The following is a 71156-nucleotide window of genomic DNA, read 5'->3' as shown; positions in this document are numbered from 1 at the left end:
ACAGATCTACTTCTCTTACCATAGATCAGTTTTCCCCTTTCTAGAATTTCATATAAATGTTGTCATTAGGGGCACCTGGGTGCCTCAGTTGGTTAAGCATCCAACTTCGGCTCAGGTCATGATCTTGGGGTTTGTGAGCTCAAGCCCCGAATCAGGTGAGCTCAAGCCCTGCTTTGGGCTCCACACTCCCTCTCTCTCACTCTCTCTCTCTCTCTGCCCCTCACTCACTCACACTCTCTCTCTCAAAAATACATACATACATACATACTGTCATTAGGGGCACCTGGATGGGTCAGTCAGTTAAATGTCCGGCTCTTGACTTTGGCTCAGGTCATGATCTCATGGTCATAAGATCGAACCCCCAGTCAGGCTCTGAGCTGAGCTTGGAGTCTGCTTAAGATTCTCTCTCTCTCTCTCTCTCTCTCTCTCTCTCTCTCTCTCTCTCTCCCTCTGCCCCTCCCCAACTCTAGTGCTCACTTGTTCTCCCTCTCTCTCTCTCAAAAACAAATAAACTTAAAAAAATGCTGTCATTGGATCTGGCTTCTTTTGTTCACTATTGTTCTTGACATTATTCATGGTGTTGCATCTATTGCTAATTTGTTCCTTGTCTTCCCAAATAATTTTTAGAAAATATACTTATTTTTCTTTAATTAATTAATTAATTAATTTTATTTAATTTATTTATTTTGAGAGAGAAGAGAGAGTGTGTGTGTGAGTGTGAGAGGGAGGGAGGGGCAGAGAGAGAGAAACCCAAATGACAGTGGCTTGAGTCCATGCACGCTTAGTGTCCTCATGTCCTCGTGTCACAGGAAGCACGTTGCTGAGCAGTGTCCAGGGCTGGAGCAAGGCCCCAGGTGTCGTCAATGTGCCAGGATTTCTTTCTCCTTGTCTCAGGCCATCTTTAGTGAGGGCCTCTGTCCTCATGCTTTCAGGATGGTTTTTCCAACTCTAGGCACCGCACCCCATTCTGGGCAGTGGGGTTTCTTTCTCTTCTCTTTGTCCTGTTTCTATTATTTCACTCAGCAACAGGGGGATTTGAGAAGGAATTCAGAAAAAGTGCAGGCTACCATGTTAAACAGAGGTTGATTACCTACATTTTGATAAGAGATGTTGGAGACCAGAGTGGCCTTCCATCCAAATGAATGAAAAAACCTCTCAAGTGTGGGAAAAGGGAGAATAATTTTGGACTGCTCAGGCTTCCAGGAAACCCCAGCTAACCTATTTTGGCAATCAGTTATCATCACTGCATGAGAGATTATAAGGATGATGACGAGAGACAGTATCTTCCGTCTACACTCTCCCGAAGTCTCAGCCCTTTCCTTCTCTGAGCCTCGGTTCCCAGGGAACTATACTAATTCTCATTCTGGCTACTTAAAAAACTTCCAGTTACTGGCCAAGCTCAATGCGTATGAAATTGGCAAACATTATTCCTTACAAAGTGACATCTCTTAAGCATTCAAGTTAATTACACTCTTTTTTTTTTTTTTTTAATGTTCATTTACTCTTGAGACAGAGCGTGAACAGGGGAGGGGCAGAGAGAGAGGGAGACACAGAATCGAAAACAGGCTCCAGGCTCTGAGCTGTCAGTACAGAGCCCGACGCGGGGCTCGAACCCACGAACCGTGAGATCTTGAACCGTGAGATCATGACCTGAGCCGAAGTGGGATACTTAACCCACTGAGCCACCCAGGCACCCCAAGTTAATTACACTCTTGAACACTCATTTTCTTCTGTCCCTGAAACCTTCAATTCTCTTTAACATTTAGCATTCTAAAATATTTAAAACAGGAAAATTAAGCGTTGGCAGGCTTGGGATGAGCACGGGGTGTTGTATGGAAACCAATTTGACCGTAAATTTCAGATCAACAACAACAACAACAACAAAAGCTTTGGCAGGCAAAGATAAAAATTACTAAGATTTCTTGATCCCCTTTTCCTGGTTCATGTGCCATTTCTTGCCAGGGGGGCTCATAGCTAATCAGTGAGTGGGACTCCACTAACAAAACCATTGGTAAAAGTCTATTTTGGGCACTTTATGGCAACTTCTAAATAGTAACAGCAGTCTTAAAGCTGAAAGATACAGTCATATTAAACGTGGCATAAATATTTGACCTACTGTAACTATTAGGGATCATTAGGAAGGGAAGAAAAATTCTGGGAAATACCGAGTGTGAACAATAACTTGTTCTTGGCTACGAAGTTCTCTGGCCAAAGCTCTAGCACCGAGTGGACAGAAAGTGAATCTTCTGTGTGTTTACTGCCATCTGCTGCTGCCTCGAATCAGAAAGGCATTTTGCAGATTATAGACGGAGGACGATTTAAAAAAAAAAAAAAAAAAAAAAATCAAAGCTCATTTTGCGGACGTTACACGTCTTTTTTTTTTTTTCTGTATTGCTAAATACTTGGCCCAAGTATGTTCATTTTTTTCTGTGAGCCCTGAATGTCCTAAGATATTTGTGAAGGGCAAGAAGCTTCTACCTGGTCATTTGTGTCGATTTCCCATCATGCAACTGCATTCATTTTGAATATCAGTTTGTGTCAAACTGTCTAAAATTCAAGGGCGATAATCGGGAAACATATACACTTTTGTACCAACAAACTGTACGGTTCTTATAACATTAAACCTTGTTAAAGCCCATTGAAACATGTCGTCCTAAGTTATTTGGAGTAGCTACTTAAGAGATTTATATAACGAAAGTGAAAGTACTTGCCTCGGCTGGTCCGATGGCAGTGGGGTATCAGAACTTATTAACATTAGTGTCACTAAAGTTGGTATACACCCCCCCACTGCTAAATTTGACTGGCTTTTTAGGTTTGATTTTGTGTCCGATTGCAAAGATAGCCTTGCATTCTAACCAATTACAAAGATAACTTTCCAAACTTTTCACTTTGGGGGAAAACGGTCTTAAAATGAGTGTACGTATAACAACCAGGAACAACACTATTCTTTTTTCTAAGTTTGTTCTTTTTTGTGTAATTTTTAAAAATATTTATTTTATTTTTCAGAGAGAGGGAGGCAGAGCGTGAGCAGGGGAGGGGCAGAGAGAGAGGGAGACACAGAATCCTGGACTCGGGCTCCAGGCTCTGAGCTGTGGGCACCGAGCCCGACGTGGGGCTCGAACCCACGAAGGTTAGATCATGACCTAAGCTGAACCGACTAAGCCACCCAGGCGCCCCTCTAAGTTTAATTATGATGGTATGTAATCTCTCTCTCTCTCCCTTTTATTTTCCTGTTTTTTTGTCTTTTGTTTTTTGTTTTTTTAACCCGACATGGTCTTTTGCAGGTTTGATTCTTTTGTTTGTACTTAGCCTAAATGCCAGACAATTTCCTATGGCTCCAGGGATTGAAGCCCATCTCCTCCGTAGAAGCCCTCCGGGATAAAGGTGAGGGTTGAGCCTCAGAGGGCAGCTGAGGAAAAAGGAGGGCTCTACCGGGTGCCTGTTTGTCGGGGAGGGAGGAGCGGCTTCAGGGCACTACGGACAATCTCCCCTGCTTGTCCCCTTTTGAGGATCGAGGCTCTCCTGGCCGTCCTGGTCCCCTATTGTTTGAGCTGCAAATGCTTGTCAATATCTGTCTCTGGGAGCATCTCTCGGCAGCTCAGCCCTCCCCACTCTGTTCAGAGGAGTTTGTGGATGAGAACCAAGGTGCGGGGCAACGAGGGAGAAATCCGCTAGTTTCTCCCCCACCCTGTTCTACTATATTTGCTTTAGTTTAAAATAATAATGATGATTAAAAACAATAATAAAACCAGCATAATCTTTCCTTCCTAGAAAATAAGACTGGCCACTGGAGCAAGGCAGAGAAAATAACAAGGGTAATGTTTATTCCCCAAAGCTCCTGATTGTGGACAAAAATAATACGTATTTCTTTTTCTGTTTCTTTTTTCTGCAGTGGGAAAGAGGGGCAAGGGCTGGTGGCTGAGTGACAGAAATACAAATAGGCTGCATCCCCAGAAATACCACTTTAGATGATGTCTAGTCCAAACCTCATCGTGATTTCAACTGGTTACAGGAAATGATGAATCAGAGCAAACAAACATCTGGGTAATTGAAGCAACTTTCCCATTGCTCCCCAAACCACTTTGCCTTTTGTATCTGAATAGTGTTTCCTCAGTTGCTTGAATTATGCCCTCTGCTCTTGTGTGTGTGTGTGTGTTGGGATCAGAGTTCCAGAGACAAGCACAGCAAGAACTGTGTACAGACTCACACTGTGTGGCAAAGTGGGCTTGTAGCAGCAGCCCCACGACGTCTCCTCTGCGTGGTCCCTTAAGGACTGATCGTTTTGATCCAGATATCAAATGTCTTGCTTTCCAGGGACCAGCTCTCTGATCACCACCCTCCACCCCATCTCTGAACCCCCAGCCACTGCCTTTGGCAAAAAACACCCTCCATCACCTCCAAGCAGAGTCCCCTGTGTGGCCCTTACCCTGCTCCCTACGGTCTCATTTTCTCATTCTCCACCCACTTTTCTGGCCGGAGAGTTAGTGTTTCTCAAGTTCTTTCCCCCAAGCATTCCTTGTGCCCGGCACCCAAACTCCCACTTCCCAGGTGCTCGATAAGTGTTTCTGGGGGCGTCAGTTACGCATCCAATTCTTGATTTCGGCTCAGGTCATGATCTCGTGGTTGTGAGTTTCAGCCCCGTGTCAGGCTCTGTGCTGACAGCTCAGAGCCTGGAGCCTGCTTCGGATTCCGTGTCTCCCTCTCTCTCTGCCCTTCCCCCACTCACACTCTGTCTCTGTCTCTCAAAAATAATAAACATTAAACAAAATAAAATTTAAAAAAGAAAGAAAGAAAATGAAATTCTCATTAAATTAAAAAAGATGTGCCTCTGGAATGGATGAACAATTGAGTGAATAAATATTTCATAAAATTCACTGAGCAAATATGCAAAATTTTCAAAGCCCTGGTTTAATAGCTTATTCCTTTTTAAAAAAATGTTTATTATTTATTCTTGAGAGAGCATAAGCAGGGGAGGAGCAGAGAGAGAGGGAGGCAGAGAATCCAAAGCAGGCTCCAGGCTCTGAGCTGTCAGCACAGAGCCCGATGCGGGGCTCGAACCCACAAACCGTGAGATCCCGACCTGAGCCAAAGTTGGACACCTAACCGACTGCACCACCCAGGCGTCCCCAGAAATAATTATTTTTCCTTCCTTGCTTCCATCTGTGCAGAACGGAAGTGTGAGCTTCCTACTGCAGCAAGGAGTTAACCAACAACAGAGGTTGTACTGGGAAAGAGACAAAATCGACCACAGGAAGCTGGATTCTTTGGTGACAACCTACCTCCTCGGTGGCACGATCTCCTTGCTGTCAGTGACGGATGCTTCTGAAGAACCTCCGGGTGGGTTTCTGAGCACCACCGCCTCATGTGACACACTGATCAGCCCCGGGGGCCAGAGGACACCCCCAGCTGCTTAGTCATTGTTGTCACTACTGTTGTAAAATAGATCCCGAAGAACATTTGATTTTTGTTTGTGGAACAGCTACTAGTCCCTGACCCCCAGCCCCACAGCCGGGAGCCTCAGAGAAGGTGGCCCACATTCCTGGCATGGTGTGATGGTGTTGGGGTGGGCAAGAAAAACTTTGTCCTCCAAAAATCAAGGTTGTGTGTTTCGATGTGCCTGGTGAATCATTGAGAGACCTACACGGATCTGGCTGTGTTTCAACCGCCCGGGCCGAAGCAGCTTCTGTGGAAAGAGTTTAAAGAGATAGAAAGACACAGAACACCTTTTGTTCCTTTCTTTTCTTATTGGATTCAGGCATTCAGATCACAGGCTGACTATGGAGATGATGGAAAAGAGACTTCGGTGACCACACATAACAAAGAATAGAGTCTTAGCATAGGCAGTTCGGAAAAGTCGCTAAACAGATGACTATCGGCCTTTCCAAGCACCAACATCAATTCCCACAGAGGGAGAAAAATCTGATTTCCAGAGTTACCACATTCCAATATTCAAACTGTCCAGTTTTCCACCAAACATTATGAAGCATACAAAGAAACAGGATGGCTGAGCCACAGGAAAGACAGAAATTGTCAGAAACCATCCCTGCGGAAGCCCAGACATTAGACTTATGAGACAAAGTCTTCAGATGAACTGTGTTAAATATGCCCCAAGAACCAAAGGAGCCATGGACAAAGATCTAAAGGAGATCTTGAGTCTGAAGTGTGAAAAAGTAGGGAATCTTAACACAGAGATAGGAATTATTTTTATAAAGAACCAGAGAGAAAGTCCGCAGCTGGAAAGTACAATACCTGAAATGAAAAGTTCAGTTGACAGGGTTAACACCCCAGAAGAATACCCTGGGGCTCGTTAGTCATTGCTTCCCGTTCCAACCATATGCTGCTTATAAGACACTCACCGTAGATCTAGAGACACAGGGGTGCCATAGGACCCAGCAACTCCACTTCTGGGTATTTATCTGAAGAAAATGAAATCATTATCTTCCAAAAAAATATCTGTCCCCCCATGGTCCTTGCGGCATGATTTACAACAGCTAAGATACGAAAGCAACATCAGTGCCCGTCGATGGATGAATGTTTTTAAGTTTTTCTAAGTTTCTTTACTTATTTTGAGAGAGAGAGAGACAGTGCGAGTGGGGGAGGGGTAGAGAGAGAGGGAGAGAGAGAGAGGATCCCAAGCAGGCGCCAAGCTGCCAGAGCAGAGCCCAACACGGGGCTCCAACTCAGGAAACCGCAAGATCATGATCTGAGCTGAAACCAAGAGTCGGACGCTTACCCAACAGAGCCACCCGAGCACCCCGCACGACATGTTCTTTATGTATATAGTATACATACTGTATATTTACAATGGAATATTATGCAACCGTTACGAATGAAACCTTGCCATTTGCAACACCATGAATGAAGCCTGAGGGCATTATACTAAGTGAAATAAGTCAGACAGAAAAAGATAAATAGTGTGTGATCTCACTTACATGAGGAGTCTAAAAAACAACGACAAAACAAAACAAAACAACAGGAAGCCGCGAGCACACGGACAGAGAATTGCTTGGAGGAGGGGGTTTGGGGGAGGGGGCGGAAAATGTGTGAAGATGGTCAAAAGGTACAAATTTTCGGTTATAAAATGAGTAAGTCAAGAGGATGTAATGTAGAGCATGGTGACTATTGTTAATAATACTGTACTGCAGATTGGAAACCAGCAAGAAAACTGAATCTTGAAAGTTCTCATCACAAGAAACAAATTTTCTTTTTTCTTTTTTTTTGTCTTAATGTTTATTTATTTTTGAGAGAGAGAGAGCACAAGCAGGAGAGGAGCAGAGAGAGAGGGAGACACAGAATCCGTTACAGGCTCCAGGCTCTTGAGCTGTCAGCACAGAGCCCGACGCGGGGCTCGAACTCACAAACCGTGAGATGGTGACCTGAGCCAACGCCGGACGCTCAACCGACTGAGCCACCCAGGCACCCCATAAATTTTCTATAACTACATACAGTGACGTTTCCTGGACTTACTGTGGTGGCCATTTTGAAATACATACAAATATTGAATAATTATGTTGTACACCTGAGACTAATATAATGTTATCTCAATTATACCTAATAATAAATAAATAAATTGCAGCATACCTATAGCAAGTAAATAAATTGAATTAGTACTTTTTTAATGTTTTTTCTTTATTCTGAAAGGGAGAGTGGGGGAGGGGGAGGGGAGAGAGAGGGGGAGACAGAGAATCGCAAGCAGGCTCTGCGTTATCAGCACAGGGCTCGATCTCATGAACTGTGGGATTATGACCTGAGTCGAAACCGAGAGTCGGACACTTAACCAACTGAGCCACCCAGGCGCTCCTGAATTAGTAATTTGAAAGATTCCTAACAAAGAAAATCCAGGATCAGATGACTTTATTGGTGAATTTTACCAGACATTTAAAGAAGAGTTAATACCAATCCTACACAAACTCTTCCAAAAAACAGAGTAAGAGGGGACACTATCTAAGTCATTCACTGAGGCCAGCATCACCCTGGTACCACAGCCAAACAAAGACACCATGAGGAAATAAAACTGCTAACATCAATTATGAATATAGACCCCCAAATCCTCAACAAAATAATGGCTAACTAAATCCAACAGCGCATCAAAAGGATTACATCCATGGCCAAGAGGCATTTGTCTTAGGAATGCAAGGTGGTTCAACCCAAGAAAATGAGTCAATGCAATAAACCATGTTCATAGAACAAAGAGGAAAAATCCACAACGATCATCTCAAGATGCAAAAAAGGAAACCATGGGACAAAACGCAAGACACCCTTTCATGATAAAAACACTCAGCAAACTAGGACTGAAGAGGAACTTCCTTAACCCGATTAAAGGACATTTATGGGGCGCCTGGGTGGCTCAGTCGGTTAAGCATCTGACTTCGGCTCAGGTCATGATCTCGAGGTTCCCGAGATGGAGCCCCGCATCGGGCTCTGTGCTGACAGCTCAGAGCCTGGAACCTGCTTCAGATTCTGTGTCTCCCTCTCTCTCTGCCCCTCCCCTGCTCATGCTCTGTCTCTCTCTCTCTCTCCATCAAAAATAAATAAACGTTTAAAAAAATTGTTTTAAAGACATTTATGAAAAATCCACAACTAACATCGTGATCGTTGGTGAAAAACCGAAAGCTTTTCTCTCAAGATCAGGAACAAGGATATCTATATTCACTACAGCCATTTAACACTGTACTAGAAGTCCTAGTTAGAGCAATGAGTCAAGAAAATTTCCCTGTCTTGGCTACTGTGAATAGAAGCATATGTTTTCCCCAAACAAGGCAGAAGGCAGAGGCCTAGGATTCCACTGGGTTCATTACCAACCACAGCCTAGTTCAGTGGCCCTAAGTTGTCCCTCTGATTTTTCCATCAAATTATAAGACAGTTCCATAGTTTATGCTAATTGAGGGGTTAATTCCAAAGTGGAGAACTTTCTTCCTACTGCCCTCCTTCCAAGAGTTTAGAAGATCCCTCACTGTTACCCTTATGTACCTCTGACGTCCTTAACTCAAGAACTCAAGGTGAAAGTTGGAAGATATTAGCGTCGATGTCCCCGGCACGGTGAATTTCTGGCTTGATGAGGATACCTGTTCCCAGCCAGGACCCCACAGTGTGCGTTACACTCTGTGCCTCTGGTTGAAACTCTGACTCAATCCCTTCCTTGAGGTATCTTGGTCTCTCAATCGCAAGGGATAAATCGCTTTACAAGGATGTAGCTAAATGTTGGTCAACTTTGAGTGGACCTGTTTGGTTTTTTTAACTAAAAAAATTTTTTTAATGTTTATGCATTTCTGAGAGAGAGAGAGAAAGCAGGGGGAGGGGCCGAGAGAGGGAGACAGAGACTCTGAAGTGAGCTTCCTACTGACAGCAGAGCCCAACGCGGGGCTCAAACTCACGAACCGTGAGATCATGACCTGAGCCAAGGTCAGGTGGTTAATGGACTGAGCCACCCAGGTGCTCCTGTTTGTGTTTAATAAAAAGATGAGCTTTTTCCTTTAGACTTACAGAATTATTGAGAAGATAATACAGAGAGTTTCCAGATACCCTGCGCCCAGGTTTCTCTTATCATTAGCAGCTTGCAGTAGTAAGGTACCTTGGTCACAATTAGTAAGCCAATGTTGATACTTTATTTTTGGGGGGCACTTTATTATGAAGTAGGACAATACTGGATTCACATTTCCTGCTTTCCCCTAACATCCATTTGCTGTCCCGGGATCTCCCCCAGGATACCACATTGCATTTAGTAGTCAGGTCTAGAGTTCTCTTGGCTGTAACAGTTTCTCCAGGTTTTCATGTTTTTGATGACTTTGACAGTTGTGAGGATTGCTGTTCAGGAAGTTCGTAGAATGTCCCTTAGTTGGGATTCCTCTGATGTTTTCCCTCATGATTAGATCCGGGTTATGGGTTTTAGGGAGGAAGACCTCAGACATGAAGTACCGTTGTCATCACTTTGTATCAAGGTTACCTACTATCACTATGCCTTATCACTGCTGATACAACCTTGATCACTTGGTTGAGGGTTTGCAAGGTTTCTCCACTGGAAAATTGCTCTTTTTTTCTCTCCCTTGCCATACTATCCTCTGTGGTGGAAAGTTGACTGAGCCAGTGTTTTAATGTCATCAACATTTCGTCTTTACATTCTCCTGGTGGCCTGACTTCCCTTGGTCATAACAACACCCACGTCTGTGTGTGCGCGTGCACACACATACACACACACACACACACACTTCGTACATTAGCTGCCACAGACACCTTTTCCAGACGGCTCTTTCCCTTCCTTGTGCATAGTTCGTTTTTGAGTCTTGCCAGTGAGTCTGAACTGTACTTTGTAGGGTTTTGTTTTGTTTTTAATTTTTTTTAATTTAAATCTAAGTTAGTTAACATACGGTGTAACAATGAGTTCAGGAATAGAATTCAGTGGTTCATCACTTACATATAACACCCGGTCCTCATCCCCAAAAGTGGCCTCCTTCACGCCCATCACCCAACACTCCTCCGGCAACTCTCAGTTGGTTGTCTGTACTTAAGAGTCTCTTATGGTTTGTCTCCCTCTCTTTTTATCTTATTTTTCCTTCCCTTCCCTTACATTAATCTGTTTTGTTTCTCAAATTCCACATAGGAGTGAAATCATGTGTTTGTCTTTCCCTGACTTATTTTGCTTAGCAGAACACATTCTAGTTCCATCCGTGTTGTTGCAAATGGCGAGATTTCATTCTTTTTGATCCTTAATATTCCACTGTATATATATACCACATCTTCTTTATCCATTCATCAATCAGTGGACATTTCGGCTCTTTCCGTACTTCGGTGATTGTTGATAGCGCTGCTATAAACATTGGGGTTCATGTGCCCTTTTGAATCAGCATTTTTATATCCTTTGCATAAATGCCTAGCAGTGCAATTGCTGGCTCGTAGGATAGTTCTATCTTCAGTTTTTTGAGGAACCTCCATCCTGTTTTCCAGAGCGGCTGCACCAGTTTGCATTCCCACCAGCAGTGCAGAAGGGTTCCTCTTTCTCTGCATCCTCACCAACATCTGTTGTTGCCTGAGTTGATTTTAGCTATTCTGACAGGTGTGAGGTGGTATCCCATTGTGGTTTTGATTTGAATTTTCCTGATAATGAGTGATATTGAGCATTTTTTCATGTGTCTGTTAGCCATCTGGATGTCTTCTTTGGAAAAGTGTCTGTTCATGTCATTGCCTTTTTCTTCACTGGATTATTTGATTTTTGGGTATCGAGCTTGATAAGTTCTTCATAGATTTTGGATACTAACCCTTTTCTGATATGTCATTTGCAAATAACTTTCCTCATGGCATCAGTTTCCTTTTAGTTTTGCTGATTGCTTCCTTTGCTGTGCAGAAGCTTTTCATCTTGAGGAGGTCCCAAGAGTTCATTTTCGCTTTTCTTTCCCTTGCCTCTGGAGACATGTCAGGTAAGAGGTTGCTGCGACCAAGGTCAAAGACTTCGTTGCCTGTTTTCTCCCCTAGGATTTTGATGGCTTCCTGTCTTACGTTTAGGTCTTTTAATCCATTTTGAGTTTATGTTTGTGTCTGGTGTGAGACAGTGGTCCAGGTTCGTTCTTCTGCATGTCGCTGTCCAGTTTTCCCAGCACCACTTGCTGAAGAGACTGTCTTTTTTCCATTGGATACTCCTTCCTGCTTTGTCAAAGATTAGTTGGCCATACATTTGTGGGTCCATTTCTCGGTTCTCTGTTCTGTTCCATTGATCTATGTGTTTGTTTTTGTGCCGGTACCATACTGTCTTGATGATTACAGCTTTGTAATGCAGCTTAAGGTCCAGAATTGTGATACCTCCAGCTTTGGTTTTCTTTTTCAAGATTTCTCTGTCTATTTGGGGTCTTTTCTGGTTCCATAACAAATTTTAGGGTTGTTTGTTCAAGCTCTGCAAAGAATGCTGGTGTTATTTTGATAGGGATTGCATTGATTATGTAGATTGCTTTGGGTAGTATTGGCATTTTAACAATATTTGTTCTTCCTATCCATGAGCATGGAATGTTTTTCCATTTTCTGGTCCTTGTCCAATTTCTTTCACAAGCTTTCTATAGTTCTCAGTGTATAGATTTTTCACCTCTTTGGTTAGGTTTATTCCTAGGTATTTAATGGCTTTTGGTGCAGTTATAAAGATCAATTCCTTGATTTCTCTTTCTGCTGCAACCGATTTCTGTACATTGAGTTTATATCCTGTGACTTTGCTGAATTTGTGTATCACTTCCAGCAGTTTTTTGGTGGAGTCTTTTGGGTTTTCCACATAGTATTGTGTCATCTGCAAAAAGCAGAAGTTTGAGTTCCTCCTTGCCAATTTGGATGCCTTTTGTTTCTTTGTGTTGTCTGATTGCTGAGGCTAGGACTTCTAACACTATGTTGAACAACAGTGGCGAGAGTGGACATCCCTGTCGTGTTCCTGACTTTAGGTGGAAAGCTCTCAGTTTTTCCCCATTGAGGATGATATTAGCAGTGGGTCTTTCATATGTGGCCTTTATGATATTGAGGTATGATCCTTCTATCCTTACTTTTTTGAGGGTTTTCATCAAGAAAGGATGCTGTATTTGTTAAGTGTTTTTTCTGCATCTGTTGAGAGGATCATATGGGTCTTATCCTTTCTACTATTAATGTGATATATCATGTTGATTGATTTGCAGATATTGAACCAACCCTGCATCCCAGGTATAAATCCCACTTGAACATGGTGAATAATTCTTTCAGTGTATTGTTGGATCCGGTTGGCTAGTATCTTATTGAGAATTTTTGCATCCATGTTCATCAGGGAAATTGGTCTGTAGTTCTCGTTTTTAGTGGGATCTTTGTCTGGTTTTGCAATCAAGGTAATGCTAGGCTCATAGAATGAGTTTGAAAAATTTCCTTCCATTTCTGTTTTTTGGAACAGCCTCAAGAGAATAGGTGTTAACTCTTCCTTAAATGTTTGGTAGAATTCCCCTGGAAAGCCATCAGGCCCTGGACTCTTGTTTGTTGGGAGATTTTTGATTACTGGTTCAATTTCTTTACTGGGTATGGCTCTGTTCAAATTTTCTATTTCTTCCTGTTTCAGTCTTGGTAGTTTATATGTTTCTAGGAATTTGCCCATTTATTCCAGATGGCCTCATTTGTTGGCATAGAATTGTTCCTAATATTCTCTTATTATTGTTCGCATTTCTGCAGTGTTGGTTGTGATCTCTCCTCTTTCACTCTTGATTTGATTTATTTGGGTCCTTTCCTTCTTCCTTCTGATCAATCTAGCTAGGGGGTTATCAATTTTGTTCATTCTTTCAAAGAACCAGCTCCTGGTTTCATTGATCTATCCTACTGGGTTTCTCTTTTTTATTTCAATATCATTGACTTCGGCTCTGATCTTTATTACTTCCCTTCTTCTGCTGGTTTTGGGCTGAACTGTACTTTGAATATTCTCATGAAGCAAGAGCTTGGCAAGCGGGTGTCGTTAGAGCAAGGAGACAGTTTCTGTGACCTGCAGTGATGAGGCTGTTGGTTGTGGAGAAGCCTTGTTTGTTTGTTTAATGCCGTCAGCTGTGACACGTGTGACAGCTAATCACCACATCACTCATCTGCCATGTAATTAGCATCTCCGTTAAAACATCAGCGCCCGCTAGCAAGTATCATTAAGTTTAAATTGGATCCCTGGGCAATGTTCTAATTACAATATTGGAATTTTTAGAATTAACTCATAGCAAGATTAATTTCCTACTGTAATTAGTGATTTTCTCCAATTGGACAGAAATATGCACTGTGCATTTTTTTACAGTGGATTTTTAAAAATTTTTTTAATGTTTATTTATTTTTGAGAGACAGACAGACAGACAGAGTGCAAGTACGGGAGGGGCAGAGAGAGAGGGAGACACAGAATCGGAAGCAGGTTCCAGGCTCTGAGGGGTCAGCACAGAACCGGATGTGGGGCTTGAACTCAAGAACTGTGAGATCATGACCTGAGCTGAAGTCCGACGCTTAACCGACTGAGCCACCCAGGTGCCCCTACAATGTATTTTTTGAAGTAAATGTTGATTTCATCCTTGTAACACTAAGGTGGGCTTATGTGTCTGATTCATTCAAGTAATTACATTTCCCTTCTTATTAAAATACATTATGTATATAATTTATATATGTAACATATACCTCATGTGTAAATATTATATGTTTATATTTGTAGAAGTATGTTTGAATGTTTATATATGTATAGACAGATATACTATAGAGAATATGGAATGTAATAGTCTGTGTCACATCATATATATTCTATATTCTATTGTATGTTATATTATATACAATCTATTGTTATATTCTATATTCTGTATTCTGTTGTTATTGTTGCTGTTTTTAGTGAGCTCTTCGCCCAACGTGGGGCTCAAACTCGTGACCCCACGATCAAGAGTCACATGCTCTACTGACTGAGCCAGCCAGGCACCCTCTATATTCTTATGAGAATATATATGCATGTTTATAAAATATTGTGGTTGAAAATGGGGAATGTGGTGAAAGTGGGGAATGGCAAGATGCCATTTCAGAGCGAGGTTAATTACACCATGCAAAGTAACAAAGGCACATGGAGGACGAAAGCAGTTGGGATACAGGGACGTTGTGTTTTAACTAAATAGAAAATAGGGGCGCCTGGGTGGTTCAGTCAGTGAATCCACCGACCCTTGACTTTGGCTCGGAGCACGATCTCACAGCTTGTAAGGTCGAGCCCCACATCCGGCTTCGCGCTGACAGCATGGAGCCTGCTTGGGAGTCTCTGTCTCCCTCCTCCTCTCTCTTCCTCTCTCTCAAAAATAAATAAACAAACATTAAAAAGAAAAAGAAAGAAAATATCCTCCTCGGTATTGACCCTATGATTTTTCAGGCTCCTGCCGGGCAGCCACAGGACGCGCTAGCCCTGGCAAACAGGGACGGCCAAGTGACAATGTGAACTTTCAGCCCCTACCCCAAGGCACCTTGCCCACTGCCACTGTGTTTCCCCAGGCTGCACACTGCACAACTCCAGAGAGCACCATTCATTCAGGGTCTGTAGCATGGCCATCCTGAGAGGCTCCTGGAGTTCTACCACGTGACTCTGGGTCTCCCACAAATTATATATGTGGCAGAGAGGTTTCCTGAACACTTGCCCCACTTTTCTCTTTCTTTTTTTAAAACCCATAGTGCTCCTCGGATGCTAGTCTTTAATGATTCACTCATCTTGTATCTAATCCATTTGGATCTACCATCAACACCTGGGAAGGGCAGTCTGACCCTTTTCCACGTTTTGATTCTTTCGCACCATGTCTGTTTTCAGTCGCTCGACAGATAGGCATCAGTATTTTTTTTTTTAATTTTTTTAACGCTTATTTTTGAGACAGAGAGCGTGAACAGGGGAGGGGCAGAGAGAGAGGGAGACACAGAATCGGAAACAGGCTCCAGGCTCTGAGCCATCAGCCCAGAGCCCGACGCGGGGCTCGAACTCACGGACCGCCAGATCGTGACCTGAGCCGAAGTCGGACGCTCAACCGACCAAGCCACCCAGGCGCCCCAGGTATCAGTAGTTCAGTCTGTGCCTCCCGGCGGGCTTTCCTTCTCTTATTTTGAAGAGCAGGCATGGAGAATCTTTTATTTCTTGCAATCCCACGCCCCACCGTGGTAAAAAGCGTATCAAAACCGGCTGAAATAGAGAACCGCTTAAACTCGTATTGGAAACTTGTATGTAGATGTTCATGGCAGACTTAGTCGTAATATTCCAACTCACATGTCCATCAGCTGCTGGGTGCACAAACAAAATGGGGTATATCCATACAGCAACACCTTATCCTGCCATAAAAAGAATGGGGGGCGCCTGGGTGGCGCAGTCGGTTAAGCGTCCGACTTCAGCCAGGTCACCATCTCGCGCTCCGTGAGTTCGAGCCCCGCGTCGGGCTCTGGGCTGATGGCTCGGAGCCTGGAGCCTGCTTCCGATTCTGTGTCTCCCTCTCTCTCTGCCCCTCCCCCGTTCATGCTCTGTCTCTCTCTGTCCCAAAAATAAATAAACGTTGAAAAAAAAAATTAAAAAAAAAAAAATGGATTACTGCTACACCATGGCAGAACCTTGAACACATCATGCTAAGTGTAAGAAGGCAGACACAAAAGGCCACATGTTGTATGATTCCATGCGTACAAATGTTCAGAACAGGCAAGTCTATAAGGACGGGAGGTCAGTGGTTGCCAGGGTTGGGAGTGACTGTCAGTGGATATGGGGTTTCTTTTCGGGGTAAAGAAAATGTTCTAAAATTGGATAGGAGTGATGCTTATGAGTATACTAAAAACCACCGAAGTATACACTTTAAAAGGATGGGTTTTACGGTGTATATGTCAACAAAGCTATAAAAAGTTTTTTTAAATCGTATCAGAATCACAGAGATGCATTTTAGCGGTCTTCAGACACATTCCTCCTTTTACATAGGAGGAAAAGAAGGCTCAAAGCAGTTGCTTGCTTGTCCGCAGTCACAATAGTCTGTTAATGGCACCACTATGATTCAATTGTGAGGGGGAAGGTGTTTTTGTGGGGGTACACATCCCATGTATGGAGTTGTTGATGTACCCGGGGGATGGTTCTTATACCTGGCTCCTTTCTGATCTTCTCTCCAGTGAGGAGCCCATCTCCCTGGTTAGGGATGAATGTAATGCCTTCAACTCACGCACTTTATAAAGAATAAACCATGGGGCGCCTGGGTGGCTCAGTCGGTTCAGCCTCTGACTTCGGCTCAGGTCATGATCAAGCGGTTCGTGAGTTAGAGTCTCGCATCGGGCTCTGTGCTGACAGCTCCGAGCCTGGAACCTGCTTCGGATTCTGTTGTCTCCCTCTCCCACTGCCCCTCCCCTGCTCACGCTCTGACTCTCTCTGTCTTTCAATAATAAATAAACGTTAAAAAAAAATTATAAACAATCAGAAGCACAAAACTGCATTGAATTAATCAATACAATGAACATTGTGAGGATACTTTCAGGGGCACCTGAGTGACTGGCTCAGTCAGTTAAGCGTCCAACTTCATCTCAGGTCATGACCTCATGGTTCATGGATCTCAACGTCCAACTTCATCTCAGGTCATGACCTCATGGTTCATGGATCTCAACGTCCAACTTCATCTCAGGTCATGACCTCACGGTTCATGAGTTCAAGCCCCATGTCTCAGAGCCTTCTTGGGACTCTTTCTCTCCCTCCCTCTGCCTCTCCCCTGCTCACTCTCTCTCTTTCTCTCAAAATAAATAAACATTAAAAAAAAATTTTTTTAATGAAGAATACTTTTAGCCCATTCCTAGGCCAGAAAGGACAAAATTACAGAAAAAGGGGCGACTGAAGAAGAGAAATGAGGACACAAGAAAGAACCCCAGAGACAAGGGCTGAGACCCCGGTCTCCTCCTCTCTACGCCACCTTCCCCTTCTGCTGGCACTGAAGGAACAATAGCTCAGAATCCCCTATGCAGACCCTCCAGTCTCCCCGCCACCCCGGGAGGCCTGGCCCAAGACCACCTTGACCAAACGCCACTCCCAGGCCCCAGGGCCAGGACCTATACCTTTGGTGATTTCTCTCCTGCTGCTGGGAACAGACACTGCTCAGCTGGGACACCAGGGAAGTCACTGGGCCATTAACGCTGGAAAGTGAGATTTATTGAGGGGATTCTATTCCAGACAAAATGGCACTGACTTTGTTAACCTTGGAGGAGACATTCCCCAAGGCCTCCCCAGTTCTAAAAGTCCTTTCATCCAGGATCTTAAGACTAGAAAGAAGGAGTAGATCAACACCTCAGGGCAGAGCACTTGCTATGGGTCAGATAAAACTTGGAGGCTCCCTCAGGGCTGCTGGAGCCACACGGGAAGACAGAACAGCCTCGTGCATGCGCCACTGTTGGTCCCACTCAGGAATGCAAACCACTGTCTCCTCAGAATTGCAACTTATGGGCAACCGGACAGCTCAATTGCTTAAGCTGCTGACTCTCGGTCTCAGCTCCGGCCCTGATCTCATGGTTTGGGAGTTCAAGCCCCAAAGTGGGGCTTTGCGCTGGCAGCATGGGGCCTACTTGGGATTCTCTCCCTCTCTCTCTCTCTCTTTCTCTCTCTCTGTCCCTCACCGCTTACTCTCTCTCTCCAAAAAGTAAGTAAACTTTAAAAATTATTAAAAGGGATTGCAATTTACTATGACAAAGTTATTAGGCAACCATTGTGGGGCCTTTCGAGGGAGTGGATTTTATTTTTTTTTATTATTTTTAAATTTTTTTTAAAGTTTGTTTATTTTTGAGACAGAGAGACAGAGCGTGAATGGGGGAGGGGCAGAAAGAGAGGGAGACACGGAATGGGAAGCAGGCTCCAGGCTCTGAGCCATCAGCCCAGATCCCAACGCAGGGCTCGAACTCACGGACCAAGAGATCGTGACCTGAGCTGAAGTCAGACGCTTGACGGACTGAGCCACCCAGGCGCCCCTTGTTGTATTTTTTGAAATCGTGTATAATATATATTACTTAAAATTGACCATCTTACCCATTTTTAAGCGTACAGCTGGGTCGCCTCAAGTATTCTCAGCCTGTCGTGCTAGCCACCTTTGGAACTCTTCATCTGGCGAAGCTGCAACTCTGCTCCCATTATACAGCGCCTTCCCAATTCCCTCCCCCAGCCCTTTGCAGTCAACATTCTACTGTCTGTCTTTCTGTCTGTCTGACCAGTCTAGGTGCCTCACGTCAGTGGGATCATACAGTATTTGTCCTTTTGTGACTGGCTCATTTCACTCAGCATAATGTCCTCGGAGTTCGACCACGTTGTAACAGGCGTCAGAACGCCCTTCCTTTTTAAGGCTGAAGAAGATTCCGTTGTATATAGATGTGCCCCATTTTGTTGACCCGTGCACCTGTTGATGGACACATGGGCGTTTCCACCCTGGCTGCTGGGATTAATATCTAAGTTCAGAGTAGCGTTATTCACAACATCCAAAAGTGGAAATCCCCGAGCGCCATCAACCGATGAATGGATAAACAAAATGTGGTCTGTGGAAACAACGGAGTAGTATTCAGCTTCAAAAAGAAGAGGCGCCTGGGTGGCTCAGTCGACTGGTTGAGCGACTGACTCTCGGTTTCAGCTCAGGTCACGATCTCGAGGTTTGGGAGTTCGAGCCCCGTGCTGACAGTGCAGAGCCTGCTTGGGATTCTCCCTCTCCCTCTCTCTCTGCCCCTCCCCTGTGTGCGCTCTCTCTCTCTCTCTCTCTCTCTCAAAGTAAATACATAAACTTAAAGAAAAATAAATGTTAGGAAGACAAGAGAAATTCTGACCCATGCAAGAACATGGATGGACCCGGAGGATGTTAAGTTAAGCCAGGCACAAAAAGGACAGAGAGCGAAGGATTCCATTTACGTGAGATCCTCACCAATAGATTCACAGAGACAGAGAGGAGAGAGTTGCTAGGGGCGGGTAAGTGGGGAGTTGTGCAGCGGATACAGAGTTCCAGGTTTACCGGATGAAAAGAGTTCTGGAGATAAATGGTGGTGATGGTCACACAACACTGTGCACGTATTTAATGGTACTGAGCTGCACAAAGATGGTTAAATGGTGAATGTTATGTCGCGTATATTTTCCTGCAATAGAAAAGAAGGTGAAGGTGGGGAGCAAATGGTGAGGTTGCGCGTGCCTGTGGGAACTGCCCGGAAAGAAAAAGATCCACTCGTGCAACAGGTTACAATTGCTGGGCCCATGGGACCAGCAGCAATTAGAAAGACAAGGGACAGGGGCGCCTGGGTGGCTCAGTCGGTTGAGCGTCCGACTTCGGCCCAGGTCATGATCTCGCGGTCTGTGGGTTCGAGCCCCGCATCAGGCTCTGTGCTGACAGCTCGGAGCCCGGAGCCTGTTTCGGATTCTGTGTCTCCCTCTCTCTCTGACCCTCCCCTGTTCATGCTCTGTCTCTCTCTGTCTCAAAAATAAATAAACATTAAAAAAAGAAAGAAAGAAAGACAGACAGACAAGGGACCTGGGTGGAGTAGACTATTCCTTGCAAGCCACACTATTCCTACCATCGGCTTCGCTTGGAGTTGTAACAGTGTGAGTTGTAAAACACCTGTGCCTATCAGAGAAAAGTTAAAACACTCCTTTGAAACAATATATTCATTTCAACATCCAATGAGAAGGTTACCTGTTCTCTGAGGAGAATAAAATATCCCACATTAGAATACCAATGTAAGTACCAGGAAGTGTCGGCTTAGCCCTGGTCTCCAGACATAGATTAGTTATTTATGCACATTTCCCTCATCTCACTAGAGGGGCAGGCCCTGTTGGAATGTGTGTGTGTACCTACAAGGAAGGAGCCTGAAAGATTACCAATGCTCCAAGGCCTGGGCTCCATGTACAGTTGTTCAGGGTGTACCCTGAGCAAGGGTACCACATATACATGGAAAGCACTCCCACTGCATATATCTTCACTGTTTTGCAGTATATTAATTTTTTTAAGAGAGAGAGTGATCAGGGAAGAGGGGCAGAGAGAGAGAGGGAGACAGAGAAAGAGAGAATCTCAAACAGGCTCAGTGCTCAGTACAGAGCCCGATGTAGGGCTCTGAGATCATGACCCAAGTCAAAATCAAGTGTCAGATGCTTAACCGACCGAGCCACCCAGGCATCCCAAAATATTAAATTTTTTATTATAATTGCATTGACTCCAATGATGGGTAATATATATATATATATATATATATATATATATATATATATATTTTTTTTTTTTTTTTACAATGTTGCAGCAATAATATTAAATGGGGTTTTTTTTTAATTTTTTTTTCAACGTTTATTTATTTTTGGGACAGAGAGAGACAGAGCATGAACGGGGGAGGGGCAGAGAGAGAGGGAGACACAGAATCGGAAACAGGCTCCAGGCTCTGAGCCATCAGCCCAGAGCCCGACGCGGGGCTTGAACTCACGGACCGCAAGATCGTGACCTGGCTGAAGTCGGACGCTTAACCGACTGCGCCACCCAGGCGCCCCAAAGTGGGTTTTTTTTAACAAAATTATCGTATCACATTTACTAAAAGATGGAAGAAGTCTTGTTCTAACAGGATTGATATCGATCATTCCACTTGGAATTCCACAGGAAAAAGCTTGACAAGAGAAAAATGTTGTTCATGTCTCCCTGAAGTAGTCTATGCTTCCAAAAAAGGAGCTCTTTTTCTGCCCTGATTGGCGATTGCTTTCAAATTAAACAAATCCTCTCTTGGCCCTAGCTAGTATGTGCCTGATTTGACACTTTGCATTTGTGGTTCTTCTCTTCAGCTCTTTCTTTCCCGTGTCAGACCTGTATTGCTGAATTCCCAAATAATACCTACAAGTGCTTCCATTGCGTGATAACATGTATATATTTACCTCCATTATCCAAAGTCAAATATCACCTAGGCAGAAATTAGAAATTACTTCGTACTGGTTTACTATTTTATATTATAAACATTGTTTACTTGTTGTTGAGGGGTTTCATCAGTACAAAAACTCAGTGCTCAAACGTAATGCAAGTAAGCGTAAAAACTGCCATTTCCTTCTTACAAAAGTAGGGCCTGTATATAAGACTCCTGTGTAGCAAATTATTGTATCCTGGTGATTTTCAGCTTTTATAGTGATTTCAAATTGATATTTCTATTAGTTTGTCTTTACTATTTTGACATTTTTTTAATGTTGATTTATTTTAGAGAGAGAGAGACAGAGCGTGAGTTGGGGAGGGGCATGGAGAGAGGGGGACACAGAATCCGAAGCAGGCTCCAGGCTCTGTCCGAGATGTCAGCACAGAGCCCGATGCAAGGCTCGAACTCACAAACTGTGAGATCATGACCTGAGCCGAAGTCGGACGTTTAACCGACTGTGCCACCCAGGTGCCCCAATATTTTGACATTTCTACATGGTTTATACATTACATGGAAAGATTTTTTAAATTAATTTCTTAATTAATTTATTTATTTTGAGAGAGAGAGAGAGTGCAAGTGGGGGAGGGGCAGAGAGCGAGTCTGAGAGAGAATCCCAAGCAGGTTCCATGCCATCGGCACAGAGGCCAAGTTGGGGTTCAGTCCCAAGAACTCCGAGAATGTGACCTGAGCTGAAATCAGGAGTCCAACATCCAATGGACCCAGCCACCCAGGTGCTCCCACATGGAATGATTTTATATTTTTGCTGGTGTTATTATTGGCATATACATGACATTGATTAAAATTCACCTTTTACCACTTATATCGCTAGCCTTGCTTATGGCAAATCCACCTTCACTCCTGGAAAGGGTGAGGAGGGCACATAAAACACAGGTTATAGACGATGAATGTGGAAAGAAATGCCCAACCTTCTCCCCCACCCCCCACACACGTAAACTCTGGCCGATTCAGGAGCCAACTCCGTGCAACCAGCCCAGAGGAGGGAAATAAGTCCCCCAACGTGAGGAACGAGGATGGGCGTCTCTCTGGGAGATTTGGAGGAAAGTCAGGGGAGCAGCAGCCTGGGAAGAGGTAGAGATGTGAAGAGCTTTGTGGCTTTTAGGGAAATGCTGGGGCCTGACAGCAGAAAGGGAACAAGATAAAGTGTCCCATGAGCAGCCACCTACAGACAGGAGTCAGCCTGTCAGGTCCCGGGAGGCTGTGAACAGAATCCTTTAGACCCAATGCCCAGATTGAAAAACAACAGAAGCAGCAGCTTGTCCTTGGGTCTGAGGATCTAAGGAGAGCATGTACCGGGAGGGGGGTGCGCCGGGGTGGGGGGCACACTGCAGACAGGCACGGGCAGCCAGACACTGTCCAAGGGGACTGAGAAACTAGAAAGTGGCCTGCTTTTATTTATTTATTTATTTATTTAGAGAGGGGTGGGGAGAGACAGAGAAAGAGGGAGAGAGAGAATCCCAAGCAGGCTCACAGCTGTCAGCACAGAGCCAGATGTGGGGCTTGATTCCATGAACCCCGAGATCCTGACCTGGGTGGAAATCAAGAGTTGGATGCTTAACCGACTGAGTCACCCAGGTGCCCCCGGCCTGCTTTTTATTATCACCACGTGCTGGTAATTTTAAACAATGCCAGAGACAAAGTGCTCCTTGCCCCAAATCTATTGCTCATCCAAGTTCTAAAACATTGTTGCAGTTACTTTTGAATTTAGTATCTATAAGATTGGAATTAGCACATGTTTAAATGTTTTTATTTATTTTTGAGAGAAAGAGAGAGACTGAGCACAAGCAGGGGAGGGGCAGAGAGAGAGGGGGAGGCAGAATTTGAAGCAGGCTCCAGACTCTGAGCTGTCAGTACAGAGCCCCACGCAGGGCTCGAACTCACAAACTGGGAGATCATGACCTCAGCTGAAATCAGAAGCTCAGTTGATTGAGCCACCCAGGCACCCCTCGAATGAGAACATTTTTAAATGTTTCCTTTAATACACATCATATTCCAGGGCACCTGGGTGGCTCATTCGGTTAAGCATCTGACTTCGGCTCAGGTCATGATCTCACAGTTTGTAAGTTCGAACCCCACTTTGGGTGAGCTTGAGCCCTCTCCGGGTGAGCAGGAGCCCTGCTTCAAGTAAAAACACAAACACAAGCCCTGCTTTGGGTGAGCCCCACTTCTCTTTCTCTCTCTGCCACTCGCTCACCTGTGCCCTGTCAATCTCTAAAAACAAAACAAAACAAAAACAAAAAACCACACTATGTTCTACATGGGAGTTAATTTGGAGACATCTCAGGCATAGAGGCAACCAACACACGTGGACTCAGCTCAAGCATTTGTTTGAGGAAGGAGTTCCTCTGGTTCCCCACATTATTTAAGGTAAATCACTAGCTCACATCTATGAACCACTTCATTCAACAGCAGGATTCACATTCTTCTCAAGCTCACATGGGACATTCACCAAGACAGACTACATTCTGGGTCATAAAATACACCCTAACAAATTTAAAAGACTAGAAATCATAAACTGTTTGCTCCAGACCACAATAGAATTAAACTACAAACCAGAAACAGAAAGATAGCTGGGAAATCCTAAAATGCTTACTAATTAGCACACTTATAAGTAACCCATGAGTCAAAGAAGAAAGCTCAAGAAAAAATTTTAAATATTTGAACTAAATGAGGATGAAAATACAATTTGTCAAAATTTGTGAGATGCAGTGAAAGTAGAGAGATATTTATAGCATTGAATGAATGTATATTGCAAAAAAGAAAGATATAAAATCAATTATCTAAGCTTCCACCTTAAGAAACTAAAAAAAAAAAAAAAAGAGCAAATTAAATCCAAAGTCAGCAGAAGAAAAGAAATAATAAAAATTAAAGCAGAAATCAATGAAATTGTACACAATTGCATTCAAATCAATAGAGAAAAAACAAAAACAAAAACAAAAGCTGGTTCTTTGAAAAGATCATTAAAATCACTAAACTTTAGCCAGGCTAAGAAAAAAGAATATCTAAGTTACTAATATCAGAAATAAAATAGGGACATCACTACAGATCCTATAGACATTCAAAGGATGAGAAGCAAATATTGTGAACAACTCTATTCCCACAAATTTGATAACCTAGATGAAACAGACCAATTCCTTCAAAGCCACATACATCTGCTAAAACTCATACAAGAAGAAGTGGACAATCTGGGTAAGCCTATGAAAAGACATGGAGAAAACTTAAAAGGCATATTACAAAGTGAAAAAAGTTGATCTGAAAAGCTACATATTATATGATTCCAACTGTATGACATTCTGGAAAAGGCAAAACTATGGAGACAGTAAAGGGATCAGTGGTTGCCAAGAGTTGGGGCAAGAGAAGGATGAGAAGGCAGAGCACAGAGGATTTTTGTAAACCTACTCTGTATGATACTGTGATGGTAGATACCCATGCACACTTAGTGCACAACACTAAGAGTGAATCCTATTGTAAACTGTGCACTTTGGGTGATCAGGATATATCAGTTTGTCCATTGTAACAAACATACCAACCAGGCTGGTTCAGAATATAGATAATGTGGGAGGCAGTGGGTGTGTTGGGGCAGGGAGTACATGGGAAATCTCTGTATAGTCTACTGGATTTTGTTGTAATCCTAAAATGCCCTAAAAATGAACCCTATTACCAACAACAACATCAAAAAAATTGTAGGACAACGATTGTTCGGACAAGAAACTGAACTTGAGTTACTTGATTTCTATCACTGTCTATCATCACTTGGGATTTTTATTTGTTAAAGTTTAATTTAAAATTAAATTAATTTAGAGGAATTTCAAAGTTTAATTTTAAAATAAGTAGATTTAAGTTGGTTTTTAAATTTAAATTAAAATTTTTTTAATTTAAAATTTAAAACACTGTTTTCAACAAGGAAGCTCAGAGGGAATTGCAAGATGTGATTTTTTTTTTTTTTTTTTGGTAGTAAGAGCAAATTTTAATTCATACATGAAATAATTTACTGAATGTAAAGAAAATCTTTAAACTGTAAATATCTTCCTTTTCAAATTGTTGGTGGCTTGTTTTAAAACGAACATAGGAAACAGAGATTACTCCTAATGATTGCGGGGAGTATGACTGAAAATAACTGGGGTACAGACGAAAGTTCCAAATGGCCCCCTCCGGGTCAGGCAGTGGTCCCAGCGGCTCCAACTAAGGACGAAAACTTCCGCCGAGCAGCGCGGTGCCCGTGTCCGGCTGCGCGCCCGGGTTGGGCGGACGGTGCTGCGTCCCCGCAGGACCCGGGACGGGGGGGCGCGCGCGCTTGGGCAGGACCGCGCAGCCCGGGCGGGGCAGGGCAGGACGCTGGGGCAGGTCCTGAGGGAAACCCGGGAAGGTGCCCCCTCCCCGACTTCGGCCTGCGGTTACCGTGAGCCTCGTTTCTGCATCGCAGCTTCCTAAAACTGACTTCTACTGATACGTTGTCTCAGCCTCCTTGGGTGTCCCCTTCTGTTTCCACAGGGGACCCCCAGAGGGCTGACAGCACCCAGTTCTCCTAGAAACAAAACCTCTCGAGAGCACTGCCACGGAGACCGGCGGGTAGAGAGCAGGCGAGGCCCCCAGGACCACGGTGGAGATCAGGTCCCGGCGTTTGGGCTCCTGGCTGGGGGCACACGGCCGCCGAGCATCCATGCACCTGTGTCCGTCCTGGCAGGGGCCGTCCCCAAAGGTGGAAGCGACCCACGCTCAGGTGTTGTCTCAACAGGCGTCCTGCCTAGGAAGACGCTCTGATGAGACAGATTCAGATTTAAAGAAAATCGGGTGATTTCAGCGCACTGAACAGAACCGCCAGGACGCACCTTTTGGATTCTGGTGGATGTGGCTGCCGCTCGTTTGCATGCACATCACCCACAATGCTCTGAGCAGCGTTGCCTGGAACTCCTTTAATTCCATTGAAAAGGGAAAGGCTTTTTTCATGACAAAGTTGCCTAAATGTTTTTGTCTTTAAAATATATGGTTTATATTCGAAGTGTATAGTTATGCGTTTAAAAGCAAACCTTACTACAATCACCGTAACTGTAGAGAAGATGGAACTCTGGAGACTTATATAAGGGGCAGTGCAATACCATGTCCTGGCTGGTCCGAGTGCAGTGGTGTTTACAATTAATTGATCACAGCCAGTTACAGATTTCTTTGTTCCTTCTCCACTCCCACTGCTTCACTTGACTAGCCTTTTGCTGCAGGGGCGGGGAGAAAAGGAAAGATAAAAATTTTTTCCCCTATAGGCCAGCCGGGTACTAGGTCCTGCTTGATGGCTTATTAAACACACCAGAAAACGCATCGTGCATGCCAAGGACCTGCCAGCAGAGATGACTACTGGACAGCAGCATATTGAGGGATTATCGGTCTGCCTGGATCATGCTGAAAAGGAAGGTCCTCTTGTCTCCTGATTGTTTCTTGAGAACAGGGAGAACCAAGGGTTTAGGTGACCTGGGGAATAAACCGTGCCTCATGCACCTCCTTATCCCCAGTGTCAGGTGTGCAGGAGAGAGGGCAGGAAAGCAAGGGGCAGCATCGTGCCCTGGAAAGAACACAAGCAAGTTGCAAAGTAATGTGCATAGAATGCTTCTATGTCACTCTATAAAGCAAAACAATGAACATATCTGTGCGTGAGTTTGTCTGTGTTCACAGAAAATACGGAGAAAGAAGACAAAGGAAATCCGAAGGCTGTTACGCCATGGCAGAAATGAGGCTTTACTCTGTGCTGAGTCCTGGATAAACTGTTCATGCACCCTTATGCATTCCTCAGTCTCTGTGGTTCACGGTATTAGCTCTAAGCCTTGGGTCCACCAAGCTTTGCTTTTCTAGTAAAACAGAGAAGTTTTGGTATTGAAAAAAAAATCCCCTTTCTCTTCAAATGCCAGGTTTTTGCAAATCAAGATGATTTTGGCTTCAAACTACAGTGTATGCAATAATAGCAGGATATACCTTGCAATATTTGGGATATACTTACACTAAAAAATGATTTGTTATCTAAGTATCTTGTATTTTATCTGGCAACCCTATCTTAGTCACATGAGTCTTAGGAAAGAAGTAACCCCAAACTCTTTTCTTTCTAGGGTTATTATATTACTCTGGGCTGGCCCCATTGCTGCATTGGCCATTCATTATTGCTTTGCAGGTATTATTATCTGGTTAGGAACCCTCTAGAAATGAGATACATACATCATCAAGACTGATGGGGGGGGGGGTGCCTGGGTGACCCAGTCAGTTGAGACTCTGACTCTTGGATTGCGCTCATGATGTCACCGTCATGATCCTACAGTTCATGAGTTTGAGCCCCGCATGGGCCTCTGTGATGGTAGTGAGGATTCTCTGCCTCCCTCTCTCTCTGCCCCTTCCCTGCTCATACTCTCTCTGTGTCTCAAAGATAAACAAATACACACACACACACACACACACACACACACACACAAAAGACTGACAGGATTGTGCAGTCCCCTAACCTGTGGAATGAGATTTTCCTAGGGTCAGAGAAATTGACTCTGTTCTCGAGTTTCTTAGTTTCCATGTTCACACTTATTCCACCACCAATTACTTACATCCCCTGAACTCGGTCTTATTTTATTATCTAACTATCTTTGAATTTTTTTTTTCAACGTTTATTCATCTTTGAGAGAGGATGATCTGGGAAGGGGCAGAGAGAGGGAGACACAGAATCTGAAGCATGCTCCAGGCTCTGAGCTGTCAGCACAGAGCCCGATGCGGGGCTTGAACCCACGAACCACAAGATCATGCCCTGAGCCCCTGAGCTACCCAGGGGCACCTACCTATCTTTGTATTCTAATGCAATGTTTCCATTGATTGGGACACCACAGCAATTGGTTTCATGGTGTTGTTGCCATTGTTTCTTTGTCAGTTTTTCATTGTGGGGTAGCAGAGAGATTTCTTGGAAAAGAAAGGTAATTCTGGCCCCTGCAAGTGGTGAGCTCTGTGGTTGGCCTTGAGCTACTCGCATGTTCTCTCAGAACCTCAGTTGCTTCATTTGTGAAATGGCAATGTCTGCCATACTAACCTAACTGGGTTGTAAAGAATACTGTGAAATAACGATACAAAATAAATGATACGAAATATTTTGCACCTTATAAAATACAGTGCAAACATAGGGGTTTTCTTTAGCAAATACAGACCATTGGCTGTGGCCAATAGACTATTGTTCTCTTGTAGTACCACTTATTATCATTATTCTTCAGATATGACAGTCCTGTGTTCATTGCTGGTGTATGATCAGAGCATCATCAATTGGCTTGAACGATCCATTGTAAGTAAGGTGGTTCTCCTAAGTGTATATCCATTACCGAGGAAGCAATGAGGTGTACAGGGAAGGGCGTGGGATCTAGATTGAGAACACCCACTGGGAGCCCTTGGTCTCTCTAAGCCCTAGGGTGCTGCTCTTAACCTGGCCTTACCTCCCAGTGGAGTCACCTTGAGACTATACAAGACCATACTCACAGAAGCGCTAGGGAAATCCAATGTCCTCTCAAGATACCTTGGATTGCCTCTACCTATGAGGACAAACCAAATCGTTTCCTTTATAGGATACACATTTGTGGCCGTCACACGGTACTATGCCTGGTTTCTGTTGCTGTTAGGAATTACACTACCATCCGGTAAAGGTGAAAGGCGGACCAGTGTTATGACTCCTACTGTCAGATGAGGGGGCAGCTGAATGGCTTTCTGAAGGTCACTCAAGAACGCAGGGGCAGAACCACGACGAGAAAGTGGCTCTGAGGCCCCACCTGGATGTCCCACAGTATACTCTGCCCTTCTCCACCTTCTTCTGTTTTCAGACTCTTGGGCTTGGTTTTCCTTCTTCCAAAATGTTTTCTCCTTGAAAATGTTCACATCTCTGTCTTCAAAACTTTGCAGGATTGTCAACTCTGAAATGTCTCCAATTCTCCAATGTTGTCTATTAAGTGTTGTATCATCAAATATTAGTCTCACATTCTATTGATATTCAAAACATTTTATAATCCTTACATATCTTCAAAGATGTTTCCTTTGGGTTGGTTTCGTGGGGTTTTGTTTTTGTTTTTGTTTTGCAAATGACATAAAGAATATAGAAATTAAATAAATAAGGGGCACCTGGGTGGCTCAGCTGGTTAAGTGTCTGCCTTTGACTCAGGTCATGGTTCACGAGTTCAAGCCCCACATCAGTCTTCTCAGCACAGAGGCCACTTCAGATCCTCCGTCCGTCTCTTTCTCCCCCTCCCCTGTTCTCTCTCTTCCAAAATCAATAATTAAACTTAAAAAAAAAAAAGAAATTATATAAATTAAACAAAACTCCATTCCATTAAAAGGTGGGGGAGGGTCGCCTGGGTGGCTCAGCGGGTCAAGCCTCAGACTCTTGATTTTGGCTCCGGTCATGATCTCAAGGTTCCTGGGATCGAGCCCCATATTCCACTCTGCACTGACAGCACAGAGCCTGCTTGGGATTCTCTCTCTCCCACCCTCTCCCCCCACCTCTAAATAAATAAACATTTTTTTTTTAAGTGGGAAAAATAAAAGCCTTATTCACCCCACCCCCATTTCCTTTCCTTGATCTTAGCGTACATACTATATTTATCATCTCTATTTTATTTTGGGGGGTAGGCAGGTGGTCCGTGTTGGCTTCCGTAAATTCATCATTAGCTCCTGAAGGTTGAGGTAATGGATTATATTTTAAAACGCGTGTGTTGCTGTTGTTATTTGGTTGGTTTTTTCTTTTGTTTTGTTCTTTGTTTTGTTTTTGTTTTTGTTTTTGTTTTTGTTTTGTATTCCCAGCTCTTATCTCAATGACACAAACATGGTAGGACTACTTGGTAGTGTTGACTTGAAAATTTTTTAAGTAGAAACAGACACCTTTAAAAAAAAAAAAAAAAGACTAGTCGAGTGCAGTAGTGAGAAGGGGGGAAAGAGTAGAACAAGGAGTTCGATCTGTAACTGACTGTGAACAATCAATTGAGATAACTCACTACCTTCGGACCAGCCAAGAAACCTAGCTTCTGCTCCCAGTATTTAAAGCCCAAGTATGTATTCATTTTTAGCTTGTGGTGACATTTCAGTTACTGTTTATAAACAACTATATTCACAGGACACGACTGTACGCATCCTCTAAGAACTCCTCAGTGCATCCATTTACCAGGAGATACCGCAAATGTATTTAACAACCGGAATCAGGAGCACTGCTGAGCATCCTGGGAAAGAGAATGCAAAATTAGCATCTCGCCACTAGGGCGTCTCTTTTCAGTCCTGTTTGTCTGGAGTGGATCCAGGCGCAGCGTCTGGGCAAGCTGCCCAATCAGCGCTGACCTCCTTTGTTTACCGCGTGTGACCGGGGGGACCTGTGAGGTCCGGAGGCGACTCCGAGGCGGAGCACGCGAAGTCCTGTGCTTCCCTGCCTCTGTGACCCCAGCAGAGCTCCGCACCCTGGAAGAGGCCGCCCTTCCATCTTGGCAGAGTTGCTCCCTTCGGAAGGGCAGAGATGCCTCCCCCGTCTGCCCAAGATCGCAGTCCTCCTCCTTAAACCCCGACTGATGGAAAACAGAAACCACTACAGGAACGGGAGGAGGAGGCATCTGAAACACCCCCAAACCTTGGCTGCTGCTTAGGACTTCAGAATTCAAAAGGCAGAAGCCAAGATGACCAGGGGAAGCAAGCGGAACAGATTTCGGTAAAAGTGGCAGAGAGGCAAACCTCAGAAAGACCCAGAGTTCGCCCTCAGGGCAAAGAACAGCGAGAGGACAGCAGGGATGAACCTGGAGAAACAAGGATGGGAATATTCTGGAACAGGACGTAGATGCCCCCAGAGCTCACAGCTCCGTTTTGCTCCCTAGGAAGGGCAGACCCAACTACAAGAGAGCAGACCGGAGGGGGTGGGGGGTGGGGGGAACAGGGCGGGCAGGAAGCTGCCCCTCCCCCCCTTGGCCAGAGAAAACGTGCCCCTGGGTACCCCAAGCTGATGTCAAAGGAGAATCGCTATCTGATTCCTTTTGGTGCCAAGCACAATGCCTGGCAGGTAGCAGGTGCTCAGTAAACGTGTTGTTGAGTGAATACGCGAGATTAAGGAAAATGAACAACCTCGGAAAACCAGACATAGGGAAATGTCCCTGTTTTCGGGAGGAGAAAAGTGAGAGTAAGAGTTTCATAAATTACCTTCTCTAAATTGCTGTCGCTTTCTAGCAACATTCTGGTATGGATTATGAAGGAGGTGGCTATGACAGCGGGAGCCAGCTTGAAATTAACCAGGGAAAAAAACCAAACACCAAACAGAATAGTTACTTTCTGTTTTTTCAGTGTCACTGGTGTTTGCCTCGGTCGATTACATCCCTTCTTCTGCCTGTGTGTGGGTTGGGTCCAGTGGGCTGGAAGTGATTCAGCTGGATCACAACCTGGATCAGAGGCTGCTGAGGGGGATTGACGCCATCCTGGGAGAGGGGCGCTGGTGTCACGTGCCATGTGTTGTTCGTTGGCCAGACCCGGTCTGAGCTGAAGATGGCCCTAGATTGATGGCACAATAGGTGATATGTTGTGAGAATCCAGAAGGCACTAGAGATCTACAGCTTGGGCTCAACTCACCTCACCTGGGTCCTAGATTTCACTATCCACTAGCTGTGCGTCTTTGGACAAGTTGTTTCCCCAGCTTGAGCCTCAGTTTCTCACCTAAAGTGGGCATAATCAGAGTATCCATTTTGTAGCAGGTTGGGGGGACTAAATGTGAGGCCATGTAGAGAGTTGTTCAGCCTGGCTCATTAAAGAGCCCTATAAGGAAGTTAGCTCTTGGGGCACCTGGGTGGCTCAGTCTATTAAGTGCCCGGCTCTTGACTTCAGCTCAGTTCATGTTCCCATCCCTCACTGGACTCTGTGCTGATAGTGCAGAGCCTGCTCGGGATTCTCCCTCTCCTCTTTCTCTGCCCTTGCCCCACTGGCTGCCCCAGGGGTCGCAGGCTGGGTCTAGAACAGTAAGTGTAATACGATTCCAAGCCCAGCCTGGTCCCCAACACCCACCAACCTCCCTGCTCGCCCTCTCTCAAAATAAATAAATAAACTTAAAAAAAAATAATTTTTTTTTCTTTAAAGTTAGCCCTCAAGGTTCAGAAACTTTTTCCCTGGCTCAACAGACACAGACTAACAAGAAACTAACAGATACAAACTAACAATATAATGGATACAAATCAACAGAGCTGAAGTTCCCCCTTTTCAGTTAAGAATTTTTTTTTTAATCTGAGCAGATGCCAGATAAGAGACTCTCACAGAGGAAAAATACAAATACCAGCTTAGTTACACAGAAGTTGGCTGTCGTCGTCCCTCTGAGATGCGCTCAGGTCAGGTGGCGCCCAGAGCCCAGGGGACAGTTTTTAAAAAGACAGCGGCAAACCAGAGTGTCCTCAGGGGAAGGTGACTGACATAATGGTAATTTCCACTTCCTCCCACTCTGACTTCACAAAAATGCTTTCAACTTAAGGGCTCAAGGAGCCCCACGTGAGTTACCACACCACCCAGCAATTCCACGCTTAGGTAGGGACCCCAAAGGCTTGCGAGCAGGCGCTCAAACAAATCCATGCACACGCATGTTCACAGCAGCATTTCTCACCATAGCCCAAACCCGGAAATGCTCTGGAGTGTCCCGCAAAGCGTGAACCGGTCACCCAAAGGTGCTCTGTGCCTACAATGGAAAATCATTCGGCCATGAGAAGGGATGAAATACTGCTACGTGCAGCCACATGGATGAACCTTGAACACGTCATTGCTACGTGGAAGGAGCCACACGCACAAGGTCACCCTAGTGGATGATTCCAGCTGGGAGCTGTCCAGCATCAGTGACTCCACAGAGACAGGGGGCAGACCGGTGGTTGGTAGGGGTGATTGCCTAAAGGGCACCGGGTTCCCTTTGCAGGTGATTAACGCCCATTAGAACTAGATGGAGGTGGGCTGCACAGCGCTGGGACTGGACCAAATGCCACTGATATGTACACTTAAGATGGTGAATTTTATGTTCTGCGAATTCTTTTTAATATAATTTATTGTCCAGTTGGCTTCCATGCAACCCCCAGTGCTCATCCCAACAAGTGCCCTCCTCAATGCCCATCACCCATTTCCACTCTCCCCACCCCCTGAAGTCTTTGTTTGTTTGTTTGTTTTTTCTTTTTTTTCAATGTATGAAATTTATTGTCAAATTGGTTTCCATACAACACCCAGTGCTCATCCCAAAAGGTGCCCTCCTCCATACCCATCACCCACCCACCCCTCCCTCCCACCCCCCATCAACCCTCAGTTTGTTCTCAGTTGTTTGTTTGTTTTGAGCGTGAGCAAGAGGGGGAGGGGCAGAGAGAGAGGGAGAGAGACAGAATCCCCAAGCAGGCTCTGTGCTCACAGCGCAGAGCCTGACTCGGGGCTCGATCTCACCATGAGATCATGACCTGAGCCGAAACCAAGAGCCAGACGTTCCACCGGTCGAGCCACCCAGGAACGCTTGTCCTGTGAGTTCTACCTCAAGTTCTAAAAATATTTTCAGCTAGTCACACCCATTACATTTGGTCCTCATGACAATCCCTAAAGGCGTAGGATTGGTGGTGTTTTTTCTAGTCGTATGGCTGAGACAAATGAGGCTGGGAGTAGTCTGGGGGTTCCCCATTAGTAACCAGCTGGGTGGTGGCAAGCTGGGTCCGGAGCAGTGAGTGTGATACAATTCCAAGCCCAGCCTGGTCCCCAGCACCCACCAACCTCCCTGCTTCTCTGTCGACAGGTGCCTGCCTCCCACCCTGCCTGCTGGCCCAGAGCCCTCCCCTGGAGGGCCACACATCCTGTGGCCAGACCGCCCCGCAGAAGGCCGAGGGGACTGTGGGGCCGTCCGTCAGGTCTGTCCTCCCTCGACCCTTCACCTTGTGGCCTGGTCAGCCCCACAGGGTGAGAAGCACTGTGCGGTCAGGGCAGGCCCCTCCTTCCTTCGCAGGAGGCCCCATCCGTGGGCTGGACCAGGGAGGGCCCCCGCCTGTAGGGGCAGGTCCGTGTGGGTGACACAGAGATGCATCTCAATGTTATCTTACTTTTTTAGATGCCAGCTGCCCTTGGCCTCCTCCTATGTTACTTCCCTGGACTGCAAGGGAGTGAGGGAACAACAACAAAACTGGAAGGAATGACAGTTAAAATACTCTATGAGAAACTGGTGTAGACAGAAGTCTTTTTCTTACGACCCACCGGCATCCACCGGGAGAGCTGGCTGGAAATCAAACGTCTCTCCTCTTAAGCCCCGTCCTGCCTTGGAATCGTGGAGACAAAGCCAACAGCAACAACAAAATGAGATAAAGAGACACCCCCCGCGGGGCTTCCCTGGCCCCATGGGGGTCCGTCTGACTTTGGCACCCAGTTGACAGACCCTTTTGGGCCCAGTGGAGTGGCCCCCCTGGGACAGGGCCCTGCATAGTCACACCAGGGATACTGGCTGTTTCCCTGGCTTGGGGGTTGTAACAAAGCACCACAGGCTGGGGGAGGCTTAGACAACAAGACACATACTTCTCACCCTTCTGGAAGCCAGAAGTCCGAGATCAAGGTGCCCATGGGTTCCGTTCTCTGAGAGGACTCTCTTCCTGGCTTGTCAACGGGCCACCTTCCCCCTGGGTCCCCACACGAGGGAGACAGACGGCTGTCTTTTCCTCTTCTTGTAAGGACACCGATGCCGTCATGGGGGCCCCCACCCCCGTGACCTCATCTCAACCTACGTGCCTCCCAGAGTCCCAGCTGCCCAAATGCCATCCCACTGGGGACTAGGGCTTCAACGTACAGATGTCAGGGGGACACAAATGTTGGGTCCACGGCCCCGGTTCCTGCTGGGCTTTGCTTTTTCTCAACGCATCACTGCATGGGCTGCAGTGGTCCCAGCAGTGAGGATGGACCCACTGGCCACTCCCCACCGAGGCTCCCAGGGTGCAGTTTACAGTAGGTCCTGGAGCCCCATGTCCCGGCAGTTGTGGCGTCATGGACGCAAACCTGGGGGTCCCTGTTCCCCAAGAATCGTGTCCATGGCTTAGCAGGTTTCCTCTTAATCCTTCAGAGATAAAGGGCCCGCCTCCACTCCTCTCCCCACAGTCCCACACAGGTGCTGCCGCCTGCCAATGCGGGGACACTGGTGGGCGTGGGGACAGGAACCTTCAGTAGCTCTGGGGGGCTTTCTGGTGTCCCCCAGGCCCCCATACACCCATTCCATCCGAGGCATCATTTCCTAACTCACAGGGGAGTTAAAAGCCTAAAAAAAAAAAAAAATCCCTCGTGACTCCTCTGGAATTTCAACGGACCGCCTCCTCCCTACGGCCCCCACTCCAGAACTTTCTCCTCAGGCTTCATCCTTCTCTCTATAAGGAGGCCCTCTCCTTGGTCCCCACATCCGTCTTCCTTAGAAACAGAGCCTCAAAGGGCCGGAGAGAAGGGCCCCCTGGCTGGTGCCAGTCTACATGACTGGATCCCTCCCTCCCCCCGCGGAGAGGCTCAGGGGACGCTGCCCTCACCCCAGCCCAGCCCAGCCTGTGCCACGTTGCCCTTCCTTGGGAACATTTTCTCAAAGCGCTTCTAGGGGCGCCTTGGTGGCTCAGTCAGTTATGATCTCACAGTTGATGAGTTCAAGCCCCACACTGGGCCCTGTGCTGACAGCTCAGAGAGCCTGGAGGCTACTTTGGATTCCGTCTCCCTCTCTCTCTGCCCCTCCCCACATCAAAAATAAATACACATTGAAACGAAACATTCTAGGCACTTCTGAAGAGCCAGGTGACCTCCCTCTGCCCCCCTCGGTGACCACTGTGTATTGTAAACAGACCCCTTCTAAAAACAACATGGCTCCCTCTCCACTCCTTTGGTTTAAAACCCAGAAGAGGGGAGCTGGGAAGAAAGGGCCAAGGGACACTTCAGTCTGTGACCTGAGTGACAAGGGCAGGGCCGTGTGAAGAGGTTGGGCGTCTGGCCGCCACAAGGTCATCGCCTCAGGAGCCTGGGCTGGTGGCAGCACAGGGGACAACAGAGTCCGCGCCCCATGCCAATTCAGCAATGAGGGAGAGTCTTGGAACCCCAGGACGTTGAAACAGAAAATACGGACGGCAGCTTCGTAGTTTGTAGTCTGGGGTATTTGGAAGGGCCCTGGGCCACCTCTGTGACTCGAGCAACCCTATTTCTTCTCCGGGCCTCAGTTTCCTAAACAGGAGGGAGTTAGAAGCATCAAGGCTTCGGCAGGAACAGCAGATGCTGGTGGGCTTGGAACCCGGCTGGCTCAGCCCCCAGGGAATGCTGCTGCTTCCGGGGCCCAAACTAGCTTTGGGGTGAGCAAAGGGCAGTGTAAGAAACGTGGCTTAGCAGGTGTCCCTGTCAGGGGTGCTCCCATGGGGTCAGAGAAATACCGGGAAGAGGCTGACCACGCGCTGCACCCAGGTGACCCTGGAAATGGGGCACGTCTGCCTGGCCGGGCGGCCGTCCTGTGTTCCAGTGTGGTTCGAGCACAGGCCACGGCCGATGCCATGTAGCCAGCAATCCAGCAGAACAACCCAAACCCAGCCCAAATTCCAGCACCAGACTGCAATCTCCAGCTTTTCCGAAGGAAACCAATTCTTAAGCCTTTTTGCACTCCGTGCATCCTCTGTGATTGTAAAAGTCAGGAAGAACAAAGAGGGGTTTTGGTGAGGTCTGCGGTTTCTAACAGAATCCAGCTCTCGGGAGCCTTTTCCTTGGCCCACATAGTACCGTTACGACAGTGAATTAGATGCAACATTTTAAAACTGGGCGATTTCATGTTAAAATCCTGGCTTTTCTTTTTAAAGCACCTGAACAGCCACAGCAGGCCTGGATTCCCCCAGGCCACGAGTACCCCCTCTAAGTGGGACACAATCTCAACTGTGCCCTGGTCCCCACCACTCCCTAGTGCCCACCCGCCCCTTTGTGCAGTTAACCTGCCTGTCCAGCCCCTTGAACACTGGTTTTCAACCTCTGACCTTGAAGGTCCCTCAAGTCTCCAGCCAACGTGTTACCTGTGATTTCCAGGTAGGATACTCTCGTAGCAGGCAGGGAGAGGGAGAATTCAGGATTCCTATATACTCGTGACTGAGGCTTCAGTTTTTAATCCAACCTGAGCTGAGCTCACAGAAGAAAAGCCAGAAAGAATACAGAGCGTTCCCTTCCCACAAGGTTCCTTCTGCAGGCAACAGCCATCACTTTCGAAAAGGCCCCCGTCTCCATTTTTACTAACAAGTGGTCCTTTGTCCTCCTCTCTGCCACAGGATCCCCATAATCTAAGGTGTGGAACACACTGAACTGGAGAACTCTGGGGCTGGGCCAAGTGCACAGGGAGCCGTGGTAGCCAAGGGGGAGGAGGGGACAGTGGGGCCCTGCCCGGCCCTCGAGCCTGGTCAACCCAGGGATCTGGTTCTCCAGTAATTCATTCCAACAGCGTTCGTTACCGTGTGCTTGGCCCTGGGCCCCCCTCCCCCCCCCCCCCCCCCCCCCCCGCAGCTCACGTTAGCTTTCCCAAGCCCCGTGCTAGGCCCAGCGAGCCCCCCGTCACGTGGGAACTGGATGGCTTTAAAGGAAAGCCACCTTTCCTTTCCAAGGTGCCAGAGAATGCACTTTAAATACCTGGGATTCGGGGCGCCTGGGTGAGCATCTGACTTCGGCTCAGGTCACCATCTCACGGTTTGTGAGTTCGAGCCCCGCGTCAGGCTCTGTGCTGACGGCTCAGAGCCTGGAGCCTCCTTCGGATTCTGTGTCTCCCTCTCTCTCTGCCCCTCCTCCCGGCTCACGTTCTGTCTCTCTCTCGCTCTCTCAAAAATAAACATTAGAAAAGCAATAATAAATACCTGAGATTCACGGTCCTAGGAATCAAGGAACTATAGTAATGTGCCCTCTCAGGGGTGAATCTCCCTTGGCCTCGTCCGATAGCATCTTGGGAACACCTGAGTGAGAACACCTGTAACTAGCTGTTGCGTGCACTGTGATGGGCTCAGGGGTGGGCTTGTCCCGGCCCACACCCTTCACCCCAGGGCCTGTCCATGGTGACACAGGAGGAGGGGAGGGAGGGAGTGACATCGGTGCTTCCTCAGGGCCGGGGACACTGGCACAGGGAGAGGGGGGTTCACCGCGCAGCTCTGGGGACCTGTGTGGTTTGTGCTATAGAAGCCAGGTGAAGCCCATTCTTCTCTCGGAGTCCCTGGAACGCTCAGGCCTTACAGGCTCTGTGAGCTTCTTCAACAAGATACCCATTTAAGCTTTTTATTTTTTTGTAAGTTCTGATATCGTCAAATTACTAACAGAATTCAACTTTGTTAATTTTTTTTTTTTTAACATTTATTTTTGAGAGACAGAGCGTGAGCGGGGGAGGGACAGCGAGAGAGGGAGACACAGAATCCGAAGCAGGTTCCGGACTCAGAGCTGTCAGCACAGAGCTCAACGCGGGGCTCGAAGTCGCGGGCCGCGAGATCATGACCTGAGCTGAAGTCGGACGCTCAACCGACTGAGCCACCCAGGCGCCCCTAACAGAATTCAACTTTAATGGAGCATTTATTAATCTTCTTTAGAAATGTTCTTTCAACACACCTTGGGAAATGCTGGGGCCTTAACTAGTTCTGAGTTCTAATTCCAACTGGCCAATTTACTGACCCTATGGCTTTGGGCAAATTAAATTTTTTTTAAGTGTTTATTTTTGAGATAGAGCACGCATACACGCACGCACAAGCAGGGGGAGAGGCAGAGAGAGGGAGAGGAGAGAATTGGAAGCAGGCTCCGAGCTGTCAGCATAGAGCCTGACACAGGCCTGACTCTGGGCTCAATCCCACGAAGCAGGAGATCACAACCTGAGCCGAAATCAAGAGTTGGATGTTTAACTGACTTGAGCCACCCCAGCGCCCCTGGGCAAATTATTTAATCTCTCTGACCCCCACTTCCTTCAGTATGTGATGGAGGTCATAACACCTGTCCTGTCTTCATTTCAGGGGTGAAATGCGATTGTATTTCGCAACTTCTGAAAACTGATACTAGGCCCTGATCCTGCTGGATCTGATTCAGTAGGCCAGCACTGGGGTCCACAAAGAATCTGCATTTTATACACACAAACAGACACAAACCCTCCATTTGTGGTCTATCTTATCCGCACAACGCGTGGTCAGGGGCCCCCTCCTGGCCCATCACAACGGGCTGGAGAAACAAAAAGACAAGCACTTCCCACATAGATGGGAAAGGCCTCAGATTTAGCATTTCAAAGCTCTGCAGAGCTTTGCTCTGGTGTCTGATGTTCTGTTCACCAACTTCCTCTTTTATGTACCGGGAATCCCATCGTTCGGTTGGCACACACTGGGTTAGAGACAATCACGGACAAGAGGGGTGTGCCTTTGTCAACGAGAACTCCAAGCCTGGGACTCAGCGATGGACCTACCCGCGACGAACCCCTGCCAGGGATGAGCTGAGCCAGCACACGTCCTGCACGAGGTCCCTACAGGCACGCTGCGGAGGCTGGGGCTTCATGTTACGCAAGGAGTTAGGTAACTTGCCCACAGTCACACGGCTAAGGAGCAGTCAGCTTGGATTAAGGCTTTGGGAACAGCACATGCCGGACCCCGGATCCTAGCAGGCACACGGTCAACGGCTCGAATCTTCAGCCTTCCGGATTTGGTGCTGTTTTCTACACTCAGCTCCCTCCAGGTTTCTACGTACCTCCTGGAGAGGCCGAGACCGCGAACATCGAACATTCCTCAAACTTGTACACGCGACACAAACAACAGATTCAACCGATCCCTTGTCACTGTTTCTGCCGAGTGGAGGCTGCAGGGAAAAGCCAGTGGGTGACGGACACAAGAGACAAGCCCAGAGCAGGCACTGTGCGGAGTCAAACAGACCAAACGTCAAGAGCCATTTTTGGGACACGCGGGCACACGTGACCGTGCACCGGGTACGGGATGAAATCATTCACTTTGGTGGCTGTGCTGAGGTGTGAAGAGCATCCTCAAGTCCGCAGCGGCGACAGAGAAAAGAAGGGGGACGGACAGATGAAGATGCGGCAAAATCCCAGTGACCTGTTTCACGTGGGTGATGAGCAAATACACACGGCCTTGGGTGTACCGACCACACCGACGCCCCAGGAAAAGAACCACTCGGTTCTCCAGCGGTGCCGGAGGGGTTTGCCTCTTGAAGCCCCATACCCACCTCGGCTCCGGAATCTTCTGGCATCCAGCCCAAGGGGAGGCCCGCTCCTGTCCCAGTGGGAGAGGACACACAGGTGGGCCTAGACCTACTGCACTGGCCACTCGGAGAACTTACCAGAGCAGCACCACCCTCCCGTGCCTGGGCCACTTGGCTGGAAAGAGCTTGTCTGGAAAGGCCCGCCCAGGCGGCCCCGCCCCAAGACCTAAGACCTGCTTCCTGGCCCCCAGCAGGCCCCCTCCACAATCACACGTCACTGCTGAAAGCTGCCGCTGGCTCCAGAACTGTCCTCCTCCTCGCTTCTGTGTTAGTCACGTCAGGAGCAGGGGAGTGTCAGGGGAGGGGAGGTGGAGGCCAATGGAACCGCTGGAACGAGGCTCCCATCACGCACGGATCCCCCAGACCCCCATGTCGGGGCCGCACCACGCCCTCCTCCCGGGCCCCTGAAGTGCTGGGGACAGTCTCCTCAGCCTCCACCCCTGCCGTCCACACAACCGGGAGCTAGATCGCCGATGCCTCCCCCCACCTCCGCCAGGACACCCCACTCCCCGAATGCTCGGGGGGGTCTGTGGCAACAGGCACCTACAGGACGGCCAGCCCTCCCCATCCTCAGCTCAACCCGGGCTCCAGGACGAGCGGACATTCTCTGACACGGTGACGGGTAATTTTCAGTAATTGCTTTATTCCATCATGACTGCCTACCCTATCTTTTCCATCACCCATGCCCTAGGTCACCTCTCCTCCGGCAGTACTGACACCAAGAGGTGGGGCCGGCCTAACCAGGTGGGCAGGCGGCCTCCGTCCCCCCGACCCCGAGGCAGAGCCCTGGAAGCTGACTCCCAGGGTCTAGGGGACCCGGAGACCTCCTCACCCCACAGTCCTGGGCATGAAAAGCAGAAGGCACGATGACGCCCAGTCCCGCACAGACGGGGGCGGCTGACATCTCGGCACGGGGCTTGGTGACAGTTCTTGGTGCCGTACGGGAAGAAATGAAAATGAAAGCACACGGACCGTCAGATCTTCAACTAGTAATTCCTCAGACAAGGGTAAAATAAAAGGCAAAAAAACCAAAAAACAAAACAAAAAAAAATTGAGATTTGGCAAACTGTTTTCTTAAATTTTAAATTAAAAGAAAAAAACATTCACACAGAAGAGATTCAACTTATCTGCTTTGAAGAAATATATTAAAGAAAATGGAAGGTTAAAAAAAAAATCAAACCCCAAATAATGGTAAAAATAGACGTATCCTCTGTAAAAATCTGGGCTAATCTACTGAGTCATTCATATCTATTCAGTATTCAGAGCATGAGGTGAAACACCAGAGTATAAAAAAATTAAAAACCAAAAAGAGATACTGCCCTTGCGCTAACCCGCCAGCCGCACGGCTCGCTGGGGCTCTGGCCACCGGCCGCTGGTGGCTACAGTGTGTGGTCCCTCCCACCCGCCACAGACCTCACTCGAGGCCTTCAAAGCTCCTCCCTGGTCCTGCTCAGTTTTGTGGCGTGTTCTTCTACAAACTTGCTCAAATGTTCCAGATCTCGGTTTCCATCCTCAAACTTTATCGGGTTCTTTTTGTCCCCGCTGGGGGCAAAGTAGATGGTCGGGAACCCCTCGACTTTGTAGCGGTTGTTGGGGATGTCGTTGGCGGTGGCGTCCATCTTGGCGATGACCAGATTCTTGTGGCCCTTGTACTTCTTGCCGAGGGCGGTATACTCGGGCTCCAGCTGCTTGCAGTGCCCGCACCAGGGCGCGTAGAATTCAATAAGAACATCCTTCTTGGGGTCCATCACGATGGAGTCAAACGTCTTCCCCACCACGACCTTGACAGGTCCCTTGTTGTTCTTGGGCACCGGCTGGGACTTGACAACCGGCTTTAGTTTTCCTGCCCGGGAAAGCAAGCAGGGGAGCGTGTGAGTGCTGCAAAGGCCCTGGGCTCTGGCGGCCCTCACAGGACCAGGTGGCGAGGCCAGCCCAAGTGCAGGACGGGCGAATCCAATGTGCCAGGCCAGGTGGAGCCCGCCTCCACTAGCGGGCCCCTTAGCTCTCTAGCCTCCTCACCCCTTCTACTCTCCCAGTTCCTGTAAGGGCCAGAGAGCCTGTCGATGGTCACACCCCAGGCCTGATGGGACGCTGGGCCCCATCCGGCGAGGAGGTCACAGGAGGGGGGCCACCTGGTACGAAGGGGCTCCGGGAAGAGCTGGCAGCCGGGGTGGGGAAGGCCTGCAGGTACCAGCACAGGGAACGTTGGCAGAGGGCGGAACGAGGTCCGCAGAGGACTCCGCCCCATGCCAGAAAACTGGGCCGAGGTGCTCACCCAGATCAACAGAGATACCCTCATGCCTCAGAGCAAGTTTTCCACGTGTACAAAACTTACTTCTAGGTCCAAAAGCCTGCTTTACACATTAAACATTTTTAAAATAGGGCTTCTCGAAATTTCCGAGACACCAGCCTTTTGTTACAAAAAAAAGCAAGCGAGCATGGGGCCTGTCTGTGTCTGTTCTCCCACGCCCCAGGTACAGGAGAGCACACGCAGGGCCAGGCTCGCCAGAAGGGAGTCGGGGGATGCAGTGTTGGAGCACCAGGTAACCACCCCTCCCGCCCCCAGGCTCCATGTGGGGAAGCTCGAGGCCAAGGCTCACCTTTTTTGAAAGCTCTGACGAACTCACGGAGGGTGTCAGAGTCAAACTCATCGGGCTCCATGGCGAACCTCCGCCCGCCCTCGTCCAGGATGGCTGCGTTGACATCCTCGCCGCTCTCACTGAGCCCCAGGTCCTTCACCTCCGTGGCAAAGTCATCCTCATCAGCCACAGCGAAGGTGTACTCGGGGAAGTCCTTGGCCACCTCCAGGACCTTGTTCCGCCAAAACTGAGTGGCTGAAATGGGACGGAGCACTGTGAGCTGAGCCGTAGAGATCAAGTTTAAGATTCTGTGGCTCAGACTCTCTGACCAGGCTCAAGCCTCACTTGGAGAGATAAGCATTTCTGAAAAGCCCCCTCTGTGAGCAGGTGGACCTTGCTCAAAAGCCCAATGAGCCCAAGTGGCCTGTGCCCAGTGACATAAACCAACCCCTTCCTGCCTGAGGATCAGGGGCTGGTCTAGTCCCAGCTCTGCCGCCCCATCTCTAAGAGATCTTTGGACTCCACACTAATCTCCCCTCGTGCTAAAAAAGGAAGGAAGAAGGGCAAGTCTATGTAGCAAAGAAGGAAAATTGCCTCGGAACCACAAATACAAAATACACCCTTGCAAACCCGCAAGGTCTTAGGCGCAGGATTCCTAAGTGCGAGAGCCAAGAGCCCCCACCAAGAGCCCCCCTCCGCTGGACAGGCCCTGGGGTCTCACCAGCTCTGTAATCAAAGCTGAAGTCCACGCTGTAATAGACGACCACCAGGGGGCGCCGCGTGTACCGCTTGGCGTCATTGGAGGTCTTGCGATGGCCCACCAGGGGCAAGGTGTGCTTCAACACGTGGTCCCTGATGGCTGACCCCTCGGTGGTGCTCTGCAAAAAAAAAAAAAAGGGGGGGGTGCAGGTGAGGAGCAGTTTCACGGAGGCGGGGCTCATCTCACCCCACCTTCCGCTGCCACTGTTAAGGAATAACAGCTCCGAAGGGACGGGCATGGGAGAGGAGCCGTCTGAAGGGGAGCTGCTGGGGGAGCACACCCAGTAAGACCCTGGTGTCTTTCCTCCACTGACCCCTAAGTGAGCTTCTCAGGCTACGGCAGACACCATGTGACCTTTCCTCTGGGTCTGAGGTGTCAATTAGCAACAGCTGCAGGGGGCGCCTGGGTGGCTCTGCCGGTTAAGCATCTGACTGCGGCTCAGGTCATGATCTCAGGGTTCGTGGGTTTGAGCCCTGCATCAGGCTCAATGCTGATCGCGCGGGTCTGCTAGGAATTCTCTCCCTCTCTGCCCCTCCCCAACTCACGCTTTCTCTCTCTCTCTCTCTCTCAAAATAAACAAATAAAACTTATTAAAAAAATTTTTTTTAAAGAACGGAAAAGAAACTGCTGCGGGAAGGCGGGCTTCCAGACAACAGCTGTTTCCACGGCTGAACAGAGTGGAACGATCTACCTTCCCCTCATGTGACCTTCACTACAGCCCCACCGGGGGCATTTTACAGAGATGAAGGGAGGGAGGCCCAGGGGCACACACCTGCTGAGCAGCTATGCTGGGCTTCGAATCCTACCTTGAGAAACAACACCCATGACTACCGGTTACACCAGAGCCTGGCCAAGCTCTCAGGGAAACGCGGAGCCAGACAGAGCTGTGCGGCTAGAGGCTGCTGCACCTGAGGCCACCCCTCCTGAGACAGGGCCAGGAGGCGGGGCGTGCGGGGCTCAGCTGTCTGGTACCAGGCACCTGTCCTTGGACAGGCTCAACAACAGTGGCTCTTAAAGCTGGTTCACGAGGCTTCCCAAGTGTTTTCCAGATAAGATGGACCCGACTGACAATTTATGCAGCACCTGTGACCAGCTGGGCACAGCGGCAGTGGCTTGGGGACACGGAACTCAGGCGACTGCCCCAAGGGACGCGCAGGGCCCCCTGACTCATGGTAAGACAGTCTTTGAGTCAGAACCTCCAGACACCAGCCTCACAAACACATTACAGAGGAAGAAACTGAGGCACGGCCAGGCTGAGTTGCTCACCCAGGTCACACAGGTGGAAGTGGTTGGGGAACACCACACTCTTCGCTCTGGGCCCCAGTCCTGTTAGGATGGGACAGTCAGGGAGGTGGCCCTGTGTAGCACTAAAGGATGGCAGGAATTGCCAGGTGGGAGGGGGAAGGCGCTCCGGGGGAGGAAACAGCAGGAACAGCAGGAACAGCAGGGTACAAAGTCCCAGGGGAGGGGAGGGAGCAGGGGGAAAGTGCTGGAAAAGCAGGCAAAGAGGATGGCAGGTCAGGACAGCCGCTGGACTGAACACCTGGAAGGTGACCTCAAGAGTAAAGTAGAGTGACCCCAGGGCACACGTGCTCTACAGCTGGGCATGTGCCACCCACAGGCCTGAGCCCGAACTCAAGGGCAGAGCCGGCCTCACATCCTGCAAGCAAACAGCTACTTTCTTCTGGCAATGCTTCTTGTGCTGACTTTACACCTGGCTTCACCGTACCTGTCCTGCCTTGGTCTTTCCTTTGCCCAGATTTCCAAATCCACCTTTTACAAAATCGCATTTCACTGTGTTGTGTAAATTTTTACAAAGCAGTCTTAAATAATTCTGGCAACAAAGGTGGCATGCAAGCAATGCCAATCTATTTATTTGTTTTAAAGTTTATTCATTTGTTTTGAGAGCCAGAGAGCAAGCAAGCAGGGGAGGAGCTAAAAGAGAAGGAGAGAGAGAATCCCAAGCAGGCTCCACACTGTCAGCACGGAGCCCGATGCGGGGCTCGAACTCACAAACCGCGAGATCATGACCTGAGCCGAAATCAAGAATCGGGACACTTAACCGACTGAGCCACCTAGGTGCCCCATCACCGATCCATTTAAGGTAAAGGGTAAAAGGCAGCGATGCGTATAACAAACTAGATCAAGTGGCCCTTAACCTTTTGGGGGTTAAGGACCCCTTCAAGCTGTCTATGGAAAGCTGCAGACCCCTTTCCTGGGAACATGCACACCACCTGGAACGGTGCCTGATTCCTGGGGTCGCCTGAAGAGGAGGCGGAAGGGACAGGAGAGGGAGCAGCCCCCGTATGTCCAGGGGAAGAGAGAGGGACCCTGAGCCTGAGGAGATGAGCAGATGTGGCCACGAGTGAGACTCCGAGGAGGAGCCATGGTGTTCACGACCCAGGGAATCAGAAAGATTCAAGGTGGCCTCTCCAAGGCCCCACATGCTCCCTGTTCACAAAAACGGATCAGAAGGTACGAGGCTGCTCCCTATGGTGCTCACCCTGCCTGGGCCGCCACATCCTCCAGGTCCCAGGAGAGCCCTGGCGGGGGAATGGGGGCACTTGCAGCTTTCCCTCAGCCTGCCCCTAACCGGTAGTGGCAGTCTGGGCCATAGCTCACTGCTCTGCAGCCCAGTCTATCCAAGGAGAGCTCTGGGACCCTTGGCATCGACGGTTCTTCCAAATCTGAAGATCCGCTCACAGAAGCGCCGGGCACCCGTGAAGCACTCCGGACACAGAGCTGGATCCAGGCTCACCCCGGGCCAGGAACCCCTCACGCCCTTCTCAAGGGAGCGTGTCACACGGTTTCGGAAGAGGGGGGCTGGGTAGGCCAGCGGAAAGAAAAGCAAGGCCAACCTCATGTGCCGCACTCCACAGCTCCATCCGGTGGAGAGAGGCCTGCATCGCTCTGTAGCCTCAGGGCCTCGCCTACCCTTCGGCTAAGGGGGCCTAGGTCAGAGACAGGAGCACATCCTGGCCCAGAGCAACGCTGGACATGCAGGCCAGGCCCGCAGTGGCTGGGCGCCCAGGGAAGCTGGCACTGGGCTGCAGGAGCATGAAGAGAGGGAGCAATGCTGGCAGGGGTGTGAGGCCCCCAGGCCCCCCAATAAACCACCGACCACCCTGCTGCCTGCGCTCACGTCTTTAGCCTCCCAGGAAGCTGCACCTTTACCATGGGGGTCGGGAAACGGGGGCCTGGAAAGGCTCCAGGCTCAGAACCGCAGCGTTGGCTCAACCAGCAGCCTGAGGCCGATCAGAAGCCTGGGTGTACAACACAGTGAACAGTTCCACACGCCTGAAACTAGTATTATGTTGTAGGCTAACTGGAATTTAAATAAATATTTAAGAAAAAAAAAAAAAAGGCAGCCTGGGGCTGCGGTGGCCGCTGAGCCCTCACGCACCTGGATCTCCATCACGTAGCTCCTGGGCTCGAATTTGGATTGGAATTTCTCAGGCTGCATTACAACCAACTTCCCAGAGGAGACTTTCAAGAACTTTGCTATTTCAGTGCTGAAAGTGTGGTGGAATTTGTAATCTTCTCTTAGGTTGTTGGCTGAGGAAGTAACAGAATGGTAAGTGCACAGTTTATTAAACTGCCTGACAGATCTAGCTTAACTCATGACTCTTAAAGCTGTTGCCCTGCAAAGACCATGATTCCCACTGTGAATTCTGTGTGGACGATACCTAGAGTATGAACACTTGAAGTCTGGATTTTAAAACTTGGTACAGGTGTATTGCCTTAGAGCCTCTATATCAGAATTGGCTTAAAAAAAAAAGATAACCGTTCACAGAACAGCTCAGAGCTAACTGGTCAGGAGCTACTGTCTCCAATGCTGAGAAATACATTAAACCCCCAGACAATCCGTGTGAACAGGGGAGCGTCACATTCTGTTATACCCACATGGCGGCTTTTCACACGCAGCCCCTGCGAGTGGGCTGGCCTCTCCCCCTCGGACTGGTGGCTGGCCCGTTTGCAGGCTGCAGGCCTTTTGCTATACACACTTTCACTTAGATCTTGTCAGACTCTCAAGATGAAACCCCCCAGCCTGAGAATACTCTAGAACGGGGGTTGGCAAACCTTCCGGAAAGGACCAGACAAGATCTTCGGCTCTGTAGGCCATACTCTCCTAAGCACTCAACTTTGCATTCCAGTGTGAGAGCAGTTAGACAGCATGTAATAAAGCGTGGCCGCGGCCCTGAAAGACTAAGGAGACCAGGCAGGGGCCGGATTTGGCCCGCAGGCCGGTTTCTCTATCCGTGCCCTGAATCCCCCGAGGGGGGGGGGGGGGGAACGCACGTCACTTCACGCTGTCCTCCCTGAGGCATCCAGACCCTTCCTGAGCGGAGTCTGTGGTCCAAGCACTGGGTAAGACCTCCAATGGGTCCCCCCATCCTGGAGGGCGACTGGTTATAGGAAACATACGTTCTGGGGGAGGTGGGGGACGGCTTTCAAAATCAGCCAGACTTAGATTCAAATCCTAATTCTGAGACCTGCTCATTATGTGACTTTAGGCCTCCCCGGGCCTCAGCCCCTCCTCGACAGAAACACGGAAGTCTACCCTGTAACCCCTGGGTAGGCTGGGGCTTCCCTCGGCGTGTTTCTTCCTGGCTAGCTCCCAGCAGGTGACACGGTTACTTCATCAGTTAAGACTGATGAAGCACCTTGGCCCCCACGTTGGACACGGAAATGGGATTTCCCTCTACTGTCGGTTTTACCACGTGCATCTGCACTTGATGGACACACGATCGTTCTCGTGCAGCACAGAAATTAGCACTAAGTGGCAACTGGTGCATTGAAAAGTTGCAGCTGCTACTCTAAAGCAGAAAACCGAGCCGTGTTTGGAGTGAGTGGGGGGTAGGGCATCGGAAAGGACGCAACAAGGCCGGAGAGCATCCTCAGGGCTGCTGAAAGAAAACATCTTCCACTCCTGACCCAGAGTCATCCAGGAGGGCAAGTATGCCTGCCACCAGGCAGGAGCCTGACAGTGGGTCTCAGGATGGGGCGAGTGCGACGTGCCCCACAGAACGCCACCTCTGACCGCTGTTCACCTCTCAACGCTAACACTGGACCTTAGCATTACCAGGCACGTTTGCTAGGTGCTTTGTCCACATCAGCTCAATTAACGTAACAACCTCTGATGTAGAAAACACCAAGTCGCCACCTGTGGTCCTTATGCTAATAATGGCAGAGCCAGGATTCGAACCCAGGCCGGAGTCAGAAACCCTCACTTTCTGGTCAAGACCCTGCCCTCGCAGAGGGACTGGGAAGGGGTGCCTGGAGAGACAGGGAGACAATGAACATGGATGAACGTGACCGTGGCCCTGCTCCTCCTCAGAGCCCAGGGAGACGGCACACTCAGTACACGATCCTATCACCCGTGTGTATTCAAGGCAACAGGGACTGACCTCTAACCCCAACCCCAGAAAGGCAAGTCTGTTCCCACAGATGCTATTGCAATCCTTCATCAAGCTCAAGTGACGCCCCAGGAGCTTCACACGAGAGCAGCAGACTCCCCGACAACCTCAGACGGCCTGGGCGGGCACGTTCGCTTCATCCAGCCCAGAGCGCCACTACTTACCGGCTTCCTGGTACTGCTGGTAGGCCGGGTCACTCTCCGCTGTAAAGACCCCGATGATGATGACATCGTCCCCGTCCTTCAGGAACTCCTGCACCTGCTTCAGAGCCACGATCGCCTTGGAGGGCGGCCCCGACTGCTCGATCATGTAGTCCACGATCCCTGGGAGCCGAGCACACGCCTGAGGAGGGGCGAGGGGCTCCGAGGGGCTCCACCCACCGCTCTCCCCACCCCCCTACGTCCCCCAGGACGCCCCCTCCCCGCTGAGGGAACACCAGGAGGCAAGCCTACCGTATTTTTCCCGTGGGCCGTTGTAATCAAAGGGTTTTCCCTTGCGGAAGATTTTCAGGGTGGGATAGCTAGAGACGTCGAACCTCTTAGCCAGGTCTGTTTCGGCAGTGGCGTCGACCTTGGCCAGGGGGATCGGGGGGGAACGCTGGCTCAGCTCCTTGGCCGCCTTCTCGTACTCGGGGGCCAGTTTCTTGCAGTGTCCACACCTGTAAGAAGCGGCCGTTGTCAGGAGCCTGTTCCAGCACGAACGCAGCCTCCCATCCGAGCGAGACACAGAGGCCCGGCCCTCGAACAGCTCCGTTAGACACTGCAAACCTCTGAACGTCTCCTCGGGGAGGGTGTGGAGCCGGGCCACTCCGGAGGCCAGCGTGACATCACAGGTGCCACTCACACAGGGTGCACACAACACACACACACAAACAGGAGGGAGTGGGGGGGGGGGGGTGGGTAAGACATGTGAAAGGCGAAGAAAAACAATGATTTTTCTCCATTGCAGTCGGGACAGGGAAGGACACAGGTCAGGGATGGCTCCATACAGGAGGTGACAGTTGATCTGGGACAAGAGAGACAGGTAGGAAGCGGATGTGAGTTGGTCAAAGGTGGGTGAGGGGAGGACAGACCGAAATAACCACATAACAAAAGCACAAGGACGAACAGTAACCAACCCTCACAGACGCCACCCAGCAGGGCAGCGGAGGGTGGGCCTGAGGACTCCGTACCAAGAACCGATGGCTCACACGGGGGCAAAGACCCCGCAAGTCACAGGCTCCGCGTAGTGAGCTGAACAAAGCACTGCCTTGTCAGGGTCCCCGGGACGCCTCGGGGCTGCACCCTATAGCAAGTGAACTGTCTGCAGCTACAAGGGGAACTGTTCTCCGTGGGGTCAGAAACCAGGTGAACCTGCTCTCTGAGCATTTACTGAGCCTGTGAAGTCAAGGGGCAGCTGAGCCCAGCCCCCGGCAACTAGAACTTAGGATCCGTAACCCGTCGTGAGACGTAACCTCACAGCCGTCTCTCCTCCAGCACCGGCACCACCTCCTGGGTCCCCTTTGTGCCGAAAACCTCACAAGAGGGGCCACGGCCACTCTGCTCTCCACGTGCCCCAGGCCTTCCTTCCTCCTCCCACCACCCCGTGAGACCAAGTGCAGTGACTTCTGCTGCAGAATCCAGAGCCTGGGGTCACTGTCGTCTGCCCCACGGTCACATTCCTGACTCTGGTCTACACCGCACACCCTGACAAAGCAAGCCTGCTCCAGAATCAGAACCGCTAGCTGCCCCATGATGAATGCGCCAAGGTGAACTGCGAAGGCTGACCATCCTCCTGGACCCCTGGCCTCGACGCTCACACCTCCCTTGAAGACGGTCCACTTTGCTTTGCTCTGTCTTCTCCGGCTGCCCACACCTCCGTGCTCTCCTCAGGAAGCACAAGAACCACATACAGCACCTCCACCAGCCACTCTCCGACTGCCTTTCTTTCTGGCATCTTCTTTCCCATGTCCGGGTCCCCTCCCCTGAATGATCCCTGCCCCCACATTCTGATCCTTTCTGCTCTCCTCTTGAGTTCTGTCATCGCCTACAATCTGGGGGCCAGAACTGGCTACGTCACCTGCGTATGCTGGGGTCACGCAGGCCACACCCCTCCTCAACTCTAAGGAACTGGCCCACTTCCTCCGCAGAGCTGGGGATTCCAGTTCTCAGACAGGGAGCGGGCTTCGATCCCAACCCACGTGCTAGGGCCACAGCCCCAAGACAAGAGCTCCTCAGGCGCCCCCGGCCAGGTTCTGCTGTTTCTCTCCTACAAAAGCTGAAGCCCTGAGGCCGGGGGGTTGGGCAGGGGGCCCGGTGGCATCGAGAGGCCAGGGTTGTGATGGACGAGAGGAGAGGAGGCAGGGCAAGTGGAGAAGGCAGGAGGGCTGCGGGACCCTTGAGGCTCCGACTGGAGAAGGGGACACACCTGGAGCATGAAGCGAGGCTGAGGGTCATCTTCGAAGATCTGTTCCAGAACAAACAGCCACGAGTGGAGACGAAGACAGATAAAACCATGGTTCGAACCCCTCAGGAGGCAGCAAGGCAGGAAGAGGCGGCCCGAGGCCACCAGCTGCCACCACCCCACCCACCGCGGTGGCAGCTCCACTCGGTCCTCTTCATCACAGCTGGATGAACTTCCGTGAACAGCATTTCCACACCTGCTACAGCCGTGTCCCCTCACACTGCCCCCCAGGGCCACGGCCGTCCCAGCGCCTTCGTGCGTGTTTCCTCAGGGACACACGCTCGGCAGGGCAGGTGCGTGATGACAGATGGACCCAGCAGGCGCAGGCCTGGCGCATGAGGGAACATGGACCGCCTCATGGCCCCAAACACAGGCTCCACTCTCCTCTGTGCTATAGGCCTGTGTCTACCTCGTCCTGTCATCTGGGAAAAGACCACCGCTCTCTGGAGGACTCAGCAGTCAGTTCAGCCTTCACGCATGGCCGGGCGGAGGGGGAGGGCCGTGGCAGGACCCCGTCCTGCTTCACACGCAGGCGTCTGTCTCTGACACCCTCTACCCAGGGGCTATGGGGGAACCGAACGCGGGACAGGGCGCATCGTACCCGAGTAACATGGGACAGACGGCATCTTACCAGGGGGCATAGAACTCCACCAGAATGATGTCTGCATCGTTCACCACTTCATCGAAGTTCTCCTTGGTCAGCACAAGCGTGACTTCTGGTGGGGGCGTCCAGTTGGGCTGGGAGATCTCTTTGACCTTGGCCACAATTTCTGAAAGAAACCACACAAGACTGAGCACGGGCAGACCTCACCGCAGAGGCAGGCGGGGAGGCGCCGACAGACAAGTGGCAGGGCCTCGAGGAGAACGAGAAACGTCTGATTTCCCCAAATCCACCGGCAGCTCTCGCCAGCGCCGCTCCGCAGTTTGAGGCCACAGTTCAGGGTCGAAGGTCCACGGTTTCCACCAAACCCCCTCCTGCCCTTTTTCCATCCCCTGGTGACTTCTCTGACAGCCCAACGCCAGCTGGCGAGTGAGACCCTGTTCTTGCCCCACTGTGGGGCTCACCGCAGGCCAACAGAGGGGGTCTCCCAATGTCTGACCACAGGTGCCTCGGAGTAGCCTCGAGGGCGTCCCCTTCTCAGGTACAAAGCCACGCGCGTTTCGTCATGTTACATCCGGCACGCGTCCCGACACGTCCGCAAAAATCAAGGAAAAGGAGGAGGAGCAGCCCCTCCCCCTGCTGCCCGGGCCCGCGTCGGCGTCACCTCGGAAGGCGTTACAGACAGGCCCGCTCGTGGCCCCGCTCCCCAGAGATGGAGTCAGCGACGTGAGTGGGACACAGAACGGACTCTCACGAGGCACCTTCCAAGTGGCTCTTAGGAGCAGTGCGGGCACACTTTACATTCTTCCTTTTTTCTTTTGCTCTGCACTCACCAAGGCGCCGGATCTGAGAGCCACTCCCGCAAAGCAGGAGCCTTCAGACGGAACTAAGCGCAGCAGCAGACGCACGGCATGTCCACAGCGTGAACCCCCGCACCACCATCATCAGGGAGGCCCATGTACTAAAACGCAGTTGGAGGCCACACTGCTCTCAAGATTCCAAACTGGCCACACCGCTAGGGATCAAATGTTGGGACCAGATGTCCACATATATGAGCCTGTTTAAGTTTTTACTTTATCTATTTTGAGAGAGTAAACGTGTGGGCGTGCGCATGGGGCGGGGCGGAGAGCAGAGGGAGGGAGAGAAAATCCCAAGCAGGCCCCACGCTGTCAGCAGAGCCCAACTCGGGGCTCAAACTCACAAACCAGGAGATCATGACCTGAGCTGAAACCAAGAGTCAGACACTTAACCAACTGAGCCACCCAGGCGCCCCAAGCCTGTTTACTTTTAAACGAGAAGTACACGGCTTTCAGCCTGTCCTTCCATGAAGTTCCTCTATGTGCTAACATGGGTAAGATGTTATTTGTTAGATAAGACATGAATGTGCACATGATATGCTGACAAGTGTGTGAAAATCACACACACACACACACACACTTGTTCTTACGGGTACACAGTAGCTCTGAAGGACACAGGAGAAACGTGTTACACTAGCCACCTTCCTGGAAGGGAGCCAGATAGCCAGGCTCAGGGTGGAAAGACTATCCCTGATCTACCTCCTTGAGTTCTGAACCACGCAAACGTATTTCTGGTAAGTTCTCAGACAGATACAACGTGAAAGTAAGTACTGATGGATGTGAGGTCTTCTTTGTGCACCTACGATGGGCTCCAGTGCTTAGAGGATCACAGGACTGACCCTCACACCAGCTCAAAGAGAATTCAGATCAGACCCAAGTGACCTCCCGTTCCTCGGACGAGGAACTTGAGACCTGGCAAGAAGACACTTGTCCGGGACCAGTAATATGTCACGACTGTAAGACCCAAACCTTAGTCAGTGCCATACCACACCAGGAAAGGAAAACGTAACATAATTTTTTTTTTCTAGTGATTAAGAGATATGGTGAAGAGGGGCACCTGGGTGGCTCAGTTGGTTAGTTCTCCAACTTCCACTCAGGTCATGATCTTGCAGTTTGTGAGTTCGAGCCCTGCATCAGGTTCTGTTCTGATAGCTTCGAGCCTGGAGCCTGCTTTGGATTCTGTGTCTCCCCCTCTATCTGCCCCTCTCCCCTGCTCACGCTCTGACTCTCTCAGAAATAAACCATTAAAAAAAAAAAAGATACAGTGAAGATACCACAACTTGATTTGTTCATTCGTTAAAAAAAGAATTTAGCTTGTGCCTAATGTCAGTCAGGCAGGGATCCCTCGGGTTTGGTTTTAGAAGAACCACCTGGCTCCCAGTGCCTGTAGTTCCTAACATGGGGTTCTGGACCCACAGCCTCAGTAAGCCCGGGGAGCCTATAAGGAATGCACATCATCGCGCCCGACCTGAAGCGCAGTGAACTGGAAGGCTGGGGATGGGGCTCAGCACGGGCTGCGGGAGCCCACCAGCTGAGTCTGACAGAAGCTCTACAGCACCGCCGAGAACCTGGCCTCGGGCAGCAAGTGACACACAGCCTCCAGGTCTGGAGTTTCATGGTCTGAAACGGGAAGAGACCCCTGCCACCCTAGGACAAGTTTATTTTGATCTCAGTTACCTGGAACATTCCAGCAGGGACCACTCCCAGCCCACACAACTGGTCTTCCTCTCTATTACCCAAACTCCCCCTCTCTCAGCTTTCCTGCAGGAAGACAGTCCCGGCCTCACCTCCCCCTGCAGCTCAGGCTCCACTCACCTTCCTGGGTCCGGGAGCCCTCGTAGTCCACAGCCTGCCCCTTCTTAAGGACCTTGATGGTGGGGTAGCCACTCACGCCAAACCTGCTGGCCAGCGCCGACTCCGAGGTCGCGTCAATCTTGGCCACAGGAATGGGAGGGTCGTTCTCCTTCAAGGCATTGGCGATTTTTTCATATTCTGGAGCAAACTGCTTGCAATGTCCACACCTGAGAAAGAGATTTAGGGAAGGAGAAGCAGGTTAGCTGTACCCACGGAGACTTATACCCAGCAATGCACACAAACGCCGGGGCACCGGGACCAGAATGATCACAGTCAAGAGAGACAGACACAAGGTAACACAAGGAGGAAGCCACGGCGGCTGGAGTCAGACAGACATAGGCCAGAGTTCCCGCTCCGGGCTGGACACACACTCCCAACACCTCCAAACCCCAGTGCTTTCACCTGTAAGCTTCTCAAAGTCCATCAAGGGACCCCTTGTGAGGGGTCTATGAGGTTAAAAACTCTTTACCAGGGGCGCCTGGGTGGCTCAGTCGGTTAAGCGTCCGACTTCAGCTCAGGTCATGATCTCACGGTCTGTGAGTTCAAGCCCCGCATCGGGCTCTGTGCTGACAGCTCGGAGCCTGGAGCCTGCTTCGGATTCTGTGTGTGTGTCTCTCTCTCTCTGCCCCTCCCCTGTTCATGCTCTGTCTCTCTCTGTCTCAAAAATACATAAAAACATTAAAAAAAAAAAAAACAAAAGTCTTTACCAAAGACCCTTCTGGTTGTCTTCGTGCATTCCCTCAGAGCACACGGTGGAGTTTTCCAGAGGCTACATGACAGATCACAACGTCCGCATAGTGATGTTAACACATAAGGGTTATCATTAAAGATGAATTAGTATTGAAATTTCTGTTTTAATGTTCAATATGGTACATACTGATTGCCATAATCCACATAGAAAGCTGTCTGGAGGGCACCTGGCTGGCTCAGTCAGTGGAGCGTGTGACTCTTGATCCTGAGGTTAGGAGTTCAAGCCCCATGTTGGACACAGGGCCTTTAAAAAAATAAATTAGCTTTCTGTGCCCTTAGCATTCTTGCAGCCATGGTGAACGTTCCTAAAACCCGCCGGACTTTCCACAAGACGTGTGGCAAGCGCCAACCCCACAAAGTGACACGGTACAAGAAGGCAAAGATTCTCCTTACACCCGGGGAAAGCGACATTATGACAGGAAGCAGAATGGCTATGGTGGGCATACACAGCTGATTTTCCAGAAAAAAGGCTAAAACTACAAAGAGGATTGTGCTGAGGCCTGAATGTGTTGAGCCCAACTGCAGATCTAAGAGAATGCCAGCTATTAAGAGACGCAAGCATTTTGAACTGGGAGGAGATAAGAAGAGAAAGGGCCAAGTGACCCAGTTCTAAGCTTCTTCTTTTGTTACGTTATGAAGACAACAAAATCCTGAGGTTACGTTCACTTCAAAAAAATAATAACAATTAATTAACTCCTTAAAAAGCTATTTGGAGTCACAAGCAAAAAGTGAGAAGTGGTGACCTATTATTACTGTTAGTAATGATATGACCTCACGAACCTGTTGTAAGGACTACTTAGTTACCTTGTACGGAACACCTCTCACTTGAGCATCAAACGCGGGACCAACCACGTGAGTATATCTTAACTATCTTGTCTCAAAAGTGAACCAAGGAGGGCAGAGGAAAGAGGACAAGAAGGAACAGAGGCCAGCAGGAGAGGGGAGGAGGAAGGGACACAGAGCTGTTAACACTGCACACAGTGTGGGGTGGGGGGGGAGGGAGGACAGAACAAGCGGGGCCCGGGGACTGTGCGCTCTTCCACACCGGAAACCACCATGGGGCCAGGCTTGCACTCGGGCAGCACGTGGTGGGAGCAGGGAGGTGGGGTGGCCTTGACACAGGTCAGGGTAGAATCTCTAACAAGGGACGTGTCTGTCGCCAACGCAGGTCTCCGTGGCGGCACAGCTTGTTACACGTGCCCACGCCCCGGCCGTGGCTATCAGAGGACACGTTCACATTCTGAACTGCTAAGGACTGCGTTCCACGAGGGCCGGCTCCCTGGACGTGGGGTCCCTGGCGTTCCTGCACCCGGACACTCCCACCCTGCCGGGGTCTGGATGCCCGTGAGGCACCAAGCATGACAGCCCAGAGGAACCCCTCGTCCAGGCTGGCAGAGCGAGGAGGATGAGGGTCCTTACCATGGAGCATAAAACTCGAGCAGCACCGTGTCTTTGTCAGCCACAAAGTTATCAAAGTTTGCGTCGTTCAGGATCAGGACCCCATTTTCTTCCTTCACTTCCAAGTCGTCTTCCTCCTCATCGTCGTCATCGTCCTCCTCCTCCTCTTCATCCTCAATGGCATCTTCCTTATTAGAAGAATCTGAGCAGAAAATACCCACAATGTTGGGAACCTGGGGACTCTCCTCCTTAAAAACTTTCCTAGCACCCCAAGCCCTCAAAGTGTGGCATGAGTCCTGAGTGGTCCCTGAGGACCACCACGAGCCGGGGTGGTGACATCAGGCCTCCCCCACCCCAGAAATTCAGGGTAGAACCTGTAACAAGGGACGTGTCTGTCGCCAACGCAGGTCTCCGCGGCGGCACAGCTTGTTCCACGTGCCCACGCCCCGGCCGTGGCTATCAGAGGACACGTTCACATTCTGAACTGCTAAGGACCGCGTTCCACGGAATTCCGCTCCCAGTCTGTACACTGGGGAGCCACTTAGGATTTCACTTTGAGGGAGGTCCCGGTTAAAGGGTTTGAAAACCAGAGGTCTAGAATTTAAAGCCTCAACGCCCCAGCGAGGCTTGAGGGTAGGACGAGCCGCCTGTGCAGGCGCAGCCCCGCACCCTGCAGCCTAGCTCCACGTGCCCCCTGCCCAGCCTGGGGGAACCCTCACCGTCAGCGCCTCCCCCTGCACTGGGATCTGATCCGCTCCTCAGCACCACCCCTCTGCGGGCTTTCCAGGCCTCGCCCCTGTAGCAAAGCTCCTTTATCCACATCCCATGCTTTACTTTTTAGGGCACCTCATTCTCTGGTTACCCCATGTTTGTGCTCCAGGGCAAGGCCAACTTTCAACGACATCTTCTTCCTCACTGACTACGCTTCCCACAAGTAGGGCCTCACTCAATCTCCCATAACAAACAGGTGCCGGGCCCCCCAGACAGCACCACGCTTTTTGCTCTGGAGGATGGACTACTGACCAATTCCAGTTCTCTAACTAACCCCAGTGATCTCCAGGGTGGGAGCTCTCCCATGAAGAATTGTGAAGATTTACAGGGTCAACACGCATCAAAAATACACAACAAACCACACCTTCATGGGATGCCTTGCCCGGAAGCAAAGCTCTCTTCCCAGAACACGAGAATCTGGGAGTTTAGCTCACTACCCAGGGATACAGGAATCTTCCACCGAACTACACGTACGGGGCACCATGAGCTGTTGTTAACCAGGATCCCCAGCTGCTGTCGCATCGGCAGACAGAGGTGCAGCAAGTACCAGAATGGCAGCAACCCCGGAGCCAGGTCATGGCCAGGGGCCCGTTCTTCCTTCCGGAGGGGCTCCCTGGGAGACAGAGCAGCCCCGGTGGTTCTGTGTTTGGGGCTGAGGGTGAAGTCAGCCTCGGGATTCTGGAACCTCCGGGACTCGCCCCGGCTCAGCCCTGCCCCTGACTAGTCCAGGGCTGGCTCCTCGGCTGCTGGGACGAGCCAGGGGATGGGTCCGGGTGGCCTGGCAGTTTTGCCCGTTTCTGTGAAAATCTACCAATCGGCAAACTAATTATAAAAAACCCTCAATCCTCAACCGCGTCCCTTCACGCATCCTGCTGCTTTTTCCTGGCTTCCACGTCTCTCTCCAGCTTACGGTGTAAGATTTCCTCCTTTGTGGGGGGAGGAAGAATGGCCTCTAAAATCCCAAAAGAAAAGCCACCGATTTGACAAGTACGAACCGAGCAGACTCTCCTTTCCTGGGACTGGTGCCCCCCAACCCTGCCCCCAGGGTCATCGCCGTCTGACGTGTGCTCTTTCCCTGGTCTCCCTCCTCCGCAGCAGGAGCTGCAGAGGACGGACCCGCAGAGGCCCCGGGCCCCCAGCACTGTCACCAGGCTTCCTGGATGTGGAGGAAGGCGGGACCTGGGGGAAGACAAAGCGGGCTCGGGCCCCATCTCCACCTCTTAGGCTGGCAGCCTAAACCGAATCCCCTCCCCTGGTCACTGGCAGGCAACACCATACACCCAGGTCTTCTGTCAATCTGAGAACCTAAGGCTCTTGGGAACCTGAGTTTAAAACCGGCTGGCGAGGGCTCCCCCAGGTTCTTCTGGAAATACCACCCACCCCAAGCCCGCAAGGCAAGAACTCAGTACTGAGCTTTCCTGTTATGGCCTGTGGGACAGCAGCTCCGTTGGCTCTCCAGAAGGTCAATCTGCCCACCCTTCGCTTTAAAGTCCTACCCACAATGACCTGTGTAACGGCTGCGCACTTGAGGCTTGACGCGGGAATGTTCTGCAGGTTCTCTGCTTCAAGTCGGGGCTATGAGGCACCCCACGCCCTGCCTCCAGAGGCTCGCGTGGGCCGGACAGCCTGCTGACAGCAGTGAGGAAGGGCCTGTGGGCCATGCAGACCCACGCTCACTGCCTGAATGCCCTGCACATTCGAGAATCAGATTAACTTGCAAGCAAATGGGAAAGACTGGAGGCTGGCTGGAAAGAAAGCACCGGGAAACTTAATCTGCGCTTTAAGCTAGGAAATACACCGGGGGAGGAGGAAGCACTTGGCGATCCACTCAGAGCATGGAGATAAGGTGAATTTTACAAAAAGAAAAAACAAAGATGCCTTCTCACCTACACTCAGCCTGATCGGGTCTGTGAGCACAACTAGTGAGTTTCAGGGCTCTCTTGATTAAGTGGGTGTCCCTGAGCTACCACAGGACAGAGTTCCTTAAGAGTGAACTCATTTCGGTGTGCCTGCTAGCTGAGTCAATTAAGCATCTGACTTTTGGTTTCGGCTCAGGTCACGATCTCACTGTTCATGAGTTTGAGCCCCGAACTGGAATCCTTGCAGAATCCACGCTGACAGTGTGTAGCCTGCTTGGGATTCTCTCTCTCTCTCTCTCTCTCTGCCCCTCCCCTACTCATGCTCACTCACATGCTCTCTCTCAAAATAAATAAACTTAAAAAAAAAAATCTTAAAAAAAGTGAACTCATTTCTTGATACTTGAAAAAAAAAGGTTTTTTTGGTTTAAATGACAACAAACAAAACGACAGGGCATTCCCTATGTAATTAAAGACTCTCAAATGCATTAAGTCATGCCCCTACCTTTCCATCCCTTCCCAGCTTGCAGATAACCCCAGGACTGGACGCACTACAATCTGAGTAGGCAATGGCTCTATATTCCTACGTCCTAGGAACCCACCCACTCCTGCAAGGAAAACACCCCACATTAAAAAAAAAAATTTTTTTTTAGTATTTATATTTGAGAGAGAGAGAGGGAGACAAATACACACACACAGAGCGTGAGGACAGGAGGGGTAGAGAGAGAGGGAGACACCAAATCCGAAGCAGGCTCCAGGCTCTGAGCTGTCAGCACAGAGCATTATATGGGGCTCAAACCCACAAACCGTGAGATCGTGACCTGAGCTGAAGTTGGATGCTTAACTGACTGAGCCACCCAGGCGCCCCAAAAATATCCCATATTTTAATGGGCAGGCCGTTTTTTCACTGGGCTTCACTTTTAAGACTGGGACATTCTAGGATAGAAAATACATCCACCTCTTTGTGTAAGTGGCCTCAGATGATCTCTGAAATGGTTCACTACTCACTTGACCCAGAAAACCTGACAAAGGCATGCAAATCAAGAGGTTCAAATCTTCGTGTTCACTTTAAGAATACACGGGAAACTGCCCAGGCCATCAAGGGCATGCATATCCGAAAAGCCACCAAGCATGTGAAACATGTCACTTTGCAGAAGCAATGTGTGCCATTCCCACACTACAATGGTGGGGTTGGTAGGTGTGCCCAGGCCAAACAGTGGGGCTGGACACAGGGTCGGTGGCCCAAGAAGAGTGTTGAATTTCTACTGCACATGCTTAAAAAGGCAGAGACTAATGCTGAACTTAAGGGTTTAGATGTAGATTGTCTGGTCATTGAGCACATCCAGGTGAACAGAGCCCCCAAGATGTGGCAAAGAACTTACAGGGCTCATGGTCAGACTGACCCATACCTGAGCTCTCCCTGCCACACTGAGATGAGCCCCACGGAAAAAGAGCAGACTGCTCCTACACCAGGAGAGGAAGTTGCACAGAAGAAAAAGATATCCCAGAAGAAACAGAAGAAACAAAAACTTATGGCCCGGGAGTAAATTCTGCACAAAGCACAGGCAAATAAAAGTAAAATCAGAAAAAAAAAAAAAAAGAAAGAAAAAATCCAAAGCCTTCCAGAATCTTCTGGATGGATGCCATTCTCTTTAGCATGAGGCCAATGAAGCCCCTCACACCACCTCCACAATGCTCAGCCTACATGGTAAGACCACTCCAGAAGTGGGGGCCCCTCCTCCAGCCAGGCCTCTGCCATCCCTGCCCACTCTCCAAGGTTTATCTGATGACAACACCGGAGCCTTGCCCAGCCTGGACACAGGCAACTCCTTTCAAGATGTCCTCATTCTACCTCCTCAGCTGCTCACTCTTCAATCCCCACCAGAGAAGTGCCTAGAACAGGTGGATAAACTACCATCAGGTAAAAACCATGAGGTTTGCATTAAACAAGGAAAAAAAGAAATTTGTTATCAGACAGATCATTAGAGGTGATATTTATTAGGTGCCTAGCACTGTGCTGAGCTTTTTAAACACATTCTCTCACCCCTGGAGGGAAACATTACATGCACTTTACAAATAAAGAAACGAAGGCACACAGAGTATTAGTCATGTGCCCAAGGATCACAAAACTACTCAGTGGATGGAGAATCCTGACCACTCAACTGCTCTAGTATACTGTCACAGCAGATTTTCTTTGAAATATGCCGAAAGTTTTAGGCGGAATCAGGTGGTAATTACTTCTCAGGAATGAAGAGAGAGGGGCTGAGCAGTTCTTTAGCACTGCACCCAAGTGAATTTCCACTTCACTTTTAAATCTAAACCAATCCCAGATAAAAAAGACAACCACCTGCATCAAAGTATTTTCCTTCACTATTTTTAGCTGGATGTAAAGATGTGAAAAGTACCATTGATTTCTAATCTGAGACACAGAAAGTCCCACAACCTAAGGCTTATACCACGGGAGCTTAAGTTCTATTTGGTAGCCATATTCTCGGGATGGGGGAGGGGGAGGAGTGTCTTTTAGATCCCAGACACCACTGTGCTGTCTGAAAACATGTAAGAGGCAAAACAAAATCAAAACCTAAAGACTGGGAACATCTAGGGTGGAGGGAAATGTGGCACCAAAATAAATCCGCAGGACAAGTTACCTATGAAAGTGAAGGGGCAGGGAAACCCTCCCTCAGGGATGGGAGAGGGTCAGGGTAGGGACTAGAAGCCCCTCCCCAACACGCCCCCACCTCAAAAGCACATGCCCTGCAAGACCCACCATGACCATGACAACTCCAGAGATTCCTGGGATCACCCCAGGGGCAACTGCTTCCCAGGGCCTTCATGGGATTAGTGACCTGTCACCCAAATGATACACCTGCTGGTCCTAATAACCCTTGGCGTCCACCCAAGTCTGCCACTCTCTCAGGCCTCTTGAGAACTGCCCCCAAAAGAGTCACTGGATCAAAATCAAGACAAAATTATTTTGCTTTTTAGCTGCGTTCCAAAAGCTACTCTCCATCCTCACTAGTCCTCAAACTTTGAGGTGCCTCCCAAAGTTTAATGTGCATATGAAATCAATGAAGAAGTTTAAAATGCAGATTCCAGGGCACACCCCTGCAATCTGCTTTGGTATATTTTGGGTTTCTGTATTTAAATAAGCATCAGATGATTTGAATAAAGGTCCCAAGACACACCGTTATCTGGTTCATTTCGGCAGGTGCTTTTTCCACCAAGTGCCGAATTTTACTTCCTTTTCTGTTTTGCCGAAGGCTTGAATCAGTGACCCACACAGAAGTTACTCAATCTGTTTGAAAGGGTATAAAGTTCACACACTTCCCCCTAGCATTACTATTAGAAAAGGGGGGTTTATTTATACTGGAACAAACTGGCTAGGAAAAAAAAAAAAAAAAGGTCATCAGGAGAAAGGCCAGAGAGGAAGAAAGTTAAGACCAGGAATGGGATGCCTGTTCTCAAGGAACAGTATTCTTTTCTTGACTACTACTGCTTTCTAATTATGGACGTTTTCTCATACCATTTGTTTGCAGCGAGCTGGTTTCAAAGAAAAATGTGGCAACGATGGCTAGTAGCTGTCTAATGTCCGTACTAGAGCGGGAGCTCTATGGGCCATGGCCACGCTCATCCTATACTCCCAGAAGCCTGCTCGGTGACTGGCACATAGTAGGTGTTGAATAAACAGGCGCAGAGGAAATGGAACCTCTAGTTTCTAACAAATGCAAACCAAGCCGTCCCTTTCTCCCTCAAACCAAAACCCAGGTGCTATTTCTTCCCAAGTCTACAAACCGCATTTTTAAAAAGTAAGATGCCTGCGGCCCGCCGCTGCCCGGGAAAGCTCCCACTCTCGCCCCTTCGCCAAGACCTGTTTTGCAAACAGTGGCCCCCTCTGCCTTCCCGCTCCCTGGGCGTGCTCGCCTGGAAATTTTAACCAGCACCCTTGCCAAGAGCGAGCAGTCAATCTGAACACGAGTAAAAACTGATTAGAATCTGGGTGAAGGAGCCAGTTGCAGAAAAGGCACCTGACACCCTCTCCACGTCCCAAACCTGGTAGGCAAGGGCTTGCTAAGAGGCCTCCGCCGCCGTCCTCTCCCGGGATCTCCTAAGCGATCCCGCCCACCGCTACTGCCCTCAAACTCCAGCAAGTTGCCGCCAGTAGCGGAGGGGCTCCGCACGGAACCCACCGGTCCAGGGTCGCACCCACCCCGGATCTCACCCGTGGGCCCCTGCGGCCCATTAGGCGCGGCCCACCGCTGGCCGCTCACCTTCGTCCGGCCCCCCGGCGCTCGCCACCGCCAGCAGCTGCGCCAGCGCCAGGAGCAGCACCAGCAGGCAGGCTTTCCGGGGCCTCATCGTGGCAGTGCGCAGCGCGGCCTCCCCACGCCTTCGGCCCCTGGGCACTCCCGGAGCTCGGGCCCTCCCCTCGCGAGCGAAACCGGAGGGAAAGCGAGAAACCCCCCCAGGAAGTCCTCGCCGGCGCTCGGCTGGGGGCGGGGAACCCACCGCCCGGCCAATCCCAAGCGGACTGGAGGCCCGGGCCGCGTGCGCCTCGCTGCGCGTCGATGCACCGCGGCGCCGCCCTCCTCACCGGCCCTCCTCCCCGTCCTCCTCCGCGCGCCCCGCGGCTCGCGCGTTTAAAGCTCCGAGCCCTAACGTGAGGTGCCCCCTTCTGATTGGCTGCGCTGCAGCCACCAATCAGCGGCTGCCACTCGGTTTGCCCGGAGCGCACAGGCTGAGAGAGGGAGTGAGGAAGAACAAAGGCGGCGGGCCGGGGCCAGGGGGGCGGGGCCGGGCTGCGCATTGGGGCGCGATTGGCCGTCGGCGCGCTGGGCGGGGTGGAACCTGGGAATGTGGGGCGGGGCGGGGCTCCGGGTCCCTCAGCGGAGCTTGGCAGGAAGAACACGTGTCCTTAGAGGAGCTCCAGGGAGAAGGGCAGTTCGTAAAACCAGCGGATAAGAGGAGGGTTGAGGTCGAAGCAGCAGAGGGGACTGAGCCAGTTCTGTTAATGGGAAAAGAAGGGAAAGTGGCTCTTGAGTCTGCTCTTTGTTCGTGGGCTTCTCAGTTTTTTTGTGTGTGTATGAGCAAATAAAAGTTTGCATTTTTCCCCCTGGGTTAAAACATATTGAGCTGGGGAGCGGGGATGAATATGCAGTAAAGGTAATCCAGACCTAAGAGTTCTGGAAGCTGCTCTCCACGGTTTCATCTGCGAACAGACCATCAGTTGCCTGTCCAAACTTTGTCTCATGTTGTTTATTGCTCTTGTGATTTTCAGCAAAGGTGCAATACCAGGTAGGCAATCTAGTGGCTTACATATATCTAAATATGGTCCAAGTTTTCCCTCTTGACAACTGAAAAGAAGAAAATTAGGTTAAAATAATTTTTGTAAAAAAAAAAAATAATTTTTGTATGCCAAACCTGTGGTTTGAGATTTCTTCCACATGTGAGGATTAGTATGCCCAAAGAATTAAAGAAGACAAATTGGGGAGGGGAGGGGACTGTAGTCCAGGAGAATTTTTCTGTGTATACAGATTACGTTAGGAAGAAAGAAAGCTGGCTACTTACAGGCTTTATCATTTAGACCATTTTAATTTAAAAATTTTTATTGAATTCCTATCAATCTGATGGTTCTCTCAATTTTGTAGGGCAGAAAGACATTCTGCAACTAAGTATACACTGAGTGACTTATTAGAATGCTATTATTGTAGAATATTGAATAATTCAATATCATTTTATTTTTATGTATTTTTTAATTCCAGTATATTGAACAGTGTTGTATTAGGTGTATAATATAGTAAATCAACAATTCTATACACTACATGATTCTCATCACCTAGAGCCCACCCAGAATTTTTGTCTTTCATGGCAATTTTCTACAGATCTATATTTTAAAGAAGTTTTTTCAATGTTTACTTTTGAGAGAGAGAGAGAGAGACAGAACATGAGTGGGGGAGGAGGGGAGAGAGAGAGAGAGAGAGGGAGAGAGAGAGATGAAGACACAGAATCCGAAGCAGGCTCCAGGCTCTGAGCTGTCAGCACGGAGCCCAGTGCAGGGCTCGAACTCACAAACTGCGAGATCATGACCTGAGCTGAAGTCCGATGATCAACCAACTGAGCTACCCAGGCACCCCTCTATAGATCCATATTAAACTGAGAGGAAAGAGAGCCCCATGTGCCTGGATGTGGGACAAATACAACCAATTTCACTAAGAATCTCTATTGACACAAGGTATGAAAGGAAACGTTTCAAAATGCAGTATGAACATCTGTGTGTGTGTGTGTGTAGTCAGTATCACATTACTTGTGAAACTAAACACATTCCTTTTTTATTTTTTTTTCAACGTTTATTTTTGGGACAGAGAGAGACAGCATGAACGGGGGAGGGGCAGAGAGAGAGGGAGACACAGAATCGGAAACAGGCTGCAGGCTCTGAGCCATCAGCCCAGAGCCCGACGCAGGGCTCGAACTCACGGACTGCGAGATCGTGACCTGGCTGAAGTCGGACGCTTAACTGACTGCGCCACCCAGGCGCCCCCACATTCCTTTTTTAAATATTTACTTATTTTTGAGACAGAGAGAGACAGAGCACAAGTGGAGGAGAAGAAGAGAGAGAGAGAGAGAGAGAGAGAGAGAGAGACACAGAATCTGAAGCAGGCCAGACTCTGAGCAGGCCAGACTCTGAGCTGTCAGCACAGAACGAGATGCAGGGCTCAAACTCACAAACAGAGATATCATGACCTGAGCCAAAGTCGGATGCTTAACTGACTGAGACACACAAGGGCCCCTAAATACATTCTGTTTTAAAGCATTTGTAGTATAGGCGTGCCTGGGTGGCTCAGTGGGTTAAGCTTCCATGTCTTAATCTCAGTGTTGGGAGTTCAAGCCCCACACTGGGGAATTCATTTCCACAAATACCTGCTTATTCAGCCAGATATTGTAACCAGAGATACACCTGTGTGTAATTTCCTATCCTACATTTTAAACTTAATATTACATTATAATCACTTTTCCCATACTGTTATCTTGTCTTCCTAGAGAACTGTGCTTTCTCTTGAAGGGTCTGCCTTTAACTAAGAAGATGAGAGATGGAGAAGAGGTCCTGGGCCCACACTCAGGATGCTGTTAGTTGCCTGAGAATACCCACCATACTCCTTCAATTCATTCTGTGCATTGTTAGGACACTGTACTTAGATTCTATCATTGCATTTTAGGGTATAACGATATTTCAGCAGCTGCAGATGAGACTGCTTTTGATATGTTTCAAAATAGGGAAACATTCACACATGCAGGTGTGGCCAACCATTGAAAGTAAGGCCAAGTTGACATTTTTTTTGGCAGGAGGTTGTCTGTGACAAGACATTCTTTCCAAGTTTACAGAAAGAGGTAACTGGCACAGTTATTTCTTGGTTAAGCCAATGGTCTTGGCCACTATTTCTCATTGTTCCAAGGTGAAGGAATTCTTAAGATGGTTTAAGAGTCAAACTAAGATTATTCCCTTAGTATTTAAATTTTGCTGTCACCAAATGCTAGAAGGTTCCAGGCATTTGGTAGCTGTTACTAAAAAGACATTACTGGTATTTGTGGAAATTAAACAGTAAGAGTTAGGGGCGCCTGGGTGGCTCAGTCAGCTGGGCGTCTGACTTTGGCTCAGGTCATGATCTTGCGGTCTGTGAGTTCAAGCCCTGCATCGGGCTCTGTGCTGACAGCTTGGAGCCTGGAACCTGGTTCGGATTCTGTCTCCATCTCTCTCTGCCCCTCCTCCACTCTCACTGTGTCTCTCTCTCTCTCTCTCAAAAATAAAATAAAAACATAATAAATAAATAAACAAACAGGAAGAGTTAAAGATATAATAAGTTTATATTACAGACAAAAACTACTGTATTTGTTGTGAAAGGGTAGGAGTAGAGGCTCTGGAGTTATATTACATGGTCTTGAGGTTAGACCCGACCACTTTATTCACTCATTCAATATTTATTAAGTACCTACTATGTGCCAAGTAGTTATCAGTGTACAATCTTCCATGTGCTTTGTAATATTTTATGCTATTTTAAAGTACATTTTATTTTTTTATTTTTTTTAATGCTTATTTATTTTTGTGCGAGAGAGACAGAGCATGAGTAGGGGAGGGGCAGAGAGAGGAGACACAGAATCTGAAGCAGGCTCCAGGCTCCGAGCTGTCAGAACAGAGCCTGATGCCGGGCTCAAACCCACTAACCGTGAGATCATAACCTGAGCTGAAGTTGGACACTTAACTGACTGAGCCACTCAGGTGCCCCCAAAGTACATTTTAAAAATTTCAAATTCCTACTGTTCATTGCAAATATATGGGAGTACAATCGATTTTTTGTATTGACCTTGAAGAATGCAGCCTTACTAAACTCACAATAGTTTTGGTAGCTTTGTTGTAGATTCCATTGGATTTTCTACATAAATCATATCCTCTGCGAATAAAGACAGTTTACTTCTTTTTCATTATAGATGCCTCTCATTTCTTTGCCTTTCCTTATTCCACTGGCCAGAACCTCCAGTACAATGTTGGAAAGAAGTAGTAAGAGTGAATATCCTTGTCTTGTTCCCGATTTTAGGGAAATAATTCAGCCTTTCCCATTATAGGATGTTAGCTATAGATTTTTAGTAGATGCCCTTTATCAGGTTGAGGAAGTTCCCTTCTGATTTCTAGTTTTCTGGAAGTTTTTTGTTTTTTAATTAGGAATGTTTTTTCTTCTTTAGTCTTTTCATATAGATTATTATATTGATTTTCTTTTTTGATGTTTATTTTTGAGAGAGAAAGTGCAAGTGGGGAGGGGCAGAGAGAGGGGGACACAGAGGATCCAAAATGGGCTCTGCACTGACAGCAGAGAGCCCAATGCTGGGCTCGAATTCATGAACCACAAGATCATTACCTGAGCCAAAGTCTGATGCTTAACCAACTGAGCCACCCCGGTGCCCCAATATAGTGATGGATTTTCAAAAATTAAACCAACCTTGCATTCCTGAGACAAACTGCACTTGGTCATGATGTATTATCATTTTTACATATTGTTGGATTTCATTTACTAAAATTTTATTGAATTTATACATCTATGTAAAAGGGATATTTTTGATGTCACATAATGTTGGCCTCATAGAATTAATTGGGAAGTGTTTGCTCTCAGTTTTTTGGAAGAGTTTTGATATATTTTTCTTTCTTAAATGTTTGATAAAATTCTCTAGTGAAGTTTTCTTTGTGGGAAAGATTGTAAGCATAAATTCAATTCCTTAATAGACATAGGGCTATTCAGGTTTTCTATTTCTTCTTGGGTGAGCTTTGATAGTTAATGGGAATTTCCCCATTTCACATAAGCTATCAAATTTATTGGCATAAAGTACATAATATTCTTTTCTTATATGTTAAGTAACTATAGAATCTGTAGTGAGGTCACCTCTCAGTGCTATGTTGATAATTTTTGTCTTCTCTCTTTTTTTATTGGTCTGGCTAGAGATTTATAAATTTTATTGGGCTTCTCAAAGAATCAGTTTTTGGTTGCATTGATTTTTCTTTTCTGTTCCACTGATTTCAGCTCTAATATTTATTTCTTTTCTTCAGCTTACTTCAGGTTTCATTTACCTTTTTTTTTCCCTCCAGTTTCTTAAGGTGGAAGCTAAGGTCATGGCTTGGTGGCCTTTCTTCTTTTCTAATATAGGCATTTTGTGCTACAAACTTCCCTCTAATTATAGCTTTAGACCATGAATCGGGCAGGTGGTGATGGTGGATATAGGAGAGTCTACACAAGGAACTAGAAAACAAAGGATGGGAAACATAACACAACTTGGATGCATAGTGAGAGGCATTCCATGTAAGGGGAGCCCATGCAAAGAACTGGAACGTGGAGAATTTGGAGCAAAGCAGGTTATTTAGTATAGCTGAGATATAGCCACAGGAGGTACGGCAAGGGATGAAGCTGAAGAAGACCGAGCCAGATAATAAAAGGCTTTGGGGGCACCTGGGTGGCTCAGTCAGTTAGGCACCTGACTGGTTTTGGCTCAGGTCACGATCTCACAGTTTCGTGGGTTAGAGCCCCATGTCTGGCTGTGCGCTGATAGTGCAGAGCCTGCTTGGGATTCTGTGTCTCTCATTCTCTCTCTGCCCTTCCCTATTTGTGCTGTCTCTGTTTCTTTCAAAATAAATACAGAAACTGTAAAAAAAAAAAAAAAAAAAAGGCCCTGGCCTGATGGCAATGAAGAGTGAGTAAAGAATTTTAAGCAGGGGAGTAGCATGATAATGTTTGCATTTTATAAAGATACTCCGGTGATCATGTGGAAGTAGAGAAGCACCCAGAGTCAGAAACACCAGATAGAAGGGTGGTCTTGGAGCACCTGGGTGGCTCAGTCGGTTAAGCATCCGACTCTTGTATCAGCTTCATTGATGATCTCACAGTTCATGATTTCAAGCCCCATGTCAGGCTCTGAGGTGCCAGTGTTGAGCCTGCTTGGGATTCTCTCTCCCTCTCTCTCTGCCCCTCATGCATGCACGAGCGCTCTCTCTCTCCTCTCTCAAAATAAATAAACTTCCCTTGGGAATGAGATTAGTGTCCTTATAAAAGAGATCCCAGACCCTAACCTCGAGGCCCCAGTGACAGACTGACATCTAGGGATCAGGAAGCAGTCCTCACCAGATGTGGAATCTGCTGATGCCTTGGTCTTGGACTTGTAGCCTCTGAACTGTGAGAAATAAGCTTCTGTTTTTCATAATCCACCCAGTCTGTGGAATCCTGTGATGGTAGCCGGAATGGACCAAGACAGGACACGATTCACATTGTATTCCCTGTCGGTTGTGATCCACCATTTACATTCACTTAGATTCCAATGTTAACAGTACTTCCTCAGTTGTGTGCAGAGTGGCCCTGAGGTTTCTTTATGATGTCTTTACAAATGTTCAAGAAGAGTAGATGATAAGCCATGACCTAATCACCTCTCAAAGGCTCTGCTTCCTAATACCATCACATTGGGCATTAGGATTTAACGTATGAAATGGTGGGAGAGAGTGGACAGGGACACAGACATTCAGTCAATAACATACTCCCTTGAGTTGGGCAGTCCATGGCCCTGTCTTTGCTGAAGCACAGTAGAAAAAGCAAAGCTCCCTGCGAAAGGAACTGATTTTGCAGTCTTGCCATCTAGTGCTCAAACCTAATACACACTCTGTAGATGGTATTTTGACATAATCTCTAAGGAATTCTGTTGAAAAAAATAAGTCTATGGCAGCAGACTTGATACATTAAATTGACCCACTCAG

The 71156-nt window shown here is 48.7% G+C and overlaps 2 protein-coding genes and 1 pseudogene across 2 annotated transcripts; 2 read left to right on the top strand and 1 right to left on the bottom strand.

The window, feature by feature from the left end:
* Positions 1-41219: 41219 nt before the first annotated feature.
* PDIA4 (protein disulfide isomerase family A member 4) lies at positions 41220-64510 on the bottom strand. The gene is made up of 10 exons (XM_027075716.2): positions 64150-64510; positions 57276-57456; positions 55068-55273; positions 52426-52564; positions 49805-50010; positions 49517-49675; positions 47339-47490; positions 43897-44053; positions 43197-43430; positions 41220-42439 (listed from the first exon to the last, which is right to left on the bottom strand). Exons 1-10 carry the CDS (start codon positions 64235-64237, stop codon positions 42024-42026), a joined length of 1938 nt encoding a protein of 645 aa, XP_026931517.1. The 5' UTR covers positions 64238-64510; the 3' UTR covers positions 41220-42023.
* On the top strand, positions 55972-56521 carry LOC106981445 (60S ribosomal protein L36a-like; annotated as a pseudogene).
* Positions 60854-61697, top strand: LOC106981536 (60S ribosomal protein L17-like). The gene has a single exon (XM_053217926.1). The coding sequence runs from the start codon at positions 60862-60864 to the stop codon at positions 61426-61428; it is 567 nt and encodes a 188-aa protein (XP_053073901.1). The 5' UTR covers positions 60854-60861; the 3' UTR covers positions 61429-61697.
* Positions 64511-71156: the final 6646 nt, after the last annotated feature.

This window comes from Acinonyx jubatus, chromosome A2 (assembly GCF_027475565.1).
Source record: "Acinonyx jubatus isolate Ajub_Pintada_27869175 chromosome A2, VMU_Ajub_asm_v1.0, whole genome shotgun sequence".
In the NCBI taxonomy this organism is placed as follows: Eukaryota; Metazoa; Chordata; class Mammalia; order Carnivora; family Felidae; genus Acinonyx; species Acinonyx jubatus.
The sequence above is the reverse complement of the archived record's forward strand: the minus strand, read 5'-3'. Positions and strand labels throughout refer to the sequence as shown.

Coding starts and splice junctions, on each gene's coding strand:
- LOC106981536 (XM_053217926.1), top strand. CDS start 60,862: ATGATCTCTGAAATGGTTCACTACTCACTTGACCCAGAAAACCTGACA.
- PDIA4 (XM_027075716.2), bottom strand. CDS start 64,237: ATGAGGCCCCGGAAAGCCTGCCTGCTGGTGCTGCTCCTGGCGCTGGCG. Junction 57,457..64,149: donor CGCCGGGGGGCCGGACGAAG/GTGAGCGGCCAG, acceptor TTTTCTGCTCAG/ATTCTTCTAATAAGGAAGAT. Junction 42,440..43,196: donor CGTCAGAGCTTTCAAAAAAG/GTGAGCCTTGGC, acceptor TTTCCCGGGCAG/GAAAACTAAAGCCGGTTGTC.